At 39.4% G+C, this 72,089-nt stretch overlaps 3 protein-coding genes and 1 non-coding gene across 4 annotated transcripts; 2 read left to right on the forward strand and 2 right to left on the reverse strand.

The window, feature by feature from the left end:
* Nucleotides 1-9,183: 9,183 nt before the first annotated feature.
* LOC143549677 (uncharacterized) lies at nucleotides 9,184-12,547 on the reverse strand. The gene is made up of 8 exons (XM_077040531.1): nucleotides 11,830-12,547; nucleotides 11,672-11,748; nucleotides 10,330-10,498; nucleotides 10,155-10,243; nucleotides 9,898-10,062; nucleotides 9,733-9,810; nucleotides 9,568-9,671; nucleotides 9,184-9,474 (listed from the first exon to the last, which is right to left on the reverse strand). Exons 1-8 carry the CDS (start codon nucleotides 12,353-12,355, stop codon nucleotides 9,369-9,371), a joined length of 1,314 nt encoding a protein of 437 aa, XP_076896646.1. The 5' UTR covers nucleotides 12,356-12,547; the 3' UTR covers nucleotides 9,184-9,368.
* A 2,783-nt stretch (nucleotides 12,548-15,330) lies between these two features.
* LOC143549667 (hydroxyacylglutathione hydrolase cytoplasmic-like) lies at nucleotides 15,331-19,673 on the reverse strand. Its single transcript, XM_077040524.1, has 7 exons — nucleotides 19,668-19,673; nucleotides 19,409-19,572; nucleotides 16,278-16,439; nucleotides 16,101-16,179; nucleotides 15,908-16,021; nucleotides 15,638-15,814; nucleotides 15,331-15,544 (listed from the first exon to the last, which is right to left on the reverse strand). Exons 1-7 carry the CDS (start codon nucleotides 19,671-19,673, stop codon nucleotides 15,470-15,472), a joined length of 777 nt encoding a protein of 258 aa, XP_076896639.1. The 3' UTR covers nucleotides 15,331-15,469.
* Nucleotides 19,674-33,920: 14,247 nt separating this feature from the next.
* Nucleotides 33,921-33,994, forward strand: TRNAI-AAU (transfer RNA isoleucine (anticodon AAU)). The gene has a single exon. It is a non-coding gene; the product is annotated as a tRNA-Ile (tRNA).
* Nucleotides 33,995-56,043: 22,049 nt separating this feature from the next.
* Nucleotides 56,044-61,740, forward strand: LOC143549678 (isochorismate synthase, chloroplastic-like). The gene is made up of 17 exons (XM_077040533.1): nucleotides 56,044-56,191; nucleotides 57,548-57,842; nucleotides 57,917-58,111; nucleotides 58,193-58,446; nucleotides 58,532-58,649; nucleotides 58,733-58,849; nucleotides 58,923-59,069; nucleotides 59,161-59,235; nucleotides 59,314-59,382; nucleotides 59,496-59,614; nucleotides 59,705-59,762; nucleotides 59,847-59,957; nucleotides 60,233-60,317; nucleotides 60,621-60,718; nucleotides 60,941-61,033; nucleotides 61,104-61,179; nucleotides 61,258-61,740. Exons 2-16 carry the CDS (start codon nucleotides 57,735-57,737, stop codon nucleotides 61,137-61,139), a joined length of 1,683 nt encoding a protein of 560 aa, XP_076896648.1. The 5' UTR covers nucleotides 56,044-56,191; nucleotides 57,548-57,734; the 3' UTR covers nucleotides 61,140-61,179; nucleotides 61,258-61,740.
* The last annotated feature ends 10,349 nt before the right edge of the window (nucleotides 61,741-72,089 follow it).

Here is a 72,089-nt window from a genome sequence, read left to right on the forward strand (position 1 = left end):
AGACGGCAGAGAGAGCAAGGAGCAAGAGAATAGGAGAGATTAAGTGTTTGTGTGTGATGTGTTATGAAAATATTATTATTATTTATAGGAAAACCCTAGGAGACACAAACCCTAGAAAAAGGGGAAAAGATCTCAAAAAGTAAAAGAAAAGATATCAACGGTAAAAAGTTCTGAAAAGTAAAGATATCAAAAGATATGGCAGCTGCAGGGGGCAAGATAAAGCTGACAGGGAACAGTAAAAAGCATGGGCGGATCAGATAAAGGTACTGGTCAAGCATGGCAAAAGCAGATCTCAAAAGATAATGTCAGTCACTTTTTCTACCAACCAATGGGGGTTGGTACGCATGCTGCGCCGAAAGTAACTATTCAGACATTAGATAGGTTAGGTCAACAGCACAGAAGATAAGACAACACAAAAGCAAACGGCTAGATTTAAACAGAAGATACAAGGGTTAAGCGCGGGAAGGCTGAGTGCGCGAGCGCGAAGGCTGGCACAACAATCCTTAGCGCACTGCGGGAAGAATCACATCCTTAGCGTGCTGCGTGAACTAGAATTCTAAGCGCATCGCGGGAAGAACATACATTCTTAGCGCATTGCGGGAAGAACATGCATTCTTAGCGCGCTGCGAGAAGAGTTCTCTTCACGCATCGCAGGAACAAGATGTCTTCACGCAGGCTTCCATGTAAGGAGTCTGGCGCGTGGAGCTGCAGACATCCTTAGGCGGGAAGAACCAAAGGACAAGCAAAGAGTTGAGGGAAACAAGGCTTAAGGGCGGGACGGCGACAAGAGGGAAAAGAAGGCGGAAAGAGAGAAGGAAGGGGGAGGGGACGGCGGAAAGAAAGAGAGAGAAAAAGGCGGGAAGGAAAATATATTATTATTATTAAAAGTAAAATATAAGTATAAATAAATATTAAATCATAAAAGAAAGAGATCGGGTCAGAGAAACGGGTACCTGGGTCGGGTCGGATCAGGGCAGATGTCACACGCAGCCTACAGTTGGTGAAATAGTGTTACTGTGGGCCGTAACCTATTCACCAACCAGCATGGCCTGCGTATAATCCACAGTAGGTAGGACGTGCATAATCTACAGTTGGAGGAATAGTGCAGCCGACATAGTTACTGTTGGCCGTAACCTATCCACCAACCAGTATGGCCTGTGCATAGTCCACTGTTGGTAGAACAGGAATACTATTCAGCCGGCTATACCTTCTAACCTACCTTCGGCTATAAATACTCCAACATCTTGGAATGGTAAGATCATCTGCTACCCAGTTATCTAGCAATCTCTTAATATACACTTATATTCAGAGCAACCTAGTCTGATTCTCACGCCGGAGGGTGGTCACAAGGAGGAACCCCCCCCTTCTCAGTGACGAGCTTACGGTGTTTGTTTTGCAGGTCTCCTGAAGAACAGCCTTCTCAGTTAGACCTCATCCGTGGGAAACATTACTTAACCCCCAGATTATCTATAATCTGTCCAGATTATCTATAATCTGTCCAGGGTTCACTTAGTGTTTCTTCAAAAGGTAAACAGCCTACAACTCAATAAAAACCTTCCCTTTTTGGTTTTCTTGTTCTTGATATGCTACAAGTTTTTAAATGTCAACAGTTTCCTTCCCAAACAGTAACATAACCAAGAACAAGAACCCATAATAAATAAAAAAGAACTGATCAAGACAACCAATAATACTTTTTTTTGAACGGTCTAACAAAAGCAAATTTTATAACTAGAGAAAAGAGATGTTACAAGCAAGGAACTCGCAACAGAGCACCTAAAACAAGTGCAAAAAACACCTCGAAGACATACCTTTTACACATTAAATGAAAACCCGCACCACCTTTCCCATATAATACTAATTTTCAAAAATCAAATTCTTAAAACAACAAAAAAGAAAAAAAATATAATAATAATAATAATAATCAAAGAGTTACCAAGAAACCCTAATCTTGAAAACTTAGAAAACTATGAAGTCATGTGTTCTAGAGAGTAGAGAGAGAGAGAGCTTAGCTGAGTGTATGGATCTATATATCCATAAACCAAGATGCATGATTGAAATATTTAGTAATTCACTGGATATCTGAAACGAATGTTTACAGAAGGATATGATTCACGTGAATTTATAATTACATAAAAGGAAACAAATACCTGATGGGTCGCTTTTATCATGAGAGTCAGAGTCAAATCTTTTCTAAAGTTATAAATAATATATGTATATATATTATGTAATAATTAAAAACAAACAAAAGCTTTCAAAGATCTTCACCAAATCTTTTCACTCCACAAGAAATACACAAACACTTTATATATGTACACTCTCTCTCTCTCTCTCTCTCTATATATATATATAATATGTGTGTGAGTGTTAACTGTAGATAGAAAGAGATAGGTGACATAGTCTGGGAAATATATCATTGATGGTTCATATAAAATCCCACTTTCACTGTGTGTGTGAGGTAGATGAATCTAGAGAGAGATGTAATTTTTTTTTGAACGGCCAACTAAGTAACGTCGGGTACTCCGTACGTGGCTTCCATTGGCTAAAGGTAGCCCGAGCCGGCCACTAGTCCGGACGGACGGAGCCCCTAGCGGTTCACCTGTTGAGGGATTCACCGGATAAAACCCGACCCCAAACGGCACGACAGCGAGGAGCCGATAAAACTGGGTGAGATTAGGACTCGAACCCTAGCAAGCCAGGGTCATCCCTCATATCTCCCATATAAATTGGTGGTAGTGAGGTGTAATGAATAATAATAATAATAATAATAAATAATAATTAAGATGATTGCAGTGTGTGAACTTTGTTTTACCCTTTTGACCACAATTTTACTCCCACATAGTTATTATGTGACTTTTGTCCCTTTGTTTACATATAGGTAAAAACAAGAAAAATCTACCAATAAAAAATTGAAATCTACAACAAAGTTACATTATCGATATATATATATATATATATATATATATATTTGAATTTATTTTCTTGTAACAATAATAAAAACAAGACTTGTTTGGAGTTTTATATGCTGGCCATTTAAAGGCATGACTTTGTATGCCTAGAGGTATATTAATTTAAAAATATATGACATGTTTATCTTTCAACTATATGATAGTATGATACCAACTACTCAACTAGTATGACTTTGTATGTTACTTGAGTACATAAGATTATAAGGGTTGAAAGAGACATTTCTAATTACTTTTATACAAACAATTTAAAATATCATCTACCAATCATGTATGATTTATTTTTATCAAAAAAGTCTAAAAGAGTTGTGACGGTGTCAGGGGAGGCTTGGAGAGTGTGCGAGTCGTACTATTGGCCGGGGCATATAAGTTTTGGGCACAAACATTTTAATACGTATTACCTATATATGTTTTTTGGTATTAAAAATAAGGTTATCTGCAATGGTTTATGAGATAGTTACATGCTCAAAATGGTTTATGCTTATAATAAATCGGTCGATAAAAGTTTTATCCATGTATATTAGCGAATAAAAAATTTTCATTAAGGCCTACGGGCCTTTTTTTTTGCCTGGCCGATATATTTAAATTCTCGAAGACGGCCCTGGACGGTGTTTCCAAACAATTCAAAGTAATACAAGCATGCTTTTCAACACAAAACCAATCAATATCATCAGGTAAAACTTCCCAATTACTTAATTATTCGAAAGCGGACTGTACAATTTAAAAGTCGTGCACCAGCAATAAGTTTAAAGCACTGTGATAAGTGCGGCATAATCAAGACCACAAGAGATTATAGTGTTAAAGGTGCGTGGGGTCTTTCAAATAGGACCAATGTGTTTTCTTGATTGAGTGGTCATACATTGATGAATGTGAATGTGATTCTTTGAGATTTTTATTAGGAAAATATACCCTTTTAGGCGGAGGCGACGGTATTATGTGTGTCGTCTATACAGCCATGTCCCAAAGCATCAGCTTTTGTATTCCGATTCGACGATCCAACGGTTGAAAATGGGAGATATCAAACGACGACGATCCAACAATAAGACGAAAACTCGCGACCAAACAAGGTTACCGGAATCTTGCCGGAAACCGTGTTCCACCGCCAAACGCCAATATGAAGTGTTAGCTTGCTGAATATCACTTTAACAATCGTTAGTGGGGCCCGAAACCACCACCATTGTTGGGACAACTTCGTTTCATTGTCGGATAACCGGTTGTCGCCTTCTTGGATCTTCTATTGTTTTTTAAATGGTGAGAGAAAAAAATTGAAAGGGTAATGAGAAAACTATAATTGAGATGGGTTTGTTGTAAGATTAAGAAACAAGTTCTGAAAATATTGCCATGTGTTATGTTTTTAGTGGGTTGTTTGACAATGAAAATAAACAAGGATCCTGGTATATTAAGGCTAGGTGTAGTGGGCAATAAAATTGGGCGAAAAGGGGCAAGAACATCGCCCCCGGGCGACAAAAGGGCAAATTGGGCCGGGGCGCTAGGTTTTCGTCACCTGGGTTGTGTGTGTATATATATATGGTCTACAACACCATTACACCCCTAAAACAAAACCCACCACTTGCTGACTGGACGCCACATGACGTAAATCGCCCATTCTCCACTACACATAGCCTAACCATGGACATTTAGAGAACTAAATTTTTTTTAGACGAATCTTTAACCATGAAGATGAAAATAGACATTCACGTAAGTTTCCCCGTTTTACCATGTTCTATTGTGTGGCATTCATTTAAAAAGGAACAATGGTATTTTGACAACGGGAGAGGCGTACGAAATACTTGTTAATATTAGTTTGTATGTGATATATGAAATGACTAATTTTTAAACCCGTGTATTAAACATGATTTGTTAAATGATAAGGTTTGATATTTGAAATTAATGAACAAAATTAAAGATAAAAAAGAAATAAATATATTCAACAAACAATAAGAAGCCTGGAATCTCAAATTTATAAATTTGATAAAATCTTTTTATATACAACAATTGTTGTTTTATCACAAGTTTTTAAAGCGGCTTCCAATATAAACAGATTTAGACCATGTTTGTTGTTACCCTAAATAATGCAACATATTAAAAAAGATTCTTCTTTACTATTTTTTACTTGTTTTTCATATTTCTACTTGTTTGATATTTATTCAATATTTTACTTCTAATTCCGTGACTATTTAATAACTCAATTGCCAAAATGGTTTTGATCCATGCCCCATTGATAGCTAGTATGGATGAGATGAAATATTTGGATGGAAAATTGACTATTTTATAACCCAATTGTCAAAATAATTTCAAAGTCATGGCCCATGAAGGTTCTTGTCCAAGATTCTTGACCAAAATTTTGAGCCCCCTCCCCTCTTTTTCCGAGGTTCTTGTCCAAGCTTCGCCACGATATGACCGTAAGGAAATCTCTTGGTAATATACTTTTATTTATAATAATATATTATATTTTGGTTCTTGTGATTTAGTCATCTAAACCACTTTAGTTCAATCATCAGAGCATTCTCAGGCCATTCCGTATATTTTTTCTTATAATTTAGCTAAAAAACACTATTTCATAAATTTATATATATTATTATTCAAAAATCTTTCACATTCTGTTCCCTATTCATGTTCATAAATTCTTTTTTTTTCTCTTTCGTCTTATTATATAGTATATGGTGATTGAGAGATTGTTGATATATTATATGGTATGGATCAAAAGTGAGACCATATATTTAGGTTTATAACTCATCCATATAATAAGAAATAGATTGAAGAGGAGATTTTGATAGTTTTCTCAAAATTAACCATACATTATATGGCTTTGACAACTTTAAAGAATAAGTTAAGAATGGTCTCAAACCCAAATGCATTAAATCACCCTAATCAATATCAACCATTTTCAATTAATTCACTAACTTTTTTTGAATTATTCTCTTAACTAGAATTTCAGTCATTTACACATAAGGTAAACATAATATAATAATCATATATTCATATGAATGTGAAAAATAATTATATAAAGTTTAGTTCATAACTTAAATCAACAACACACATTTGATAGATTATGGGTGTGTTTAGGGTTCCTTATTTTTCTCTCCTTATGATTTATGATGGTTGAATAAATTCTTTTTGTATTAATAAAGTGTTTGGGAACACATAAGGAATTTTTCATCTCTTTTTATCAATAAAGCCAAAATAAGAGTTTTCATTAAGTTAGAGTTTGCTAACTTATCTCCTTACAAGATTAGAATACCCAATACACCCTTCCAAGTTCCATTCCACTCAGCTCTTAACACTCCATCTACCCCCTACCATTGATCATTATTCTCAACCGTAACCCTACTTCGATTATTGAATTCACACACCCAACTCATCAATTCGAGTAACTGCCACTCAACATTGAATTCGCTCCTATAATCTCCTTATAATATGAACATTTCTCATCTCCTTCTATAAAAAAACATGGTGGTGTCCAATTCGAAAAACGCAGGTCACCAGGTTTGTACAATTCGATTTTAAGGTTGTTTGATTCTCATCTAATTGGTGTTTAAATCCGTTTGTGAGTTGTTTGATTGACATGTTTGGTTTGGTGATTTTAGTAGTTAGGTTTATGCTTATGCAGCTTGATGAAGTTTGATGTTTTAGTTACTAGTGCTATTATGTATTTTGTTGTTTTTTTTTACATTCTGAATATAATATTAATATGGTATAATCAAGAAATTATAATTTACGTAAACAAATTTTATGATATATATGTTGTAATTTCTTTTCAATATGCTAGAGATGAAAACGTATAAAATGGTATAAATAAGCAATCCCAAACACTTTTTAAAACACTTATACAAAAATGTCCTTTTTGGTCATTTTACATCAATAAGTTAAACCAAACACCTTTTATAAAACAACTTATTGTCTTATGTTAATCCAAATATTTTTTTTTTGGAAACTCCTTATTATAAAACAATACGACATTTTCAACTCATCATAAAAAGACCTTTATAATTTAAATAAGGAATCCCATATACACCCTATATAAGACGATATTGGTTTTTCCCCTTTACTTGTAAAAGTGTAAAAACTACATTTACGCATCAATAAAGTGTTAATATGAAAACTAAAAATATAATAAATAGCTAATGATGGGTGGGTGGTATATATGGGGGAGTGAATCAAAACAAGACCCATCGGCCATCGATGGGTTCTGCCAACTACAAGTCTTTGATGCGTATGCTCTCTCAGTCTTGGCCAACTCCCCTACCCCTCTTGTTTCTACCTTTTTATTTAACGGTAAACGAATCTTTCAAATGAGTCACTTGCTAAATTTACCGCATTATGATATACCCGTCTTTCGATTTGAGAAAAACTCTCATCTAAGACCAACGACCGTAAACATTCGCCGGTATGACATACGAGGGGTGCAAACGAGCCGAGCCCGAGCTCGACTCATTTAACTTACACAGAGCTCGAGCTCGAGCTCGGCTTGTTTCGAGCTCTATTTTTAAAGCTCGAGCTCGGCTCGTGAATGAATTTTGAAGCTCGAGCTCGGCTCGGGCTCGGCTCGTTTACTATTTATCAATTATTTTTTTATATAATTATAATTATTTTATATATTTTTTCTATTATAATTTTATGTATAAAAGAATATATATTATTTAGTTACTTTTATATATTTTTTCATCATTATATTTATTAATTAATAATTATTAAATATATGATTTAAAAAAATTATATAAATGACATGCTCGTTTAGGCTCGCGAGCCGGCTCGAGCTTGATAACTAAAGCTCGGGCTCGGGCTCGTTTATTAAACGAGCTTATTTTTAGGCTTGAGCTCGGGCTCGGGCTTGATAAAGCTCGGCTCGAACTTAACGAGCCGATCCCGAGTAGCTCGCGAGCAGCTCGGCTCATTTGCACCCCTAATGACAGTGCGGTGAGATAGCACCCGTTCAGTTCAAGTATCCAACTAGTGAAAGTCACCTACTCGTCTTATTTCCCATCATCACCATGGCACCGCTAAAACTAGGTGCTAGGGGCAAGAATCGAACATGAGTCACATTGAACACCAAGTTTCTGCCATATCACTCTACCACCAGCTCATTGGCACAACCATTTTCTACTACCCCTTGACGTTCTTTCTTGGTGTTTTGTTTTTTTTTTCTTTTTCAAAATAAAAAGTTTTAAAGTATCATTTTCGTGAGGTTTCTAAATCTTGTTAGTTTCGTCCATTTTACTAAAAGTCAAGACAACATAGGTCTTTTTAGTTTTTACCTATTTAAAAGAAATATAAAAGTGACAATTTAAACAAACCTAATAAACGATTTTATAATATAAATATTACATATTTACTCATTTCAATATACTTAGTAAAAAGCACTTTCTTGGGTCCATGTAGCGAATGAAATCGGCTTAATCTTTACTTTTCCCTTAATCTTATAATTTGAATCCCTTAATCTTTACTTTTCCCTTCAACGCTTTCAACATCGTCTTCTTTTCCCTTAAAAATACAAGGGTCGTGTATACATTAGTTTTTTACTATTTTCACACATACATTAGGCTTTTTACTATTATCATTATTTTGGGCCCCAACCTTATAAAGCATGTAAACAAGCTGCAACAAATAACATGAAAAAGAAGCAAAATATAAATACTTAGTGAGTCGCTGGTGGCGAACGTCCATCATGGAGTCCCAATTGATTCAATTTCGTGGCCCGTGGACAACCCGCGGGTTTCAACGACCCAATAATGTTAATAACGCACTGCTATCAATTGTGAATAAGTTTCTTAAGCTTCAAATATTAAGTTCTGTTCATCCAATAGGATTTTACACGACATATCAACCTAACGCAAAATTCATGAGTTATAATCAGTCTGAACAAGGTCCGATCAGTTTCGGGCTGAACCCACTAACACATTTAGGAAAATCAGCCGCGTTCGTTTCAACCTCACGTGTTCACAACTTTACCCTTTGAACCCAGCTTTTAAAACGTGTTCTACATAATAACCAAAACTATCTGGCCAGTTTTAAACCAAAATTATTATTTTCAACAAGTAAACGATTTTCGATTTCATATCGGGTTCAGCCTCGAACACAACCTGTCTAGCAGCCCCACATGAGTGCGTAAATAGAAGTTTTAGATTTTACATAAGGTAGTTCATCTTGCGAAGAAGACCATCATACAAATCTACAGTCTGAGCTCAACCAAGATAACAATCATGTTTTTTAACATATTAGATTGTTGTATGTATGTATATTGTGTATATCAATATATTACTGCTAATATTTAGCCACAAGTAAAGCTTAACTGTACAATTTGAGGGGAAAAAAGACGCCAAAAAGGCAACGCAGCAATAGCTTCGGGCAATTGAAGATCAGCATCAATGAAGAAAGCACACAGTCTGCATACCCTGATGAAAACTTCTAGAAAAACTGGAAGAACAAACTCGTCGACCCGTCCCCAAATGATTTTATATCTGCTGGTCTCACCGTAGCTCTGCATAATGGGCAGGTTCTCTCTCTTTCAAACCTGAAATAAACGAATCTGTTTATAACCCTAACTTATAAAAACATGAAAGTTGGCATTTTTAGCAAATATTAATATAAAATAGCAATTGCTCACCATTCTGAAACACAGTCTTCGCAAAAGATATGTTTACACCGCAACAAAATTGGAGCCTGCATCTTTTCCTGGCAAATAGCACACACGTCTCCCGCCTCGCTCACCTGATAGTGTCAAAAATAAGTAAAATATTTGAGTAAAAAAATAATAAAATACAAATAGTACCTGTTCTGCTGTTGGATGTGATCCATAATTGACCTCTTTCCGTGATAGAGCCTTCAATGCAGTATAGAAGGATCCAATCTGATAAACAAAACAAGAGGATATATAAATACTGTTAGATCATTCAACTCCCAGATGCATAATGTTGAATATTAAAGCAACTCATACCTTCTCGACAACTGATGTGAGCTTTAAGGTTAAGTACAACCCGGTCGTCAAAGATGAAAATAGGCTCCCATATTCTTTGTTCAAAAAGAACCGGTACCAAACAGGGGCGGGTAAAAATGCACGGTATAACAGAAGTGTGTACTCAACCAGAGTCAAGATTTGACCCTGAAATAAAAAAAAAACACATATGTTGAATCACATTATTATAACATATAGTATGCATTAAGTATATACATTATCATGCTGCATCACATTACCTGCCTACGATAGCTATGGCCCCTGCCATTTTTATAGTACATAAGCAATACCAACTTAAAAGCCATTGCTGCTTGTCGAACCATTGTATCTACACAATTAAATTTATATTTCATAAGAACAATGACATGTCATCAGTATAGAAGAGGTAGCTAAAACTTAAAAGAATATAGGTACCATTTACAATGATGATGAATATAGCATTCCAGAACGGTGGTATTGCTTTTGGTGGAATCATGAATAATGGATTGCAAAGATCATCATTTTGGTACCACCAGTAAACGCCAGTCACATGAAGCATGAAAAGTATGCAATATCCAACGAGAACAGATAACTTTCTCTCACCCTAAAAAAATTATTCAATCATTAAGCTCAATAGGTGACAGGTGTTTAAACTTGTGTAGGCCTGTAAACAAACTGAACGTTCAGTGAACCGTTGGGCGGGAAGTTCGCTTATGTTCATTTCTTTAATAAACGAATGAACATGAACAAATTTTGTGTTCATTTAGTTTGTCGACGAACATGACCACGTCTCTTTCGTTCATTTATGTTCGTTAGTTCACATCATAGTTATTAAAAGCGACGCCTTTTTGCGCCTAGGCGTTTATTTTGGTAGAAGCGACCTTTCAGCGATTTATAAAAAGCAGGCGCTAATTTAGGGAATTAGTCGGTACTTGCTTTTTTTTATTTGATTTTTTTTTCAACTTGATTTTATTTGATTTGTGTTTTATTTATCACTTAACCTAGTTAAACAACTTACCTAATATTAATGGGTTTAACAAAATTAACTCCAATATCAACTTTCTAGAATACCATGTAATTGAAGTTGATAACGGTTTTGAAGATTGATGAAGATTTTTGGCTTTTGTTTTAATATTTATATTTATTACTTTCATGAAAATTTTGTCTTCATGTATGAGCAATTTGTTTATTATGGGTTTTCAGATGATTTGGTACTTTATGTTGAGGATTATGGTTTTGAAATATTTTGGTATTTGAAAAAATTGATGTTTTACATTGCAATTTTTCTTTTATTGAAAGTGCTCTTTTTTTGTTGAGGCCCACGCTTTTTTTGCGCCTAGCGCCTAGGCCCTTGAAGAGACCTAGCGCCTTAAGTGCGCCTAACGCATTTGATAACTATGGTTCACATTTGTTTCAGCTTGTTCGAAAATATATTGATTAAAAAGTTTTTTGCCCATTATTAATAACTTTTTAGGCTCAACACATTGTTTTTCACATTACCTTTAACTAGTTTTAGCTTAGTTATGTTCGTTGTTCGTTCATTTATGTTCAGTTATGGCCGTTCGTTACGTTCATGAACACTTCGATTTTACTTTTCAACATAAACAAACTCGATTACACGAACATGTTCATTTTCTTAACGAACAAGAAAACTCTTCATTTAATTCTTCGTGTTCGATCAAACTTAAACGAACAAACACGAACATGCTCTGTTCGTGTTCATTCCATTCATTTACAAGCAGCGATCAACATTTAAAATCCAACACCAAATACATACCTTCAATGCGGTCTGCTTCCGTAGAATATCATTCGACTTGTACATAAACGCCGTCACATAAATCGTAACAAACAAACCTACAAATCACACGAACTTCATTTCACATAAACAGAATTCACTTACTCTAACAAACTTATAACCTAACTTATTAACAATACCTTGCAAATGCTGCCGAACGAAAACGAGCAACAACAACAACGAAACTGGCAATATCTGTTCAATCCACCTCGACACCTGCTGCAAATCATACCGCTGCTGATACGCCGAATCCACGTTACTATTACTACTACTACTACTATTATTATTACCACCGCTGACGTCACCGCTGACGTCACCACCGGAATCAGCAGCTTCACGTTCTCCGGCCACCGGAGCTGACTCGGCACTCGATATCCGAATCGAAACCTCATCGTTAACATTATTATTATTATTATTATTATTATTATTATTATTATTATTATTATTATTATTATAATTATTATCACTATTATTATTATTTGGAATTAAACTATCGGATTCATGATGATTACCGGAGTTTGACCGCCTGAGAATACCGGAGTATTCGATTAAAGTAGTTACCGGTGCTTGTAGGAACCGAATAACCGGAAACGAAGCGTACGGCGTTGAAGATGAGTGATTTGACGGATCGTTTGATGAGTTTGGATTCACGGCTGGTGGTTCCATCGATTGAATTGTACAGAACGGTGTTGAATTGAAGTGATTGGACGGTGGATTAACGAAAGCCCCAAATTATGGAGGTGATAAGGGTTAGGGTTTGGAATTGATTTGAAGGTTTTGATGGGAATGAGAAGGGTAGTATTGGAAATGTGGAGTAACGTGTGATTGTTGCAAGTTTATTGATTATGATTTGTTTATTTTTTTTTATCATTCAACAAACAAATAATTACGTAGGTATTTTCTATAAGGCAATTTAAAGACAAAAGACTATCGTTAACTGGCTCGATCCAGATTCGCTCTACGCGTCTTTAAAAAATCCCTAGTTTCGGGGAAAACCTATCCGTCCGAAGACCATGGCCGGCTCTAAGGGGTTGGGTGGTCGACGGCCCCTGGCCTGACAACCCGTTAGGCCCGGATTTCTTTTTAAAAAAAAATTGTATAAACTTTTATGAAAAACGATATGTATATTTAATGTTTAAACTCAGTTACGTAACTAGCTTGATCTAGTGATAAAGGGGGTATGACTCGTAACCAAAAGGTTTTGAGTTATAGTTTCAATTCATATTGAGAAACTAAATTTAAAAATTAAATTGTTCAAATCTCAGAGTCGGCCCTACCAAAGACTCACTGACGGTAAATTTCAAACGCCCTCAAAATTAAACCAGGGTTCATAATAAGTCTTCCTTCATCGAATCACCGTAACCTCTAAAATGTTGTATGTATGTGAACTGGGTCTTGATTGACAATTTTATTAATTATGATTATTATTTTTGTTCGAATAAAATGAAAAGGTATAATAATATTATTTTTGTGTTTTTAAATGAAGTAAAATAATATTCAATTGTTTTCGAGGAATAGTGAAGTCGTCAGCTTGAAATCCAACGAGTGATAGTGTGAAATGCAACAACGCGTTTGCATCCCAAATTACCAATATGCTCTTAGCTTCTTTTTCTCTTTTGAATTGATATATTTTTGAATATTTCTCTCTACTTTTGTAACGTACTCGATGGTTAACTTAGCTCATGTATTTGCGTAAAGTCTGTGTGGGAAGGGACGGATCACTTTGCGATTTGATGTACACATACGTCCCAACTTTGTGTAGGAAGCTGTTTTTCACATTATAAACTCATAATCTTAAGGTCACGAAAGCAACAATCTTACCAGTTGCTTCTATGCTATCTACGCTTTTAATAAAAGAATAATGACTATCCATACTTTGAAATATTACAACCACCAAAAGATTCCATCAAATCACCTAACTAAAACATTTTCATACCGTAAAACTTCTCCGCTTCTCCCAAGTACCCGTTTTTCTTAACCGGTCGTTAATCTATAGAAGCCAGAGTGGTTTCACCCACCACACTAGACCCTTTTCTATTACTACTTAATATAAAGTTAATTGTTAACTTTTAAGCTTGATTGAAAAAATAGTATAAATTATGGCAATGTGTAGTCATAAAGTTCCATATTCAGGGGTTATGCGTCACGTGGCGTACAGTCAGAGTTATGGTTTTGTACAAAAACAGGCTGTAGTCATAACTCTCCACTACCAGGGGTTATGCGCCACGTGGCGCCCAGTCATTATTAATTTTATTTGTTTTTTTAAATACTAAATCATTTAAATAAATTAACATAAAATTAAAAATTACATTAAACTTCCAAATAAAAAATACATTAAACTAAATTAAAAAAAATTTACATCAAATTAAAATAAAAAAACATAAATAATACTAATAAAACTAAAACTCATTTATATTTTTCTAAAATTTTCGCTTGTCGATTGGCTTTTAGAGATTGGACTATCGGGTCGTCTTCGGATAACTCGTTTGATAAAATCTCGATGTCTTTGTCCATCTCATTCCTTCGAAGTAGGTCGACGGCGTCCAAATTTACTTGAAGTCGTTGGGTTCCAAGTTGGTGTAAATTTTGGAGTCGAGAGTTCATTAATTGGAATTGGCTTTCCAATTCGGGATTCGAACCCGTTGCCGACGACGAACCGGTTGTGGATTTTGGTTGCCTTGACGGCATATTGGCCGAAACCGAGAATATTTTAGTTGTTGTTTGGAAACATGATGGTAGAAATATTAGTGTAAAAGATATAAATTGGTATAGAAGTAGAAGGAGTGTGTTAAAAAAATGAGTTTGGTTTGTTTATATAGTATAAATATAATTAATATAATTTTTTTTTAAATTCCCAACGGCTCCAACGGATATTTTTTTTTGGATTTCTGTGCCAACCCCGCGTTTTGTATACAACGCAGCCAAAAACAAGCTTCACATAACGCAGGGGGGCGGTGTACCCCCCGTGTTTTCGTCACATAACGTAGTGGCAACGTTGCCACTACGGATGGTCTAAGAAACCATCACATTAAAAACACATAGAAGTTTGAGAAATTAATTATCTTTATACTCTACCAACTATCAATTTTTTCCAACTATCTTTTATTCATTTAGCCGATGACGCATAATAGCATTGGAGGAGAATTGAAGATTTAAGATGAAGACCGTAACGGGGTCGCTTACTCACGTTTTGCCGTTAGGTTACTCTGATCTCTGGGTAGTCGAGCTTTCTTTGTTGGCGGTTCAAAAAATACATATTTTATTCGTTTAAAATACAAATAGTTAAGGGAATATAAGAGGATATGGTAGCTTCTAATGCAATTTTTGTATTTATAAAATTGTGTTGATGAAGCACCAATTTTATTTTTTTAAGTGTAGACACTAAAAAGGTCTAGACAACATATAAAGCAATATACCCAAACCCTTCAATATTACATTAAACAAAGTACAAATCAAGAGAATCCTTTAGGACCCCCTGATTCCATATTTGACTCCTTTAAGGTTCATTAAAAAAGTACCACAACATTACTCGCCACCGACAATAACAAAACCACTTTCTTCAAACCCGTCTCACATCTCGAAATATTCGTCATTCAGGCACGCTTACAAATTTGAAATCCTATTAAACCAGAATTGGATGATATGAAAGATTTTTAGACATAATAAACATAACAAGAGCCTGCCTTTTAATGGCATACATTATTATTACATACTTTGGTACTAATGAAACGTGCATTAAGTAGACGCGACAAGAAACTATAAACAAGTTTAACTGGTTAATTACCCTCTCCAGTTATCCTTTAGCTGCCTAATCTTCCTCAATGCTTCAACAGCGGACTTGCATCCAACCTTCTCCTGCATTTTATTTAATAATATTAATAATTTGGCATAATGAAAAAGATAATAATTTGTGCTGATGGGAGAACGATCTAGGAAAAACAGTAAGACCTGAACTTCAGGTAGATCAGCTGGCATGAACGGATTGATTTCCAATTCTTCTGCAATGGTGGATGGAATGGTCGGAAGGCCCGATTCCCTCTGCTGTTGGGCCCATGATAACTTTTCTGTTATCTTGCCATTCTCAGGTTCAACTGTTTGAGCAAACTGCAAATTCTTCACCGTGTACTGCAAAGTAAAAAAAGTGGTCACGAGAAAGTACAAAAAGAATCAATTGTTGCATAAGCAAACTAAATATATGAAAGCATAATACAAATTTACCTCGTGGCCACAGTAAACTTGAGTCGGTTTTGGCAAAGAAGCCAAAGTGACACAAAGTGACTCATACATCTGCTCTGCTGTGCCCTCAAAAAACTTGCCACAACCAGCAACAAACTACGAAAATATAAAGATTGGAATGCATTTTAATTAGTGTTTGTAAGAACTTCGATGGAATGAAATAACTAAATTAACCCAGCGTGTCGCCTGTGAACACAGCAGGTTCATCTTCTTCTTTTCCAGTCAAATAGTAGCTTATGTGTCCTTTCGTGTGGCTAAAAAACAATAAACCACATTATATTGCAATCTTTACATTTTGAGAAAACACTAACTAAAAGACTACTGTGACTAAACAATAACAAACATAACATACCATGGTGTGTGAAGAGAGAGTATATTAATATCAGCCCCGAGTGTTAGCTTATCGCCATTGTCCACCTTATTAGTACACCCTTTCACGTTATCAATAGAACCGCCATAAACTTTAATTCCGGGCACCAACTCTTTTATCTTCTCATTGCCACCAGCATGATCCCTATCGCCAATTTAATATTGAAGATACGATATATAGATCAATGACAAAATAGAATATTGGATTCCACGTTTAACAGTTACCAATGATGAGTTAATTACACAGGTTCACAAACATAATGATATTTAGTGGCTGTCCATGTGTGTTTTCAAAATGATTATTGCCACTTAAAGGGTCATAATAAGAAATCATAATCAAACCTAACATAAGTTTATATTAGTCTCAACAACCAGTTTTCTCCAACTATCCAAATCTGATAAGGGGCCCTAAATAATATCACTACTTAAGAATCATAATAAGTTTACACAAACACTAAAATTTGAAGATTATGTGTTTTTAAAGAAATACCAAACACCTTTATCCTCACTATAATTGTGGAGCAAACAGGAGTACATCTTTAATAAGGGTGCAAACAAGTCGATCCGATCGCGAGCTACTCGAGACCGGATCGATAAAAAAGCTCTGTTCAAGCCGAGCCTTATCGAGCTCGAACCGAGCCGGAGCTATACCAATAAAGCTCATTTAGTTATCGAGCTCAAGCCTTGTATCGGAATATTTTGTGTATTTTCAAAATTTTAACTCTTATGGACTTCTAGGTATTAATTTCACAGCACGAGCCAAGCTTTGGCTCGTTTAAGGTACTGCACACGAGCTTGAGTCAGGCTTAGGCCCGTTTAAGGTTTTCTCAATATATATAAAAATAACTAAAAATGTATATAAATTAATTGATAAATAAAAAACGGGCTCAGCTCGGCCTTGGAAACTCATTTAAGGTTTTCTCAAAATATATAGATAAAATAAAAATGTATATAAACTATTTAATAAATAAAAAACGCGTTGAGCCGGAGCCGAGCTCGAGCCTGGAGAATGACTCACGAGCCAAGCTCGACCTCTCGTAAGTCAAAATGAGTGGAGCTTGAGCTTGGAAAATGACTCACGACCCCAGCTTGAATTCCCATAAGTAAAAACGAGCCAAGTTCGAGCTTGGGAATTGACTCACGAGCCAAACTCGAGCTCTCGTACGTCAAAACGAGCTGACCTTGAGCCCAAGCTCTCATAAGTCAAAAACACTCCGATCCGAGCTTATGCTTGTTTAAGGTTTTCTCAAAATATATAAAAAAATTGAAAATGTATATAAACTAATTGATAAATAATAAACAAATTGGGTCTGAGCCGAGCTCGAGCTTGGAAAATGACTTATGACCGAGCTCAAGCTTGGAAAATGACTCACGAGCCGAACTTAAGCTCTTGAAAGTCAAAACCAACCGAGATCGAGCTTGGAAAATGACTCACGGGCTGGCTTGAGCTTTGAAAATGACTCACGATCCAAGCTCGAGCTCTCGTAAGTCAAAACGAGCCGACCTCAGGCTCGGTCTCGGCTCGTCCGCACACCTAATCTTCATAATCATATCTAATTCCATAACCAAATACAAATTTACACAACATTAATAACCAAATTTAGCTCAATCAATCTCAACAACTCAAATTTACATTCAAACAGTAACACTCCAAACAAAAGATAAACAAACAATGAAGAGTAGTGACCACAAGCTTAACTTCAACTCATATTCGAGCTCCCATAAGTCAAAACGAGCAGAGTTTGAACTTGGAACAATTACACACAAACCAAGCTAGACCTCTCGTAAGTCAAAACGAGCAGAGTTTGAGCTTGAGAAAATGACTCACAAACCCAGCTCGACCTCTCGTAAGTCAAAACGAGCAGAGTTTGAGCTTGGAAAAATGACTCACGAGCAGCGCTCGAGCTCTCATAAGTCAAAACGAGCTATTAGCTCAACTTGGAAACAACTCACGAGCCAAGCTCGACCTCTCGTAAGTCATAAAAGGATACAACCTCGAGCTTGGAAGATGACTAACGAGCAGAGCTCAAGCTCTCGTAAGTCAAACCAGGCGAGCTCTCATAACTCAAAACGAGCCGAACTGAGGCTCAGTCTCGGCTCTCGTCTGCACACCCAATTTTCATAATCACAGTTCATTCTATAACCAACACACACTTCCAACTAACTGCTAACTACCAAAACAGAACTTCAAATAACTTTCATCTCAACACATATACAACATCAACCAACCGATAACCTAATTAACCTCAAATCAATCTATATCAGCAACTACCAATCACACTTCAAACAAAAGGCAAACAAACAAACCAACCAGTGGTGACAGGAAAAAAGCTTGTTTAGTCGCCGAGCTTTGTGTATTCTCGAATTAAACTCTTTAGGAATTCCACGTATTAATTTCACACAGCGCAAGCTGAGCTTTGGCTCGTTTAAGGTACTGAACAGTGCACACAAGCTCGAGCCAAGCTTAGACTCATTCAAAGTTTTCTCAACATATATATATATATAATAAAAAACGTATAAAAATACACTGATAAATAATAAACGAGCCGAGATCAATCTTGGAAACTCATTTGAGGTTTTCTCAAAATCTATAATAAAAAATAAAAAAATGCATATCAACTAATTTATATGAATAATAAACGAGTTGACCCCAAGCCGAGCTCAAGCTTGGAAAAATGACTCACGAGCTGAGCTTGAGCTCCCATAAGTCTAAATGAGCATAGCTCGAGTTTGGAACAATGATTCATGAGCCGAGCTCGAGCTCTCATAAGTTAAAACAAGCTCGAGCTTGGAAAATGACTCATGAGCCGAGCTCGAGCTCTCATAAGTCAAAACAAGCTCGAGCTTGGAAAATGACTCATGAGCCGAGCTCGAGCTTTGAAAATGACTCACGATCCAAGCTCTGGTAAGTCAAAACAAGCCGACTTCAAACTCTCATAACTCAAAACGAGCCTACCTCGTCCGCACACCTACTCTTCATAATCATATCTAATTCCATAACCAAATGCAAGTTTACACAGTATCAATAACCTAATTCAGCTCAATCAATCTCAACAACTCAAATTCACATCCAAACAATAACACTTCAAACGAAAGGTAAACAAACAAACAAACCAGTGGTGATGAGTAGTGAGCACAAGCTTAACTTCAACGCCATGCTCTTTCGCCACTCCGATAACCTTCTCCGGCTCAACCGGATCCACCACTGCTCCTTGCTTCGTTTTCTCATCAATCACTCCGCGTGAGTAACCGTATATTGCACACTCGGTTAGTAAACCCTAAACTGAAACTAATTAATTAAGTAAAGGATTAGATTAGAAGATGATACGTACAGGTACGAGTAGTTGTCTTCCAAGCACGGGATGTGAATCACCTTCATCTTCAGTTCTTCAACGATTTGATTGATTGATTGTAGTTGGTGGAAGTGTGTAGAATAATAATAATAATAATAATAATACTCAAATGCGATCGGTGTGATAAGTGATGAGAGTCAGTCAGTTACACGTTTGGATTTTGGCCCGAATCGGACATGACGGGAAAATGAGGGCTCCGTGGATCTTTATTCTTGTCAAGCAACGGAAACTAGAGGTGCACAAATCGGGTTTTCAATACTAGGTTATGGTATGGAACAGGTTTCGCAATTCTGTGTATAATCAAGTATGGAGAAATTCGGTGTTGGTTATAACTGGGTCAGGTATAAAACTGGTTATTGGCTTAAAAATCTTACCCGGTGTCACTTACCCGAATATTTTAATAACCTATTTTCGTGTATAAAGAAAAGAAAACCTTATTTTCATATATAGATTGATAACCTTTAAAAAGCCATATGATGTGTTTGAGCATTTATGACCAATTACATTATAGAAAAATGTCTTATAGATCAAAAAATTCAGCATAATTCAAGATAATTAGAACATGCATCTGGGTGACAAATTAAAAATCCTAAACAGAAATAATAAAGAAAAAACAAAAGCTTGAAAGAAAAATTCATGAGCTTAACAAAGGGAAAAAATGAATTCTATCTCTCAAAAACTAGGTACTTTTTTTTGTGTATTTTTCGAGTAATTTTCGAGTATAGATCGAGTATTTAAAACACTACGGTCTGTGTATTGGAAAAATCTTGTTTCGGGTATAGAACCGAATCCGGTTTTCGGGTATTATTGAATACAATCGGGTCCGATTACAAGTTTAGGTGTTAAATTGTATACCCTATATATACCCTATGGACAGGGTCGGGTTCGGGTACTAAGAAAACTCGATTCCGGGTATTATGACTGGGTACGATTTCAAGTTTGGGTTTTTATGTCACTCTAACAAAAACTAGGTTTGTGTTTGCTCATTACGGTATCGGTTCATATTATAATATAAACTTACTAGCTTTTGAACCCGTGTATTACACGAGATTTGTCAAATAATAAAAATAAAAAGATCCATTATCTAAAAGAAATGAACATAATTATATGCAAAAAGAAGAAAAAATATATAGTATAAACAATAAGAAGTCTAAAATCTCAATTTTACAGACTTAATTTTCTTATATACAACATTTGCAGAAATTGTTTTGACCAATTACCAGTGGATAATTATGGTAAATGAGATGAGAGATTAGAGAATTAAAAGAAAAACTATAACCCATTTCTCAAAACTGCTTTGTCTCATGACCCATGGATATGTAGGATAAATAAGTTGAGAAATTAGAGAATTTGAAATGAAATTAATAACCCATTTGCCAAAATTATTTTGGCCCATGACAATGAATAGTTGAGATGAATGAGATGATAAATTAGAGAATTAGAAAGGAAATTATAACCCATTTGTCAAAATGGTTTTGCTCCATAACCCATGGATATATAGGATGGATGAGAAGAGAAATTAAGTCTAGAATGAATGTGGGATTGCCATATCATTCTCATTATTTTCTTTTATTAGTATAGTTTGATTAGATTAGATGGTACCTAGTTAGCTTGGGATGAGAGAATTAGACATGACTTGACAGAGTTGCTCCTCTCTGAGGACATGGTCCAGGATAGAGATTCGTGGAGACGTAGGATTAAGGTTATCGACTTCTAGGGGAAGTCTAGTTGACTAGCCTTGCTCCTTGTTGTTTATGAATATATTTTGTTTGATGCTGCTTTTGGATTCTTATGTCATATTCTTAGTAGGTTACAGATTCCTTGTTTTTTAGTTAGTTTGCTATCTATGTGTTGTTAAGTGTCTTTGCTTGTAGGATGTATGTTTACTCTGATTACATGTATGTAGCTTTATGAGTTGGGGGTCTCTCTGGAAGCAGCCTCTCTATTCCCACGGATAGAGAAAAGACTTGCCTACATCCCACCCTCCCCTGACCCTACCGATAGCGTGCTATGCGATGGGATATACAGGGCTTGATTGATTGATTGATTGAGATTAGATTAGATGCGGTTGTCTGTGCAAATAATGGAGCATGATGCCATATTAAAAATGTATAAGGTTCGTTGTGTAATCAATAGAACTTGCGGATTACCGTGCAAACAAATTGTGGGGTTAATGGTGTGAAACTTGCAAGGTACTCTATGTAAATGGTGTTTAGGCTAACTGTGTAATTAATAAACCTTGAGGCTTGAGGGGTGCTTATGTAAATGTACGTGCATGGATTTCAAAACTACATATTGACCTAGTACTTTACTTGACTTGTGTTAATATTATTATATAAACTACGACTACAAATATATAAATTAATTATTATTATAGAACACAATTGATAAGTTTGGTGTCGCTAAGCCCTGATTGGGTCACTTGACGACATCTTATTTGTCAATTGCAATCTGTTTTTTTTTAATGTCTTGTTTATTTTTGTTTTTTTTCTTTTGTTTAAGTTCTAGTATCGTAATGAAATAAAGGAAGCCAACCAAACGTCTTTTTTTGTTTGATTGACTTCTGGTACCGTAACAAGCGTAATGGAAACAAACTGATTCCGCCTAGACTCATCACGTCAACGTCTGAGACCGACAATGTTCGAGTTTTACCAACGATCGAGTATACCGACGAACACAACCCCATTCGTGCACCTCAATTTTTATATTATTCGTTTTTACGCTCTGGTACCGTAACGAAAACTAACTGAATGTCAATTTTGTGTTTTTTAGTTTTGATACCCAAACAAACGTGACGAAAACCAACCGAATTCACGTAGACTCACCGCATTTTGTTTTAAATACGGTACCGTAACGAAAACCAACCGAATGCCAATGTTTTTTTAGCTCCGGTACCTTAACCAACGTGACGGAAACCAATCGAATTTGCGTACAATCACCATCTCAACGCCTATGATCAACAATGCTCCAGTCTTCCCAACGTCCGGGTTTTACCAACTGACGCCACCAATTAGTCACCTTAATTTTTTTTATATATTTTTTGTTTATTTTTTGGTTTTTAGTTATGATACCCTAACGCACGAAACCAAATTTGAATGAATTCGCGTCGACTTATTGCCTCAGTGCCTGGTACGACAACACTTGGGTTTTTATCAACCTACCCAGCGTAAAACCATAGTTAATAAGTAATAAACAAGTCGAGGTCGAGCTTAAACCGATATTAAGCTTTTAGATCTAGAAATGAGTAGAGCTTAAGCTCATGATCTCACAGGCCTAGTTTTGTTAAGGGTGGTTAAGGTCTTGCTTCGGCCCTTACTAGGTGCATCTACTTCATCTATTCAAATAGTGTTTTGTAAAGCGTAAACCCAACTTGATGTGTTGAATTAAAAGATTAGCAATGCAATCCAGTGTATGGTAACAAGAACCGTGAATCAAGTGATATTGAACAATAATTTGTAAGAAACTGGTTCACCTTTTTATTATAATAAATAATAACGAACTCTGGTTATTCGTGGGAAATATACAAGTACAAAGCAAACATAAATAATATAAGACTCACAAGTTACAAGTTTATATGATCGAGATGATTCGAACCATTGTCAATATATTCGACTACAAAACAAGCAAAATAATCATTGAAAGTCGTGGTTGAGGATTTCGTGTTAAACAAGTGTCCTAAAAATAAATTTCAAGTCTAACTCGTTTGTCCCTAAATCGTACAACAACGTAAACAATGTGTTATGTTAGAGATGGCTATACGTACCCAATTGTATCTTAAAGAAAAGAGAAGGAGATTATTTAATAATTGTTGGAAATTCTTTATAAAGAAAGATTGAGAAAACTCTAGAAAAGTTGTGTTGTTTAGTACATTTTCCTACTAAGTCTCACTTTGATATATATGGTTTAAACACCCATTCTTCATGACATGAAACCAGGGCCGTCTTCGGATTTATATATCTCGGCTGAGCCGAAATAAAAAGGCTCATACATTAACAACGAATTATATAAGCTAATTTTTTTAAATGATGCTTAATGTTATAACAATAAACATAGAATAATGTATTATTAAAACCAAATACCGTAATAACTAATGATTTGTGAAATTCTACTAACATTGGATAAAGAAAACAGATTTATCCACAGTGGCGTAGTTTAGTTGGGGCCAAGGGTGGCCCTGGCCCTCTCTGTTTTTCGCTCGGTGGTGTAAATCTATCCTTTTTCGGCCGAAAATCTTTATACATAGTGTAAATTTACCCGTTTTCGACCGAAATTTTGAGCCCGACCCCCTCCATTTTTTGCTCGGTAGTGTAAATTTATCCTTTTTCGGTCTAAACTTTTTATACATAGTGTGAATTTACCCATTTTCGGCCGAAATTTTGAGCCCGTACCCTCCGTTTTTTCGCTCGGTGGCATAAATGTATCATTTTTCGGCCAAAAATTTGTATACCTAGTGTAAATTTACCCGTTTCCAAACGAAATTTTGAGCTCCCCCCCCCCTTTAGTTATTTTTTTATACATATTGAGTCCGACCCCCTCGACGTGTATATCCAAGCTTCGCCATTGGTGGATGGCTTGGTCAACCGCAGAAGAGCTTGGTGGTCAACAATGAACCAATAGTGGTGGACGGCTGGGTTAGTCATTGTTCAGGTTTTGTTCAACATTCGTAAAGAATGAAGGAAGCAAAACAGGAATTTCAATCAACAAATATTTCTTTTATTTTGCATTGGGAGTTTATTTAATTTATTTAGATTTTAGTTTTTAGTTTGGGCCCAATAATTTAAACTTGATTAAATGGATTATGAATAAAACAAATTTTTGGGCCCAATAATTATAAGATGGTAAAGATCAAATTATATTTTATAAGTTTTATATTTTTAAATGTATATATAAAAAATATAGATACAAAAAATTTGGGCTCCCAAATATTACGTGCCCCGGCTGACGGTCGGACCGACACTACCCTCCAGCCGGCCCTGCTTGAAACCCCTATATGCATAATTAAAGCATGAGTTGAAACACCCTCTTCTCCATAAACCAAAACCTTGAATGTATTCTCCATGACTTAAAACCCCTATCTATCTTTGTTTACTTCTTATACATCAAGCATGGAAGCTTTAAGGATAACTGTAGGTCGGTGGCTACCTAAGGAAACTCCAATTTTATCCGCCCCGGCCACGACACATATGCATCATCCTGATCACAAGGAGAGGTTCACTATGATGGATTGGGGGGGGGGGGGGGGTTTCCTTCCGGAAATAATGAAATCCATAGGGGACCATCCTTTTGTTGCGGCATGCACTACGGATTTACAAATTCACAGGGGGGGGGGGGGGAGCTCAGGCCCTACTTAGTTAACCGAAAAGGACAGAGCCTTGCGAAACTAAGTAGGTTTAAACTTTAATGTTTTGTTAAATGGATTTTGAAGTGCTTAACTTTGGTCTTTCAACTGGCATTTTTACTAAAACATCTTCCAATATGAATTCAAAGTTGAAACAACTAAATTTGAATTCTAAAATCTGAAGTATATTATTTTCATCTTTTCACATTAGTTTCCAATAATCCACACACGCGAAAACAATACTAAGGTGGTGTTTTTTTTCCGGAAAATCTCTTCTTAACTTCTTTTATATGCGTCGCGCGGACGTTTAGGTTTGTAGTGTGTTTTTTTGGAAGACCTTTCAAAAAAAAAGTCTGCACTCCCACTCATCCTAGAAGACCCGGATTATGGTCTTCTAACCTCTTCAAAGTTTGAAACCCTAATCGTTGTAAAAAACATCGCCCCTCTCCTCCTTCCTCATTCCCGTTGCCATCCTCTTCTTCTCCACCCCCATCGCCGACGATTCCCCCTCTCCTGCACCCCCACTGACATCACCCTCCTCGCCTCCACCCCCGCAGTCCTATGCCGTCGCACTTCCTCCACCCACCCAGTCGTCGCCCCCCTCACCTCCACCTAAATTGCCGCCGCCGCCGTCGCACCACCACCTCCATGCCATAACCGCTGACAAACTCCACTCGCAGGTAATGTAACTGATTATGTTATGTTTTGTGATTAGTATTTAAGTTTGTATGTGGCACTTGGTTTTAATATGTTTAGGTTTTAGTTGAGTACTTTATTTATGCCTTGGAAATTGTTTATGTTTAGGTTTGAATTGAGCACTTGGAAAAATTTTTAACTTTCAGTTTATTTTAGCAGTCTACATACGTTAAAAAATAAACAATCTTCTTCTTGCAGAGTGCAGAGGTTTGGTCCACATCACAGATGTGATCAGCAGACCGCAAACATTTTACCTTTAAAAAAACAAACAACACCTAATTTATTTTCTTATGTGAAAAACTCTTTTCACATATTTTCCAACATGACTTTTGTCTTTTTACAAATATGTTCATCTGTGTCGGTTTCTGAATTTTTTATGTGAATCGTTACTCTTTGTTGACATACGATCACCTAAGTTTAACTTTGTGTATTAAGTTTCTTGTGAAATTTTATCGAATTAAACATAAAATACACATGAATATCTTAATTATGTTGACTAGCTATTTTACCTCTTTTAGCTATATTAAACCAGTCTCACACATAACACACATTGCTAATCTTATGATATGGTATTGAAGTATAGTAGGGCATTAAATTTCCATAAAAAGGAGTGTGTTGAATCAAAATTACCAACACTAATGGCACAATAGTGAGTAGTCCTAAAATTTCTATAATTTTTGCAAACATGATCGAAGTGACGGAAAAATGGAGGTTATGAAGAAATAACATTTGGTAACTATTTTAACAAAAATGTACTAACTGTTTTATGAAGAAATGGTAATCGATTAAGATTAGATGTTACACTAAATGCTATTAGATCACTAACGATCCTTTCTATGTTTTTATACAGTTTGCATCATAATCTTGTGCGTTTATGAGATACGCGTACAATCATTATAATACCACACAAGATTAGGAAACCCTATTCATTTTGGAATCTGGAGCATCTGTCCCACATGGAGGACCTCGTACTAGTTTCTTGTGATGACTTTGACATCAAATCTTACCCGGGCTATAAAAACAAGCATGGCGATGGCATGGATGCAAACATCTCGCTTGAGTTTGGCGATTGCACCAAATATATGCGGTTTCATCAATTTCTAGCAATGGTTTTTACCTTTTACGTTTTTATCTACACTCGAGCTCCTCATGCGGTGTAGATTATGATTATAAACATCCCATCTTTTTGTTCCGAATCAAAACAACACTTTTGATGTTATAATAAACTGCAATTATTCTTGTAGTGGGTCAAATAGTCCCGAGAGACTATTCAGCATAAGCAAACCATATTTATACCATTATCTAAGCATGTTACTGCTTGTTCCATTCATATACTTACTGACACCATTGTTGCCGGAACCATTGTGTGTATACATATACATACACTCCCTTATGTTGTTTTCATTTTTATTGGGTAGAATGCGTCTTTGTTAATGATTTTTCAAAAGCACCTTTTCAAGAAAGGAGATGGTGATGATGGTGAGAATCATGAAGGATTTTGTAATATAAGAATGCAACTATATCGATGTAGATAATATGATATGATATGTACGGCGTAGAATAGAGATAGTCTCAATTGTATTCAAAGGAGTAATATGATATGATATGTACGGCGTAGAATAGAGATAGTCTCAATTGTATTCAAAGGAGCAACTGAAAACTTCAAGTTGTTTTAGTTTATGTTGTTTTGTATCTTATATTATTGTTTGTGATGTATTTTTATTTAAATCAAGGAAAACTATTAAAGCAATTAGAGTTATGTGCGAGAGTAGTTCGCTAGTAACTACAAACATGTAAAATTAGCCCCACAAGTCACCAACTAGCCAACATTAAGATATCGTCATGTGTATCACTTAAGTGTAATAAATTGTAAAAAAAAAAAGAGGCAAGAACATAGTAACAGCAGGTAAAAACATTTGGAACTTATGCCTGTCTTGGTGTTGAAACCAAACATTTACATTTGTGATACAAGTTTCTTTAATGTCAGTTTAGTCATGGTTTTTGCTACAATGCAAATTATAGACAGAAATTCTCTATTAATGAGTTAACAGATGTGTGTATTCATAGTATATTATTTTCATACAAATAGTTAAATAAGCCATTCGAATTATGAATTATGGGTGTTCTAACAATTCGAATTTCGAATATTCGAATTTTTCAAATCGAATGATTCATATTTTGAATATTTAACGCTAGATTCGAATTCGAAATATATTTGACAAATTCAATTAGATTCGATTCAAATTCAAAATAGGCAATTCGAAATTCGATTCGATTTTAGTTCAATAGATTTGACTCAAATTTTGTTCTTAATTCTAAAACAACTACAAACTTGAGTTTGTAAATAACAAAAACTAAAAAACAAATTTATAAAACAAATAAACTGCTAAAAGTTATAATATTCTATTTATTTAAAGTGATAACATTCAATTACATGTTGATAACAACTACAAAAGTATTATGAATTAATTACCATAATGATGAACTTTCATTTTTGTCTCTAATACTTAAAAATACTTTTGTAATATATTTATTTTTATAAATATGTTTGTATGTAATAAAAATAAAATGCATTATATATATATATGTATATACATGTGTATATGTGTGTGTTTGAAGGAGGGGGGGATAATATATATTAATTTGAATTTTTAATCAAATCGAATTTAAAATCATAAATTCGTATTGAATTTAAAATTCGATTTACTAATCGAATTCGAATGAACACCCCTTGTTCAAATTCAAATAAAGCTCTTCCAAACACCATAAGAAAAGCATTTTAGTTTATCAAGCATTCCTAATGCGGTGAATGAAGATTACCATAATTTAAATGAAAGAAAATAATAACACACTCAAACTAGTCAACCAGAATACCAGATCAGTTCATATAAATTGGTACCATTTATAAATTAGCACAAAGAGAAGAGCTGATAAAAAAAAATATCATGGATGGGATTAATTTAACTATATGTTGATTTTGTGAAAGCTTGAGCTCTGTTTGGCACACTTTACTTGAAGACATGTTTGGGTTTTAATGATTAAAGATATGGGAGGTCTTTGGCCGACCATATGTATATCTTTATTAGGGTCCATTTATATTTTCTTGTTCACTAAGAGGTTGTCGAAGCACGAAATGAATCTAACCTGATCCATGACGATGTTTCCACAGATTTTCGAGATGAACGAACCACGTCTTGATCTTCTTTTCCAAGGCTGCGGCTGTGACCAGCAACGGTGAGACCTGCAATGGTTTCGGGGGTGTGGAGGTGACTGCTAAGATATCCTGAGGATTTCTTGTTCACAGACACAAAAAGGTGGTGGTGGCTCTTATTGAGCATGACCCCCTAACAAGGAGATGGAGACCTCCTTATATAGAGAGCCTCATGGCCACCATCATGATATCCTAATGGGCCTAGCCCAGTTAGGGTTACCTCCACAAAACCCCCTCAGCCCAATAGCATTGTATTAGTCCGTGTAATAAAATAAGCCAAACATCATAGATTTAGGGTCGTAGAACCGGGTTTTGGTACCATACCCCTACAAGCCCCCCAAGTCCAGCGTTGCTCCTGGGCGCGCAAGCGTCTAGGTGGAGCGCTGGACTTTATAAGGTGTGAGGCGGTTTTTTCCCTTTTCTTTGGCCTTGTCTTTATTGTCTTTTGAGTTTTGAGAGGTTTTCTTCATGATGGTGACATGTTGTAATAAAAGCCTGCGCGCGAGGCGACTTACGAGCTATAATAATAATGAAGCTTGCGCGTGAGGCGACTTACGAGCTATAATAATAACGAAGCTTGCGCGCATGGCGACTTATGAGCAGTAATAATAATGAAGCTGGCGCGAGAAGCGACTTACGAGCTAAAAATAATAAAGCCTGCGCGCAAGAGGCGTCTTACGAGCTGAGAATGATATAGCCTGCGCGTGAGGCGCCTTACGAGCTATGAGAATAGTAAAGCCTGCGCGCGAGAGGCGTCTTATGAGCTTTGAGAATAATAATTGAGCTGGCGCGTGAGGCGACTCACGAGCTGTGAAAGTAATAAAGCTTGCGCGCGAGAGGCGTCTTATGAGCTTTGAGAATATTAATTGAGCTGGCGCGTGAGGCGACTTACGAGCTGTGAAAGTAATAAAGCTTGTGCGCGAGAGGCGTCTTATGAGCTTTGAGAATAATAATTTAGCTGGCGCGTGAGGCGACTTACGAGCTGTGAAAGTAATAAAGCTTGCGCGCGAGAGGCGTCTTATGAGCTTTGAGAATAATAATTGAGCTGGCGCGTGAGGCGACTCACGAGCTGTGAAAGTAATAAAGCTTGCGCGCGAGAGGCGTCTTATGAGCTTTGAGAATAATAATTGAGCTGGCGCGTGAGGCGACTTACGAGCTGTGAAAGTAATAAAGCTTGCGCGCGAGAGGCGTCTTATGAGCTTTGAGAATAATAATTGAGCTGGCGCGTGAGGCGACTTACGAGCTGTGAAAGTAATAAAGCTTGCGCGCGAGAGGCGTCTTATGAGCTGTGCGAATAATAAAAGCCTGCGCGTGAGGCGACTTACGGGCTGTAAGAAGAACAACAGCTTGCGCGCGAGGCGTCTTATGAGCTGTGTGAATAATAAAAGCCTGCGCGTGAGGCGACTTACGGGCTGTAAGAACAACAACAGCTTGCGCGCGAGGCGTCTTATGAGCTGTGTGAATAATAAAAGCCTGCGCCTGAGGCGACTTACGGGCTGTAAGAACAACAGCTTGCGCGCGAGGCGTCATATGAGCTGTGTGAATAATAAAAGCCTGCGCCTGAGGCGACTTACGGGCTGTAAGAACAACAGCTTGCGCGCGAGGCGTCTTATGAGCTGTGTGAATAATAAAAGCCTGCGCGTGAGGCGACTTACGGGCTGTAAGAACAACAGCTTGCGCGCGAGGCGTCTTATGAGCTGTGTGAATAATAAAAGCCTGCGCGTGAGGCGACTTACGGGCTGTAAGAATAACAACAGCTTGCGCGCGAGGCGGCTTATGAGCTGTGTGAATAATAAAAGCCTGCGCGTGAGGCGACTTACGAGCTGTGAAAGTAACAACAGCTTGCGCGCGAGGCGTCTTATGAGCTGTGTGAATAATAAAAGCCTGCGCGTGAGGCGACTTACGGGCTGTAAGAATAATTAACAGCTGGCGCGCGAGGCGTCTTATGAGCTGTAATAATAGTGGAGCTTGCGCGTGAGGCGGCTTACGAGCTACTTTATGTCACGCGCCACGTGCAGATGTTGCATGCGCGTGCGCGTAGACTTTGGTTTTGTGTTATGCGCCACGCGCAGATGTTGCGTGCGCGTGCGTGTAGACTGTGACATGTGTGAGCATGTGATGCGTAAGCATGTGTAATATGCGTGAGCATATGTGATGCGTGAGCATATAGTATGAGGATTCCCAACCCTTAAGTTTGGCGCGTAGCCATATGAGATATTATGAGGATTCCCAACCTTGAAGTTCGGCGCGTAGCCATATGGGATATTATGAGGATTCCCATCCTTGGCGCGTAGCCATATGGGATATTATGAGGATTCCCAACCTTGAAGTTTGGTGCGTAGCCATATGGGATATTAGGAGGATTCCCAACCTTGGCGCGTAGCCATATGGGATATTAGGAGGATTCCCAACCTTGCAGTTTGGCGCGTAGCCATATGGGATATTAGGAGGATTCCCAACCTTGGCGCGTAGCCATATGGGATATTAGGAGGATTCCCAACCTTGGCGCGTAGCCATATGGGATATTAGGAGGATTCCCAACCTTGGCGCGTAGCCATATGGGATATTAGGAGGATTCCCAACCTTGAAGTTTGGCGCGTAGCCATATGAGATATTAGGAGGATTCCCAACCTTGAAGTTTGGCGCGCAGCCTGATGCGCGCATGCACGGCGATAGAGTGGTGACTCGTGAGTGCGCGTGCATGGCGGAGGTCTCTTGCGCAAAACCCAGATGGTGGTTTCCGCGGCGGCACATGCACGGCTGCGGAGTGAGAATCCACAGGCGTGCGTACATGGCGGCGGAAGTCTGGTAATTTCTGGATCTGCAATTTTAGAGTCAGATCTGCAACTTTAGACCTAAAATCCAGGTCTGTAATCTAGACCTAGATCTGTAAATCAGATCTGGACAGATCTGAAGCCCGGAGCAGATTTAAAACCATCACAGATCCAGAGACCTGATCATTCGAATCAGGCCGTTTCTTCTTGCCCAGATCTGGAAGCCTTTTTTTAGATCTATGGATCTTTCTGAGCTTTAATAGAACAAGCTTTGAAGCCTTTTTCTGTAAACTTCCAGATCTGTGTTTTTCTTGGGAGAGATTTGACAGCCGAGATGAAGATCGAAGGGCAGTTCGTTGCCGTCCCACGGATGGCGCCAATGTCGAAGCACGAAATGAATCTAACCTGATCCATGACGATGTTTCCACGGATTTTCGAGATGAACGAACCACGTCTTGATCTTCTTTTCCAAGGCTGCGGCTGTGACCAGCAACGGTGAGACCTGCAATGGTTTCGGGGGTGTGGAGGTGACTGCTAAGATATCCTGAGGATTTCTTGTTCACAGACACAAAAAGGTGGTGGTGGCTCTTATTGCGCATAACCCCCTAACAAGGAGATGGAGACCTCCTTATATAGAGAGCCTCATGGCCACCATCATGATACCCTAATGGGCCTAGCCCAGTTAGGGTTACCTCCACAAAACCCCCTCAGCCCAATAGCATTGTATTAGTCCGTGTAATAAAATAAGCCAAACATCATAGATTTAGGGTCATAGAACCGGGTTTTGGTACCATACCCATACAGAGGTTAAACTATAGACCTTAGAATAATCTCTATATATCGTAATCATTGTACTTATAATCTCTCATCATGAGTGTTAAGAGGCAATTATAAATTCATGGTTTGAACCCGTGGACCTAGGTCAACTTTAACTAAACCACGTAAATCCTTGTTCTCGTGTTCGTTTATTTTATGCAGTTTGATTGTGTGCGTGTTTGCATAACCAAACCACATATTTTTGTAAGACAGAATCATAAACTAGAGTATACTAACATCAATTAACCGGACCACTTTAGGAGGGTACGAAACATAACACAATGACATGTTAGTTTTTAAGGATTATTACTTGTTATATACAATAATAATAAAAACTAAAAACATGTTACACTAAGTAATATACTTATGTACATAATTCAACATACAAGCAGCCAAGCAGGTCCCCAAAATTTGGAGGTATTTACTATTTAGTGATTTTTCTAATAAAACGACTTAGTATTTCATAGGAATATTTATATTTAATATATATATGAAAGTAGTTGAAACAAATTATCTTTTGGGATTATGAAAACTTTTTTTTTTCAAAATGTAAATTTTTATAAACACAAACCCAAACAACAACAACCCACCCATGAACCGCCTCTACAAGCCGGAAGCAGCCACAAACAAAAGAGAATTACATGAAATCAAAATTGCATCAATTCGACTAAGCTAGAGATCTAAGTTTAGACACCTTTTCGATCAAATTTATCTCATTTCCTTCGAACACCTTTTCGTTTCTCGCCTTCCAAAGTCTCCAAAAAGCAATTATGATTATCCCATGAAACACCTCCTTTTTAATAGCTCCAATATTGGTGGACTTTTGGAGCTCTAAAAGATCTTTTATCGAGAAGCCGATTTAGGGGAACTTTGCACCAAAGGCTTATATGGTCCCAAACCATCGCCGAGACTCCACACCCCGTCATGATATGATCCACCATCTCCACCTCCAAATCAAATAAAGGACAAACACTATCTGTAACCCGAATGTTCCTTCGTTCAAGTGCTCTTCGAGTCGGGAGTCTATCCATTTCCGCCCTCCACGCGTGGATGTTGCATTTGTTCGGGAATCATTTGCTCCACTTCATAATATAGTTATTTACAATGTTTTTAGCATTCACGATTTAACTTTTTAACCGACTTGTCTGAGAAGCCACCTTCCTGGTCTCCTAACCAATCCCACCGGTTCTGCCCGTCAACCCAGACCGCCGCGCACATTAGCCGAAAACACTTCTCCCGTTCTTCTAATCCATAGCTATTTTAAAATGCCAAGTAATAAAAACTTATTAATTGTTTAGTTATTATTAGTTGGCATTTTAAAACTTTCTATTAAAACGTATTACATTACGATGACATGGTTATCCTTTTTTTATTTGTGCTGTTTAAAAAAATCATATAATTGGGATAGATATCGTATAAATTAAAGAATAACATGATCGGCCTATTAGCTCAGTTGGTTAGAGCGTCGTGCTAATAACGCGAAGGTCGCAGGTTCGAGACCTGCATGGGCCATTAATTATGACTTTTTACTTTCTTTCAAAACTAATCTTGCTCATTCTTTGTTTATAACTTTATATTGGGTATGTTTGGCAAAACTAGCTGCTGGCTAGAAGCTGTAGATGGTAGCTGTAACTTTTTAGAAATATTTAGGTGTTTGGTAGAGTAGCTGGATCTTTTAATAAAACTAGTTGGGTGCTCGCGCGGTGCCCTGTTTTAACTCGAAACCTATTCTGACTTGACCCTTTCGACTCAAAACCATACCAACATGAACCGAACTAAATTAGCCATTTTTGCATCGATTCGTTCCGACCCTAATTTGGTCTTACACATGACCCGGGATTGCCCGACTCGACTTGTTGTCGATCCTAACCAATATTCACATAATATGTTAATTTTTTAAAGTTAAAGAAGTATAATAATATGATACTCAAATTAAAGAGAATAAAATGCTCGTTTTTATGATGCAATTTTTAAAAAAAAATATTAACATGCGAAAAAGTTATGGTGCTTTAAAAAGTCATGGGGTGGGGGGGGGGTAGTTGGTTTTGAATATGGGTTAAATATGTAATTATTATATGAATTAACATAAGATTATGAAATTTCAAGTACCAAAACTGTAAAATTTGAAATACTAAAAAGCTTGTAGCTTTTCCTAAACGCTAGTAGTTGGAGCTTTTAGCTTCAAACTTTTTCTCCTAACCTAAAAGCTTCAAGCTACTCTAACCAAACAAGACTTTTCAATAAATATGATCTTTTTCTTAAAAGCTTGTAGCTTAAAACTCTTAAAAGCTCCTAAAAGCTTCTTGTCAAACATACCCATTGTGTGCTTTGTTTGCACCAAGATACAGAGTTGGCGACGTAATAACTACACACAAGTCATCAACTTTACAATCTCGCCGGAACACACTCTGTACCTTACGAGCACATCTCACGTAGTATTACATCAATGGCACTAAAACCTTAGCAAATTAACATTTAAAGAGAGAAAATATTAAGGTCTGATATAGATCAAGAGTTTAAAAATATAGTTTTTTGTAGCTTGTTGATACGAGAGAGCAAAAAAATGATTTTAGAACATTCATATTGTATACTCTTAATTTGTTGGAGTCATATAACAGTTTTCTAAAACTGCTTTTAACTTTTAAGGAGGAGAACACTTGCTATTGCTAAAATAGGTATATCTTTGTTCTGAAAACTTTTGATTGTTGAATCTTAAATAAGTTGTTTGTTAATTTAATACAATTTGTTGAAATCCTTAGAATTTGCTATTAATCTTGAGACAGCAGTAGCCTTTTTATTTTTTGGAGGGTCAAAACAATGTGTTCATAATTAGGCGTGATTTCTAATTCGAGTAAAACTAATTTATGTAAACTAACACAAATTTTTTTTATGAGTTAGTTCTTGATATTTTAGAATCATAATGACAGATTTACAACACCGATTGTATGACTATGTTATAGTTATGAGATATTGGGAGGCCTTGTCTTTCAGTAATGTTTATAGTGCCATAATTAAACTATCAATTCGTTCATGAGTATATTTTTATTTGATATATATCTTGTATTACAAGCAGTGGCGGATCTAGAAGAGAATTTCAGGGGTAATATAATTTTTTTTATTGTATATTGACTTAATGCACGAACATAAATAAAGTTAAACAAATACCTAATAGATTTTTCCTTTTCGACTTTGTAAATGTTGAAGTCAAGTCATTACATCGTCATTTATTACTTTATCAAATGTTTTTCTTTCAACGACACTAACTAGACCATTGTTCGTATAATCATCACTAATTTAATTGTGTAAATTTGTTCAATTTAGAAAAACATCTTCCAACATTGTATCAAACCTTTTTTTTGTCTTAATTTATTCAATGCTCGTTTTGTTATGTTTAATAACTTAGTCGTTTCTAATAATTCTTGACTTTTTTTAAGATGCTTTGAGAGAACATTTGTGTGATCTAAAATATCTTCTGTCAAGTATATATAAAAAACAAATTCAAGTTATTACAAACTAGAAAGAACATAAACCCTAATTTCTTAACATTAAAAAATTAATTAGAGCTTTGTATTATATTATTAAATATCTAAAAGTTAAATTACTTAATTACATATGCTAGCAACATGAATAAACATTCAGGAATTCATACGTAGTTAAATTCACATGTTTCAATAATAAAAAGTACTTAACAATAAAAAACAAAAACCAAAACAAATAAAGAAACTGGTAATCTTGAAAGAATATCAAAAGGACTTTGGGAATTATATAGTGAATTTGAGATATGATGTTTTTATGATATATAATATCATAAAATAAAATAATAAAAAAAAGGTTTTTTATGTAGGTAGGTTATAGGTGGGTCAACCCTTTATGTTTTAAAAACCCACTTTAACCCATTTTCATATTACAGCGTACGTCTTCTTCAATGTTTCATTTTATAACAGTTCACCGGGCACAACTTTATGGCCGGAAAATTTTTAAACATTTTTTTCCTCTTTTAACTTCAAGGCTAAGGCTTTTGTGGGGTAGCCTAATGTTTGTTCAGGGGTAACCTATCCCTAAATTACAGGGAATAACAAAAATTTAACACATCAGTAAGAACGTTAAGGGGTAACCCGGGTTACCCCTGGCTTCCATATAGATCCGCCCCTGATTACAAGGTACTTTAGTGTTTATTATTGTGTAGGCGATTAAATTTACATCCTTATGTATTTTGTGGGGTTGTAGGTGTGTTATATATTGATACGAGGCTTTATTGTAACTAATTGAGATGTATGGGGGGTAAGTTGAAACTTTTATGATGTCTTTTAGGGTTGTAGTTGCATTATATATACGGTGTTATATGGATAGCCGCAAAGCAAGAAAACCTAAGTCATACATTTGAAGAAGGGAAACCTTAGAGGTTGATGAAGGCTGTGTCCGTAATGAGAAAACCATGGTACAAATTCATTTTATTCATTTAATATGTATTGATCTACTCCTTTCATATTCATATTTGTAACATCCCATTTTACACATATAAATAAAGTATTGATATGTGTCTAGAGCTCATTAAACGGGTATATATTCAAATTAAAGAACCATTTGTGTTGTGGGACGAATAAACGTTTGAATATAATCTATATGTATTATTCGTATAGACATTAGAAATATATAGTTAATATGTGTTTTAGAAAATGTACGTACATATTTATATATAAGTAATTATTTATTTATTATTTACAAACATATTAAAAGTTTAGATATGTATAGAATGTAAATTTTTGGATATAGATGGAATACGCACTCAACTTGTCCCCACACAAATTAATGAAAATTGCCACTAACTTAACAATCTGACATCTGTTAGTTGCTGATCTCACATTTTGGGATATATATATATACACATCTATTAGGCAAACAAAGAAAAAAGTGGTTTGTGTATGTGTTTTGTTAGAAAAAGAGAGAGAAAAAAAAAGGAAATGAGTGGCAGATAAACAACAAAAGGTGATAATTTGCAGTGCTATTGAGGGAAGTTTACATGGCCATAAGTAATAATGCCATGGTAGTTTTTATGGGAAAAATAAAAATACAATAGTGATCACTGGTGGTAACAGTAACGAATAGTTGGGGACGAAACTGTTTATAAGAATAAACAAGTGGTGAAAACAAGTTTTGTATAACAAGTTCATCCATATTTGAAGGAGACAAAAAGAAGTTGACAAGGGGTTCACCTGAGAGTTTCTCTAGATGTCCAGGTGAGTTCATACAACTCTTCGTATATTTTATATAATTTGGTCATAAGTTTATTTGGATGATAAAACTTGCGTAAACGTGATTTTATTTGTATGAGTAATGATAAATGATCTTATGATAATATATTGGAGAGTATAATTATTGCCACGAGTGTAACGTGGTGAGGATTAAATCACGATCGTGTGATAAATATTGCCACTGGTGAAATGTGGTGGGAGTTAAATCACCATAGTGTGATAATTATTGCCACATGTGTAATGTGGTGGGGAAATAAATCACCATTATGTGATAAGAGTAAAAATCACATCTTAAATAATAAATTGCCATGAAAAGAATATGGTGGTGGATTGTTGGTTAAAATTGTGATGTGAAAAACATTATTATATTTCTATAAATGAACTCACTTAGCTTTGCTAATGTTATCGTAAATAACGTTTTTCAGGTAAATCACCGGTGCATGAATAGAAAAGTATGGCCGAGCCTCGGTATGTTGAAAGATCGAACACTATGTTTATAACCCATGTTTGGATGTATAAATTATGGGTTAGTTAAATAAGTTTGATGGTGTAACTTACTCAACGTATTGGTTTTATATATATGTGAATTTTGAATATAGTTGTTTTGTCAAATTATTCATTATAACGCTTCCGTTTTTTGAAAAATCTGGGACCGGTTGGAATATATTATTAAAATAATAATATAAAAAGACGTTTCAAAATAGGGTGTTACAATATTCATTTCATTTCATTTGTTTCTCACTTGATTCGGTATGTTGATTTAGTTCATACGTAACAATTCTCTTTGATTAGATCTATCAATCAGTATGACGATATGAGGATCCCCTGTTATGTCTCTGAAATACTTGAGATGTTTATCACAATTCTCTTTGAGATGATTGAAGCATAAATTTCTTTCTAAAGTGGTCAAATATAGTGTTTTTACAATCGGTTGAATTAACAATGTTCATTATTTGAATCAGACTCGAAAAATCCAAAATACGATATGAATTTTAATCCTGATTTCGAATAGTCAAATCGAGGAATTTCAAGTCGAATGTGTGTGCATGTGTGTATATTGGTACTTTTGTTTCATTTGCTTTTGTACAAATTAGTATTTTTGTACACGAGTGGTTATTTTTGTCACTATTATTGTTGATATGTTTGTATCTTTAAAGAAGTTGATAAAAGAATAGTTGTAGTTATAAAATGTACAAGACAATTAAATGATTGGAAAAAAGTTAATATAAAATCGATTTTAATTCCGATCTGGTACACTTATCATATTTTTTTTCTGGAACGAAGGTGCCATGAATAATGTTTGTTGTTTCTAGGATGCAAAAAACATTAATATTTATTAATAACTAAAATCGTGTTAACCGTCACATGTGTTTCATTATTGATTGATTTGATAATTGTATGTGTTTGAATAGAGTATTTGCTTTTGACACGAGTGGAGCAATGAGTATGAAGAAGAACATCAGCAAGTTACTTGAAGATCAAGTAAATCTTTTACATTCTTATAGTAGACATTACTATTAACTTTTTTTATGCACTAAAATTTATGAAAAATTAACATTTTCTAATTACTACTATAGTTTCGGTTTGATTTAATATTTAAGTTTCATGAGATTACATATACATTCCTGAGCAATGATGACATTGTGTACTATTCCCAAGCAATTAAGGTATGTATTTTGCCTTTCAATTCTCATATATTATGTGATTATTTTAGCCATAAATGTCTTATTAGTTACATATATTTAACATAGAACTTGCTTAGTATCAGTGACAAGATCACGATGCTTAACAGTGCATAAATATGACAATATTTGTAATGAATATGGGAAGTTTATAACCATCTTTGCAAACCCTTCTTTTTCTTTTGCACTTCAATGATTTGTAAGAAATGTCTGTTTAGCATTCATCATATGCATGCATATATAGTTAAAAGTTTCTCATGTTAATTTCAAGATAAGTTTGTTAGTTTAGTTGTTTATTTTATTGTATTTATTTTGTCCATTTACTGAAAAGATGAGAAGAAATCGTTGTTGCACTTGTCTTCATTTGATGGCATCAGCATTATTCGCTGGAATCCTTCTAATCGGGATGAGGTGTTTTATTACTTCTTTTTTCCCCTTAACTTTCTCTTATCGAAGAAACACTAAGCGACCCCGGCAGATTACGGATAATCTTAGGGTCAGGTAGATGTTTCCCACGAGGGTTAGGTCCGGCAAAGAAGGATGTTCTTCAGATGACCTGCAAAACAAACACCGTGAGCTCGTCACTGAGAAGGGGGGGGGGGGGTTCCTCCTTGTGACCACCCTCCGGCGTGAGAATCAGACTAGATTGCTCTGAATATAAGTGTATATTGAGAGAAATAGCTAGTGAAGGTAAAATACCAGATGATCCTACCGTTCCAAGGTGTTGGAGTATTTATATCCGAAGGTAGGTTTCCAAGCAGGTACAGCCAGCTGTATAATATTCCTGTTCTACCAACTATGGGCTACGCACGTGCCATGCTGGTTGGTGGGTAGGCAGCGGCTGATAGTGACAAGGCCGGCTGTGTACTGTTCCCTTTCCACCAACTGCAGGCTATGTGCGTGCCACGACAAGGGTTGGTGAGTAGGCAGCGGCTAATAGTGACAAACAGTACTAGAGCATGCTCCTCCTCGTACTGTTGTCGGTGAGCAGTCACCCTGTGATTGGTTCATGGGCTGCTTTGGTCAGATCTTGTCTATTTTGTCCATACATTGGCAGGTATAGTACAAAAGATCTTCCAGAAGCATACGGACTGGCCCATTTGGGCGGGAATATTCCCGCCTTGCTCATTCCTTCAAGTGACACTGAATTATTGAGTGCCTTGTGCGTGTAGCCTTGCTATTAGTGCGGGTAGCCTTCCCTGATGGCTTGTATCCGCAGCTGCGGGGACAGGCGGGATACTTCACCATTGGGAGGCTTTCCCTGCGGGAACAGCTGGCGTACTGCGCGTAAAGTCTTCATCTCTGAGCATGGTGGGTCCTGCGGAACCAGTTGGTCCTTGCGCAAACGTCCCTCTTCAAGGTGAGTCTTGCGGGTCCAACTGGGCTCTACTGGGACCTACCTCTTCAAGTCCCCCCAGTCCAATGTTCTTCTCATGAATTTTTAATAAGTGAGGTGAACTTTGGACTTAATCAAGGGGTTTTGAAAAGTATTTGGTTTTAAGGTTGTCCGTGGGGATTCTTCCCGCGGTTTCCCTAATGTCACGCAGAAATTCCCGACTTTTCTGCTTGATCTTTGGGTATGATGCGGGTAGGTGTGTAACCTCCTCGCAAGTCAGGAGCGTTGAGTTCCACTTGTGTAGATTCTCCATGAGGTTTTGGTAGTTTTGAACATAGTGATCAATTATGTTAAAGCAACCAATTCCATCTTGGAGCTTCGAACAATCTAGTTCTCGACGTTCCCACTATGCGGGGATGTTAGTCCCGTTTCCGCAAGCATGGCCCAGAAGATCCTTCTTGGTTTCAATTCCCTGCGGAGTGCTAGGTATGTGAAGGGTTTCGCCTTGACACTGTACCCGCACTCGTCTTATAGTTACTTTACTTCCAAGGTATTCCTGGCTTCAATTCCCTGCGGGTGCTAAGTATGTGAAGGGTTTTGCCTTGACACTGTACTCGCACCTGTCTTATAGTTACTTGGTTGCCAAGGTAAGGGGTATTTTCCCGCTTACTTTTGAATCTTTTTGAAATTCAAAGAGTTGGTGAAAGGATAAGAACAGTCCAAACTGTTGAAACGTCGTCCGACGGTTTCTTCTGACAGTGTCAGGACGTGCAGGAAGTTATGGCGACGTGACAGTATATGGTCATTCCAGGAGTTTTTTCAGGCGCGTGGGCGCGATTTTTCGGGCGCGTGGCCGCGAAATTAATGGTACGCGTCTTTTCAACAGCTGTTGCCAGCTTGCTCTTTGCCACGTGTCATAGTTTCATTGCACCTGCGATTTCTCTCTCTTCCGCATTAAATTCATCGCATTAATTGCGATGAGTATATAAAGGGCGAGAGGGTGCACCTTAGTCCACACTTTCACTTCTCTCTTCATCTTCTAAACGATTTCCGACGAATACTCACTATTCCGTCGAGCATTCCTCTGAAATCGTTGTTCTGTACATCCAAAACATGTCTTCTACCAGTGATTTTGAGGCCACTGCCGAGGAGTCTGAGTTGTTCGTCGAGAACCCGACGTCGACGTCGATAAAGGACGACAAGAGCACTGCTGGCGAGTGCTAGTGCGCTCTTCCTCTTGACCTCTACCAGTACATCGTCCGGAAGTTCATGCTCGAGCCTTTCGAGCCTGAGTTTCCGGAGCCTCATCAAACGGTGTACGATGCCCCCAAGGGCAAGATAGGGGTGTACGCTGCATTCTTCGTCTATGGGAATCTGAGGTTCCCATTGACGAAGTTTGTGTACCGTGTTCTGGAGAGACACGGTGTACACTTGACGGAGGTACACCCAATGGCGATCGCGAAGATCCACCATTTCGAGTGGGTGTGCCTCATTATGGGTGTAGAGCCCCATGTCGACCGCCTGATGACCTTCTACTCCTGGAGGTGCATCCAAGGGTGGTACACCCTGGTCAACCGGATCAAGGGTTTGAAGATCTGCGCTACCGAGCGCATTCTTCGGTCGTGGAAGCGGGAGTTTTTCTTTATCTCCGCTCGCGTCGTCCCCCTTGCGATGACGTTTAAGAATGGGAGAGCACTCCCCGCCCTTCACGCCCTCAACCACCAGGAGGCGGAGTGGTTCGCCAAGATCTCCCGGATCCAGACTCCGGTGTACCGCTTTGCGGAGTCCGGGATGGTGATGCCCGGGATGAGCCGGGTGTGGAAGGAGGCGTCCCAGATTCCCATCGTCCTCGAATACGGTTTGAACTCTGTCCCTTATGGTATGCTCTGTCTTCTTTGTTGATATAGGTTTTTCTTCTAACTGTTTCTTTTTTTATATCAGAGGGAAACGACTTGCAGTCTCTCCTGCAGCCGCGGGAGAGTGATGGTCCCGCTCGGATGGGTACTCGTGCTCTAGATGAGAACGAGTTGCCCATCCTTGAGCAGACGGTGGATCGGTTCGTGGAGGTCTACCCGCCAGGCCACGAGATCCTAAGCGCCAGGCGGCCAGGTAAAGAACTTTTTGACCCTCGCCCTATCAATGCTCAAACCTCTGCGGGAATTCCTCTAATTTTATCGTCTTCTGATGAGGAATCCGCAGATGGTCCTTTCTTGGCGAGGAAGAAGAAGGCCGCCGGCGGGAAGGGCAAGGCGAAGGTTGCCTCCACTGCCGATCCGGTGAATCGGTCTGACTCAGAGACTGAAAGTGAAGAGGTGGCGGGGAACCCTGGTGGTGAGACCACTGTTCCGGAGGTTCAGACGGCTGTCACCTCCGAGCAGCCTCGGACGACGACGGTGACCGGCGTGAAGAGGCTGGCTCCATCGGGTTCGTCCCCGCCCGTTCGCACCTTCAGGCTCAAAAAGACCCGTAAGTGTTCATAACTTAAACTTCTTATCTTTCCGCTATTATACTTATTTATCTTGTCTTCGTGCTGGCGTGGATGCTACGGCATTCCAAAGTGGAGCAGGAGGGAGCAGCTCTGGACCCATGAAGGTAGGTTTGGTCAACCTACCCGAGGCGATGACCCAGGCGACTACGCCTGCTTGCAGTACTGGTTCAGTTGCTCATCCCCTTGAGCCAACTGTTCCAGCTGTAACCTTATCCCCGCCGGCTGTCAGTGCCATTTTCACCGAATCCATCACTGAGCCGGCGGTGATTTCTCCTGCAGGTTCTTCCGCAGCCGCGGCCACGGTTGTGAGTTCACCTCCGGTGAGTTCACCTCCGTTGGTTTCCGCCACAGCAGCCTCCACCATGTCTCCTCCGGCGCCTGCGACTACGGCCGGTCCTTCAGGTACGTTTGGGGTTGGGGCGTCTAGCCAATCCTTGCCTCCTTCCCGTCTCCTTGACCTTTTGGATGGATATCCCTTCGGTTTAGGTGATGGGTTTGGTGGCTATCGGCCTGTTTGTCGACCCTACAGGTGCGTAGGGTTCTTTTGGCCTCTTTTTTTTTTTTTTTTTTTTTTATATATATCATCTTTTCCTAACTGCTTTTTGTTTTTGCAGTGTCGGATTCCAATGAAGTGTATGTTCCACGATGGAACATCCGCCGAGGAACAACCCGTCGCACGCCTGTGGAGTGCGTGGAGTGGGCTCGTCACGCAGCTCCCAGTGGTGCGTTGGGGGAAGCGATGGCTAGCTACCAGGAGGGTAGGCTAACCAATGAGCTTCGGATTCTCCTGGCCCGGATGCAGCCGCGCGTCGAGCTGCTTTGTCGTGAAAACGACAAGTTAAAGGCTGCGCGTATCCAAGAGGTGGCTCAGGCGCGGGCTATCCGGGAGGAGAACAGGAGACTCTCCGCCGTAGCTGCGGAGAAGGAAAAGGCCTTCAAGGCCCTCGAGGTTGAAGTGCAGGCCCGGCTCGAGGCCCGTTCCAAGGCTGCTCAAGCTGTTAATGAACAGCTTAGGTTGGCTAAGGAAACAGCGCGGAACGCAACCGAGAGGGCCACCAAGGCTGAAGCTGTTGCTAAGCCTCTACGCATCGAGAATGAGGAGCTTAAGGCCAAACTAGAGGGGCTCCAACAGGCTCATGATGCCTTGGCCATGGAAGACGCCAAGAAGCTCCAAGAGATCTTGGACCAGAGGGGCATGCTTGACCACACTGAGCGTAAGCTGAAGGGTGTCGAAGAGGCTGCCGCTAAAGATGTGTTGCTTGCCAACCTTACCAAGAACGAAGCCGAACGCGCCCGTGATGAAGCTCAAGCTGCCCTGCAGGAGGCTCTGGTTACCAAGGAATGGCTTCTTCGAGAAGCGTTGTCTCAGGTATGCGCAGCTTCCTAACTTTTAACTTCTTTACTCTTTTCCTTGAGTTTGACAAACTTCTGTTTTGTAGGTTGTGCATCGGGTGTTCACGAACACATCATATGACGATGCGATGAGCGCGGTCCTCAACGCTTCTCATGAGGATGGGGAAAAGGCTGGCTTCCTGCTTGGTCTAGGGTTTGTTGAACAAGGCATCCCGCCTTCCAACTTCCTTCTTTACAATGTGGATACTGAAGCTGCGTATGACCAAGCAGTGAATCAGTATGCTGCCTTCCCGCATCCGGTGGTGGAGAAGGTGAACGAGATTGCTGCTGCTGATGATGGGCTAGCTATCCTTAAAGCTTTCCTTGAACCGCCACACTCTACTGATGGTGCGGGTCCAAGTGGAAGTGGTCCTGAAGCTTGATCCTTTAGATCCCTTTCCACCATTAGAGTAGATTTTTATTTTTGTATAGCTTCTTTTGTATGCGGGTATGTACCCAGCAATCTTTGTAATATTTGAATTTTGAAGGAATAAAGATTATTTGCTAATGCCTTGCCTTGTTTATTTCACGCATATTTTGATTTAACTTAGCAATTTCTTTAGTACTTAGATAAGTTAACTTTTCAACGTGGTAGATAATAAGTTAAAGTTTTGCGTCCTCTTTCGTGATTGTGCGGATAAGACCGTCACTTGCACTTAGTAGGATGGCTAAACTTTACCTATATCTGACCTGCGTGGAAGTTTTCCTCATCTTTTCCTTTGAAATTTTCTAAGTGTTTTGAATAAGTTAACCTTTCGACGCGCGGTTGCCAATAGGTCAATGTTCAGTTTCCTTTATCATGATTGTGCGGGTAGGACCGTCACTTTCATTTATTGGGATGACCAAACTTCACCTATGGCTGACCTGCGTGAAGGTTTTCCTTAGAAATTTTTACCGTTTTATGTGTTTATGCGGGTTTTGCCGCCTTCCACACGCAACGACTTACTTCTTCCCATATTTATGCGGTGAATACCGGCATATCAGCGTGGGAAGTTCATAAGTATAAAGGTAAGGCTATCAACACAATGTGAAAGGAGAATCATTTCCATTAGAAGTGGCTCTAGGCCTTTTCTTTACAAATTTGGAATTGATCTACATGTAACATTTGCGTAATTGAGCTCCGTTCCATGTTCTTGGGATAGGAGTGCCATCGAGCCTTTCGAGCCGGTATGCGCCTTTTCCCAAAACTTCTTTGATAATGTATGGTCCTTCCCAGACCGGTGCCAGTTTTCCTGGGCGCTCTTGGTTTACGCAATATGTAGTCTCCTACGTTGAAGTTGCAGAGCTTTACCCGCGTGTTGTAGTACTTTTGCATTTGTCGCTTGTAGTTCTCTTCACGCGCTGCGGCTAAGTCTCTGCGTTCCTCGGTTAGCATAAGGTCTAACCGTCTTTCCGCATCATTGTCATCTGGCTGAATCAAGACCCTTGGTGAGGGCAAACCAATTTCGACTGGGACCATGGCTTCAGTGCCATAAGTGAGGCTGAACGGGGTTTCTCCCGTACTGGCCTTTTTCAGCGTTCTGTTTGCCCAAAGGACGTGTGGAACTTCGTCTACCCAACCGGATCTGTGTTCCAGGAGTCTTTTCTTTATGCCTTCGACCATGCTTTTATTCGCTCTTTCCACCTCACCGTTACCTTGCGAGTGTGCCACTGAGGTAAAGGTGTGGGTGATTTGAAGCTCTTCTAGCCACTTTTGTAGCTTCTTGTCAGCAAAGTTGGTGCCGTTATCACTCACCAAAGTCTGTGGAAGTCCAAAACGACAAATAATAAATTCCCAAATAAATTTTTTAATATGTTTTGCGGTTGTTTGGGCTAAGGGTTTTGCTTCTATCCACTTGGTGAAGTAGTCGATGGCTACCACTGGGAACTGAACGTTTCCTGCTGCTGTAGGAAATGGGCCTGTCACATAGATGGCCCACTTCTGAAATGGCCATGAAGAGGTGACTGGAACAAGTTCATTCTTCGGGCGATGCGTGTTGGGTGCGTAGAGCTGGCAAGACCTACACTTTCTGATGTATGCCAGCGCATTCATATGCATCCCCGGCCAAAAGTATCCCGCGTTATTTAGCTTAGCTACAACAGCGCGTGGACCTGCGTGTACTCCACAGATGCCTTCGTGTACTTCCCTTAGGAGGTAGTCAGCATCTTGGTTGTCCACGCATCTTAAGAGTGGGCCAAGAAAGTTACGTCTGTAAAGGATGTCATCAATGAGTTGATAGTTTAATGCTTTACAACGTATTTTTCTTGCATGTGTTTTTGACTCTGGTAGTATACCCGTTGCAAGGTAATTTATTATTGGTGTCATCCACGTTTCTGTACCGGTTTGGATGACACAAATTTCCTTGTGCGGGACTGATGGTGCTTCAAGGAGTTCAATGCGGATGTCCTTTCCCAAATGGGTGAAGGCTAATGATGCAAGCTTGCTTAATGCATCCGCAGATTTGTTTTCACTACGCTTGACGTGTATGACTTTACAATCATTAAAATCGCGCATAAGGGTTTTTGCTTGTGCAATGTACAGGGCCATTGTGTCGTTCACGGCCGTGTACGTTCCGTTTATCTGGTTGGCTACTAACATGGAATCTACGTGGGCTTCCAAGTTTTTCACTCCCATTTTACACGCAATCCTCAGCCCTGCCAAGAATGCTTCGTACTCGGCTTCGTTATTCGTACTTGGAAAGTCCAGTCGAATAGCGTAAGTGTATTCTTGGCCTGCTGGGTTGGTTAATTTCAACCCTGCGCCTGAACCCTCGTTGCTGGCTGCTCCATCAGTGTAGAGTCGCCAGACATCATTGATGTCCTGTGCTGGGGAGGGTTGAGCCTCCTCCTGGCACTCTTTCTCCCGTGAAGCGGGGACTTCTGCAATAAAGTCGGCCAGGACCTGGCCTTTCATATATGGTCTTGGCTTGTACTTTATCGCATATTCCCCCAACTCAATTGCCCATTTGGCTAGACGTCCCGATAATTCGGGTTTGCTTAGAACGTTTGCGAGTTTGAAGTTGGTGAGAATGGTGATTGGGTGACCCTGGAAATATCGTCTCAGTCTGCGTGAAGCTTGTACAAGTGCTAAGACTAATTTTTCCAGGGTGGAGTACCGGGTTTCTACGTCTGTTAGGACACGGCTAACATAGTAGATTGGCATCTGGATGCCTTTCCGCTCTGCTAGCAGGACTGCTCCGGTTGCTCTATCTGTGGCGGAAAGGTATAGGATTAATTCCTCCCCCGCTTCTGGTGCTGTGAGCGTTTGGAGTTCAATCAAGCGTGACCGAATCTCCTGAAAAGCTGCTTCCGCTTCTGGTGTCCAGCGGAAGTGCGTTTTCTTTAAACAGTTCCTCAATGTTGACACGAAAGGAAACGACTTATCCGCATGGTTTGCCAAAAAGCGGTTAAGTGCAACTAGTCGTCCATTCAGTGTCTGAGCTTGCTTGATGGTAGTAGGTGATTCCATTTTGATAATGGCTTCAACCTTTTCAGGGTTCGCTCTGAAGCCATCTTTAGTGACGATGACCCCTAAGAACTTCCCTTCTTCCATCCCAAAGGAACACTTGCTCGGGTTGAGCTTCATGTTTATCTTCCTGAGCGTGTTAAAAGTTTCTTCGATGTCTTTCAACATCGCTTCTGCGTCAGGGCTTTTGATGACCAAGTCATCCATGTAGACTTCCAAGTTCCTCTCAATTTGGGCAATGAACTCTTTGTCCATCAGTCGTTGATATGTGGACCCGGCATTCTTAAGTCCGAATGGCATCATTTGATAACAAAATGTGCCATCGGGCGTCCGAAAAGCGGTTTTGTCCTGATCATCAACGGCCATGTGGATTTGATGATACCCCTTATACGCATCCAGGAAGCACTTAAGGCGAAACGGTGCTAACGAATCTACCTTAAGATCAATTTCGGGTAACGGATAACAATCTTTGGGGCATGCTTTGTTTAAGTCTTTGAAATCTATGCACATGCGCCATTGTTTGTTATTCTTCGGTACCATAACGGGATTTGCAACCCATGTTTGATATCTGCTAACGCGTACGATGCCCGCATCAAGGAGTTCCTTGACTTGGGTTCTACACGCGTTAGCTTGTTCCGCCCCCATTACTCTGCGCTTTTGTATGACTGGCGTAAAAGCCGGGTCACACTTCAGCTTATGCTCCGCTTTACTTCGAGGTACACCAGTCATGTCAGGTGGTGTCTATGCGAAGATGTTAGCGTTTTTCAGTAGTAAGCGTTTGAGTAAGGTGCGCGTGGGATCAATGACTGTTGAGCCAATGGTAACGGCCTGGTCAGGGTATTTGCCATTGAAGGCCCATTCTTCCGGTTCGGTGATGGTTGGTTTAGCCATCTTTGGTTTGGGTTTAGATGAGACAGATGCGATGCATACCTGAGGAATGCCGGTGATCATCGCTACACCCTCAGCTGTTGGCCATCCCATCATGCCGTGGACTGAAGATACCACGGCGTTGAATCTTGCCATCCCGTCTCTCCCAAAGAGAATGTCGTATGTGTGGTGTGGCTTTCTCATTACGACAAAGTCCACATCTTCTGTGCGGGAGTGTTTCCCGTCCGAGATAGTGACAGGGAAAGATAGGATACCCAGGGGGGTGTTTGTGCTGCCGTCGAACCCTTCCATCGAGGCGCAGACCGTTTCCAGGCGTTCCTTGTCTTCGTCATCTAGCTTGTCGAAGAACTGCCTGTACATCACCGTTGACGAGGCGCCGTTGTCAGCAAGAGTGCGTGAAGTGATGTAGTGCCCCAGCTGGCTTTTGATGACGATAGGGCCTTCTTTGCTGGGTCCTCCTGGCACTCGCGGGAAGCGCACCTCAGCTTCCTTCCACGCGCATGGTTCTGTCGTTCGTCTTTTTCTTCCTGTGATGTTAGTATGAACCATGTGGATGCTGATGTCAACGGGCTTTCGTCCATTGCCTTTGTACCGTTTCTCATTCCTCCCTCCATTCTTGATTGATGCCACAAGGTGTGCAAGTCTTCCAACCTTGACGAATGTTTCAACTATATCTTTCAAGGATGTACACTCCTCTGTACTGTGACCCTTTGTCCCGTGGAAGTCACAGAATTTGCTCTGATCCGCATTAGGTCGTTGCCGGATCATTGGAGCTTTTGGCCATGGGAGTTTTTCGGTAGCAAATATCTCCGTGACGCTTTTGGTGAGTGGCGTCCACCGGTGTTTTCGGCTTGAAAGGTGCGTGTTATCCCTTCCGCCAACAAGAGGGCGAGAGCTGGATGAGGTGTCAAAGTTTACCCTTGACTGCCAAATTCCTAGCTTCCTCTTTTTGTTCTGCCGGGCGATCCGAACATTGTTTTCTCTGGTCCTCTGCGTGTAGAGATGTGTACTCTGGGGAAGGTCCCTACCCAGTTGCTTCTCCGTCTCGCCAAGCGCTTGGCCGCCGTCATGATGGCATCCCATGTTGATGGCATACCGTCCTTACCCGTCAACGTGCGGATAAGCTCTGGGTATTCGGCACCCTGGATGAAAGCGGCGCGAACAAGATCTTCACTTATGTCGCCCAGACTTAGCTTTTTGGAGTTGAAGCGAGTGATGAAGTCTAGTAAAGATTCATCCTCCTCTCTGACGCAGTTGAGGATCGTCCACTGTTCTTCAGTATATTTCCTCTGTTGACTGAAGTGTTGGCTGAACTTGTGCTGAAAGTCCGCCCAATCATAGATGTGGTGGACCGGTAGACGATCGAACCACGCCCTGGCCGCTCCAACCAGCGTCATCTGGAACATATAACACCACGTGGGTTCCGTCCAGCTGCTGACGGTTGCCCCCGCTATGAATCTATTCAAGTGATCATCTGGGTCGGACATACCATCATAAGTGCCGATGTTGGACATCTGTTTGGCACTTCTCGGGGCGATTGCTTCCGCAATGTCCCTTGCAAACTTGGACTTTCCCGCATTTGCGGCAGTTGGTCTAAAGGTTTTGGAGAAGTCACGTGGGTTTCCTCCCGCGTTCCTTGGTTTGAAGGTTTCTCCAAAATTCCTTCTTGGTTGGAAGTCCGTTTCCTTACGCTTCCCTTTCGCCCTGTGGCGAGGGTTTGCGTCGGTGTCGGATTCCTCCCGATCATCGTCCGAGTACTCGCACTCACTGTTCATGTTGAGCTGTTGTCGAGTACTTCCGAATTCGTCAGCCTGTTGGAGTGAACGCAAACGTTCATCCAACTCAGCTTGGAACTCTTTCTGACGTGCTTCGGCCCACGCCTTAACTTGATCGAGTGTTTGGCGAGGGAGCCTCGCCTGTTTATCGAACTGGGCATCAGTGAACCCCAGTGAAATATTGTTTACTGCACTTGTCCCGGCTTGGGTAACCGGGGTAGTGTTCGTAAAATTTGTATAACCGCCGGTGTTCCTCCCAGTGGCTGGGGTTGCGGTTACCGGGGTTTCCTGGTCACTTACTGGCCTTGGGACCGGAGTAACGTTAACCATTTCTTCAGAAATTTTGAAAAAACTGAGAATTAGTTCTAGCTTTTATGCACGGATGGCGCCAATGAAGAAACACTAAGCGACCCCGGCAGATTACGGATAATCTTAGGGTCAGGTAGATGTTTCCCATGAGGGTTAGGTCCGGCAAAGAAGGATGTTCTTCAGATGACCTGCAAAACAAACACCGTGAGCTCGTCACTGAGAAGGGGGGGGGGGTTCCTCCTTGTGACCACCTCCGGCGTGAGAATCAGACTAGATTGCTCTGAATATAAGTGTATATTGAGAGAAATAGCCAGTGAAGGTAAAATACCAGATGATCCTACCGTTCCAAGGTGTTGGAGTATTTATAGCCGAAGGTAGGTTTCCAAGCAGGTACAACCAGCTGTATAATATTCCTGTTCTACCAACTATGGGCTACGCACGTGCCATGCTGGTTGGTGGGTAGGCAGCGGCTGATAGTGACAAGGCCGGCTGTGTACTGTTCCCTTTCCACCAACTGCAGGCTATATGCGTGCCACGACAAGGGTTGGTGAGTAGGCAGCGGCTAATAGTGACAAACAGTACTAGAGCATGCTCCTCCTCGTACTGTTGTCGGTGAGCTGTCACCCTGTGATTGGTTCATGGGCTGCTTTGGTCAGATCTTGTCTATTTTGTCCATACCTTGGCAGGTATAGTACAAAAGATCTTCCAGAAGCATACGGACTGGCCCATTTGGGCGGGAGTATTCCCGCCTTGCTCATTCCTTCAGGTGACACTGAATTATTGAGTGCCTTGTGCGTGTAGCCTTGCTATTAGTGCGGGTAGCCTTCCTTGATGGCTTGTATCCGCAGCTGCGGGGACAGGCGGGATACTTCACCATTGGGAGGCTTTCCCTGCGGGAACAGCTGGCGTACTGCGCGTAAGGTCTTCATCTCTGAGCATGGTGGGTCCTGCGGAACCAGTTGGTCCTTGCGCAAACGTCCCTCTTCAAGGTGAGTCTTGCGGGTCCAACTGGGCTCTACTGGGACCTACCTCTTCACTTATATAACTTATATAAAGGCACAATTATAGCTTATTATTATTAGTTCAATGTCACATGTTTGATTAAGTAGTTGAATTGTATCAGATTGCATATACATCCCTAAGCAATGATGACAATGCATATTATTCCCAATTAAGTCAATTATGTATTTTTCCTTTCACTTCTCATATATTATATGATTATTTTAGCCATAAATGTCTTATTAATAACATATCTTTAGCAGGAAACTTGTTTGGTATTAGTGACAAGATCACGGTGCTTAACAGTGCATAAATATGACAATATTTGTAATGAATCTGATAATTTTATAACAATTTTTCCCAACCATTCCTTTCCTTTTGCGCTGCAATAATTTTTACGAAATATGTGTTTAGCATTCATCATATGCATGCATATTTATTGAACTGCCATAGTTAAAAATTCCTATTAATTTAAAGATAAGTTTGACAATTTGGTCTGTTTATTTTATTATTTTTGTCCTTTTAAGGGAAATACGAGAAGAAACTGTTGTTGCACTTATCTTCATTTGATGGTATCGCCGCTCTTTGTTGGAATCCTTCTAATAAAGGTATGTTATTATTATTATTATTAGTGTTGTTGTTGTTATTATTTTTCTCTGAACAAAGACACAATTATAGTTTGTTATTGTTGGTTCAACGTTCATGGTTTGATTTAATATTATAGTTACATCAGATTGCATCCCAGAGCAATGGTGACATTGTGTATTATTCTCAAGAAATTCAAGTATCTATTTATTCGTTCAGTTCTCATATCATTTTTAGAAAGTCAGTTTCCTTATATGATGTGTTCTCTTTCAATTATCCAGTCTGCATGCATATACACAATCGTGAACAACCCCATTCCACCTCCATCACCACCTTCTGGATCGCCAACACCTAAGGCCAAAACAAAATCGGGGTTTTGCATGGTTTGCGATAGGAACTATTACCACGAAAAGGCCCTCAACGGCCATATGCGATGGCATATTCGGGTTTTTGCCCCATGCATTTCCGAAACTCATTTTAGAGATAACAATGGTAATTCGACTTTCTACTTATGAGTATATTTTACCATCATGCTTCAACCTCAAAGTTGAAAGTTGTTTGTTTGTTAGGGTGGTCGCAGATGCATATATTCTCTGGGCTTGTGAATCGTTTTCAACGAACCATAGACAAGACCTACCCTCGGTCCACAATTGCTCATGTAACAAATTAATTAAACCCTTCTTGTTACCATATGATTTAATTAATTTATCATTGAATTAAAAACTAGTTGTGATTTGGCTGCAGGTGTTGGAACTTATTAATGGTTAAGTTACGGGACATTCGTTTTCTTGATGCAAACACAATGAATAAGTTTCAAGTCATACTAACCAACTATGAACGAGTATATCAGCAGTCGATAAGAGTTTTGTGTGTTGATGTGAAGAAGTAATCGTCGACCAAATTAATTTAGGTAGATTGGAAATAAATAAAGTACACATTTTGTGTATTGGTCGACAATAATCCTATCTTTAAAAACCCTTGCCAACAGTTCATCCTTTCAACTATTTTTCTCTCAGTGAATCTTCATTAAAGTACACTTAACACCGTTAAGTGTTATTCTAAATTTCAGACTGATGTTTTAGGGCTTTTAATTGAAAGAAAGATACGAGTGGACTAATGTAAAACTTATCTCGTAATGATGTTAGATAAGACTTTGTCTTTTCAAATGGTGCGGGTTCAAGTCCTTGGTGGACAAAAATATGTAAATTAGGAGTAGAATTCAAGTGAGAGAGAGAGAGAGAGAGAGAGAGAGAGAGTTGCTTTAGGCTTGTTCTTACAATAAGATTTTAATGATTTTGATTTGTACTTTGATTTGGAAATACATAACTAACGTGTATAAAAACCTTTAGGGGGTGTTTGGTACAGAGAATGGAAAAGGAGAGAAAATAGAAATGGAAATGGAATTGTAGAGAAAGAGAATTGGTATGGAGAATGAGAATCATTTCTCTTGTTTGGTACACGAGAAAATAAACAGAGAACTCTACCATACCCAACCCCACCTCCACCCAACTTGACACCACCCACCACCGCAGCCCCACCACCACAGCCCCACACCACCAGCACCACCACCACAGCCCTTTCTTCAACCACAGCCCACCACCACCGGCTGCCGCCACCAAATCCCCTTCTTCAACCACAGTACACAAGAAATTAAAAAGATTCAAATTTTTGGAACATAAGATATAGAAAAAGAAGGCTCAGATCTGTCATCACTGCCTCTTTGGAGATTTTGTGGTGGTGGTTGTGGTGGCGATGATGATGATGATAATCAGAAGCCACCTGCGACCACCGCCGATTTCCACCACCACTGTCACCCACCTGCGACCACAATCACCCGACCATCTGAAAACCCTAACCTACCACGAACCACCACTTGAAACCCTAATCTCCGTTCACCCGTACCACCTGCAACCTACAATCGGTTACCATCTCTGTGTTCACCACTGCGAACGGCGGAGACGGGGTGGTGGTTGCAGACTTGGAGACGAGGTGGCGGTTGCAGACTTGGAGACGAGGTGGCGGCCGGAGACGAGGTGGTGGCCGGAGACGGGGTGGTGGTCGGAGACGAGGTAGTGGCCGGAGACGAGGTGGTGACATGCTATGAGGAGGCTGCTGAGAAATGGATTTCTCTTTGTTTTAAAGAGAAATGGAATTCTCTAGTTTTAGAGAAATAGAAAGAGAAATAGAAATGAAAAGTGGAAAACAAACAAAAGAAATATTTTTAATTCCATTTCTCCCCAATCAAATCCCTCTACCAAACACCCCCTTAATGAAAAACCTTAAATAAGGTTTAACTATCAAATAAAAATTGAGAAGACATAAAGATGGATGCAGTCTAAGGAGGTGGCAACTATGTTTGTTAGCAAGCCAAATGCACTTCCTCCCGCAATGGTTAGATCAAAGTCTATGGCATTATTCATTATAACGTCTCCTTATTTCTATTTGATATGTATCACCATCCTGATAAAAACTAGTTATCTTAAATTTTGGTCTTATGTGATGGGCCTTTTAGACATGATATCACACTCAACATTATATTTGAACATACGAAAACAATTTTCCTTTTTTATTAAGAGGAAAGATAGCTAAAATAGTTTTAAGGTGTCATATAAAAAAAGTTTGGTAGACTATCAAAGGTAGAGATTGAAAAGAAAACAAAAAATCTTGAACCACCTCAATACCAAACCCGAACGGGTTTCCATCCGACCAAGACTGGCGGTTCGTATACCAGTTAGCACTTCAGAGACTCAAACCGGTTTAAGACCTAACTCGATTTGAAAAAAAAACCACTTGTTTAACCTAAACTGGCTTATACCCCGAACCGAATCGATTTGATATGTTCGAACATTTTTCCTCCTAAACCGATTTATAACCCGAACTAGTTTAGGCCAAATCAGTTTTGGCCAGTGCATTGACTAACCCGAACTGTTTTGGGCCCATTAACTGATTTGTACACCTTTAATCAAAGGTGACCCAATAAGGTTCCAACGAGCTTAGCTCGAGATTAACTAGGCTTGAGCTCAGCTTCTTTAACTTACATAAAGCTCGAGTTTGGGTCATTTCGAGCTCTATTTCTAAAGCTCGAGCACGGCTAGTTAGTAGTTTTCAAGCTCGAGCTCAGCTCATATTGCTTACTATTTAATTAATTTATATATATTTTTTTCAATTATAATTTCATATATAGTATAACATACATATTAATTAATAATTATCTTATTTACAATAGGATTTATAAACAACATGCTCGTTTAAATTTGCGAGTCGGCTCAAGCTCATTTAAACTCGACTCAGTCAGTTTTTTTATAAGCCGATATTGAGTAAGTCACGAGGAATCCAACCCTCATTTTTTAATATTTTATTTTTAAATAATAATAATAATAATAATAATAATAATAATATATGGCCACCGCCCAGTCCCACTAACTAACTTTCTATCCTCCAAATTTCCAGTTTTCAAAACGACGACGTATCACCAATCACACGCACACTCTTATCTCCATTTTCGTTTCTTCTGCTGTTTCAACCAATTCTCACCGGACGACTGACGGAAACTTGACGGTAATCTAAATACCTAATTTCACTTACTATAATAATTATAATAATATCCTGAATTTGAACGAGATAATGAATAACATGCATTGGACTGTGAACCGTGCTTTTTTAATTTGATATTGAGATACGAGTCATTGTATGTTAGGTTATGGAATTAGTGAAACGTGTATTTCGTTGAAAATGTAGCTTTAAACCTGTTCGAATAGGCTCGTTTTGACTTACGAGAGCTCGAGTGTGGCTCGTGAGTTGTATATTATTTAGTAATTAAGTTGTATGTACACGCTTTTGATTGTTTTTATGTATTTTGAGAAGGACCTTAACTAGTCTAAGCTTGGCTCGTTTATTATTTAGTATTTAAGTTATATAAACTTCTGATTATTTTTATATATTTTGGGTGAGCTTAAGCTTGGCTCGAGCTCAGTTGTGTAGTCAGTAGTGTGAAGTTAGAGCATGCTTGGGATTGAGTTTGAAAACAACTTATTGGCTTATTGGTGTTTTCAAAAAGCCAATAAGTTAAAAAGTGTTTGGCAATCACAAAAATCCTTTTTATTTTAGCTTTTTGAAAGGGTTAAAAAACAGTTTTCTAAATGCTCCAAATCCTGGCTTTTCAATATGACTTTTTGAAAAAGTCAACAAGCCGTTTTCAAACTCAATCCCAAACATGCTCTTAATACGTAGAAGTACCAGAGAGTTAAAATTTAAAAAATAAATCTGGCAATGAGTGTAGGTGTGTTGTTTAGTAATTTAAGTTATGTACACTTTTAATTGTTTTTACGTATTTTGAGGAAGACCTTAACTAGCCTAAGCTTGGCTCAAGCTTGTGTGCAGTACCTTAAATGAGCCAAAGCTTGGCTCGAGCTCAGCTATGTAGTTAATAGTGTGAAATGAACATGTAGAAGTACAAAAGAGTTGAAACTTAAAAATACACTAGGCTCGTTAAGGCTCGACGAGCGTAAACGACCTTCACATACAAGGCTCGGGCTTGATAACTAAATGAGCTTTATTTAAGTCTCGAGCTTAAAGCTCGGCTCGTTTTGAGGTTTTTATCGAGCCGATCTCAAGTATCTCATGAGCGGCTCCGCTTGGCTCGTTTGCGGCCTTAGCTTTAATCATGTAGTTTCAGTTGGTTGATTGATAAATGTTATTATAGTATATCAGGTGCAAAATGAATTAATATGTTCAGTAGAGATCTAAAAGATCCCATTTGATGTTACAATTGAGCAAGCCATTTCATCGGGCTACTTTAAACATTATAAAACTATTGAAAACGGCATAATAAGTTGTTTTTGCTGCAAAAATGTTTTAAAGATTTTTATTGTTGTTTTGATGCAAATAAGTTATTTTGCTATTTATTTCTTGCAGATCAACTGTTTTCGTGGTGTACTGTCGTTTTCTGGCTACTCTTATGATCTGTATTTTTATGGTAATTATTCTAGGCCCCACGCCACTGCATAGTGCATTCACCCATACATACAATTATAAAATCTGAAGTTACACTTTATGGTTATAAAGTCCCACATTGTAAAACCATATCCTTTTAGAAAGTTAAATGGCAGCCACCAGCATACGCCATTGTATCGCTCATTTTATGGAACCAGACTCAACCAAATCCAACATCTTAGATGCAACCAGAAACACTGTCTACACCCCCACCCAAGTAAACAATTCTAGTTTTGTATTATATTATTATATATTTATATGCTTAATTTGGAGTGTATCTTTATGCATCAGAGATATAACCATTTTAGTTCACTATCCATGAACGGTTGCCAATCTCGAGACCCTAGAACTCCTGTGGGGATGACAGAAACCCGAACTTTTCCATTCGTTTCAACCCCTGCAATGGCAATGGAACGATTAGATTCTGCAGTTACCGAGTTGGGCTTTGACCCGCCTGTGTTAGGGTCTGGAATCATAAGGCTTGAGGTAATTAACTGGCTAGCAACGTGTCAATGGTTTTTTCTTGTAATCATATAAGATGTTAGTTGATATATTTGTGTATTGAAGGTCCCAATTGAACAACAAATAGAAGCAATCGACTGGCTGCATGGTCAGCAACATTTTCAGCATCTTCCTCGATGTTTTTTCTCGGGAAGAAGCCAAAAAAGAATCAACGGATTTCATTCTCATTCCATTTCTTCTATGATTAGCGGAAATGGTTTATCCGATTCCAATCCGGTCAGCATTGCTGGTTTGGGTTCTGCTGTCTTCTTTCGCCATGTCAGCCCGTTTTCACTCCATGATTGGCGATCTATCAAGAGGTACATATGTTATGTTTATTATATCTCACTGTTGAACTCATAAGTTATTATTATAAATAAGTTATTATAAGTTATTATATTGAAGGTTCATGTCTAAGAAGTGCCCACTGATTCGTGCTTATGGGGCTATTCGTTTTGATGCATTGGCTAATATATCATCTGAATGGGAAGCTTTTGGGTCATTCTATTTCATGATTCCTCAGGTAAATAAAGCAGTTTGTTTATTATTATATGTAGCATGTATAGAGGACTCATGCTTTGTGTCTGTGTGTGTATTAAAGTACAGGTTGAGTTTAATGAGTTTGAAGGAAGTTCAATGCTCGTTACTACCATTGCTTGGGATGAATCCCTTTCATGGACATTTGATAAGGCGGTACATTCACTTCAGACAACCATGAGTCAGGTAACTGCCAAGTTTTGCTTTTAAGGAGGGTAATACGATAATAAGTAAATAAATAAATTTTTTTTTTCATCAGGTTTCGTCCGGTATCGTGAAGTTAAGAAAAGAGGTTCCTAATACATCTATTATCAGCAGTAATAATGTTCCCAGTAAGAAACTGTGGGATTTTGGCGTTAATAGAGCATTGCAGATGATAAGCAAAGACAACTCACCCCTTACAAAGGTGTTGCTTTTGAACTACAAAAACCAATAATTATTCAAAACATAGCATATTGCGGGAAACATAATATCGATCACTCTTTGGGTTTTATAAGGTTGTGCTTGCACGTAGCAGCATCATTAGGACCTCCCCCGATATTGATCCTTTGACATGGTTGGCAACTTTACAGGTGCTTTTTCATTTGTTATATTTTCTTCATTTTTCAACCCATTTTTTATTAATGTATGGGTTGACTTGGTCAATGTAGGTTGAGAGTGAAAATGCTTACCAGTTCTGTCTTCAGCCTCCCGATGCACCCTCGTTTATAGGGAACACTGTAAGTCAGCTACATACCATAAATAGTTGTATAAAATATAAATAAATACAAATAGTTAATGATTGTGATGTTTCTGTGTTCTGTTAATCACTTACTTGAATCTTCATAAATAGCCAGAGCAATTATTTCATAGGAACAGATTGGATATTTATAGCGAGGCAATGGCTGGAACCCGAGCTAGAGGTGACTCAAAAGCCCTTGATCTACAGATAGCCCTAGATTTACTTTACAGGTTATAGCTTCAATTGATATTCATTCAACCAGCTTTTAATGTTCTTTTTGGTCATTTCAATAATTGATAATCTCCTACAACCTTTTGCAGCTCTAAGGATGACAAGGAGTTCTCTATCGTGCGGGAGTGCGTAAGAAGGAAACTAGAGGTATACATGAAACATTGCTCGGTTGGGAGTTTTTGTGTGCTTGGATTAAGAATGGTGATATAATTTGTGCAAATGCATTTGTAGGCTGTATGCACAACAATATTGGTTGAACCGGAGAAAATGATACGGAAGCTGCGAAGAGTACAACATCTTTATGCTCGATTAAGAGGAAGACTAAGAAGTGAAGATGATGAGGTATGCTATATATTGCCATTCATAGCCCAAGAATTTGCTGAATATTTGATTTGATCCTTTTGGATATAAAACGTATCCGACATTGACCTATTTGTAATATAATGGGACGAATTTGCTACCTCTAATTTTAATGAAGATAACAAATTGCTGTTTAGAATAAGCATAAAAATTAAAAATTGCTAATAAGATCTTATCACAGCCTCACAGAATCTAAAAAATAAAGCCAAAGTGTTTGTTCTGTTTTCAAATACATAAAATAAGTTCATTCCCTGCAGTTTGATATTTTGTCTTCACTTCATCCCACTCCAGCTGTGTGTGGATTCCCTACCGAAGAAGCACGAGTTCTGATAGCAGAAACTGGTACATGTATATTCCCTCATCTTCTTCTATATTAAAACAAACCGTGGTTCTCATTTTTAACTTTTATATTCCCTGATTCTTATTTTGTTACACTTAATAACTGATGGGAAAAGTGTACCACGAGGAGAGAGATAGCCTAATACATATTAACTCCCTCGGTCTCAAAGTTAATGTAACAGTTTCTTTTTCGGGCTGTCCCAAATAAATGCAATGTTCCCGTTTATAAGTTGGTCATATGTTTTAGCGAGTCACTTACTGTATTTTGGTTTTGCTAATTTTAATGAGAATTTTTGTGGTGCACAGAAAATTTCGACCGAGGAATGTATGCAGGCCCGGTTGGGTGGTTTGGAGGAGGAGAGAGTGAGTTTGCTGTTGGTATAAGGTCAGCCTTGGTTCAAAAGGTGAGTAAATATTTCCACTTCGTTATATATAACATTACGCTCTTAATATATAAGTATTAAAATGATCAATAACCGAAGTATAACAATGTAACAGTAGCATAACCAACTTTTAACTGCGTGAACTATATGGCATATGCAGATATGCTAACTATAACTGTCTAATAATTTACTTGTTAATTACAACCAATGTTATGCGGTTTAATGTTAAAGTGATATAAATAGGGACTCGGGGCACTAATCTACGCTGGGACTGGGATAGTCGAAGGAAGTAATTCGTCACAGGAGTGGGATGAACTGGAACTCAAGACATCTCAGGTTTGAACCTTAAATCTTTCATGTCATGTTTCATTGGTCTTAACTTAAATCTTTCAATGATGTTCTTCAGTTCACGAAGCTGATGAACTGGAGTGCTCTCTCTTGATACAGCGTTATCTCAAAAGTAAAAACCGGACATTGTAAAGGTTCGTGATTGATGTCTACTATAAACCTTTCGGTATCTTGTAAGCGAACATCTAACTAACCATGATTGTTGTTGTCAGGAAATACATCAATGTGGACCAACCACTTCATTTATTCGGTTAATGAGGGGACATTAACATATGCATTTATCAGCTGTCAAATATCAAATGTCATCCGGCTTCCACATAGGAATATTATCTCAATGCACCTTGTTGAAGGCTCGTAGAATCGTTTTGAGGTAGCTAACCGTGTTTTTTTTTCCGCTTTTCATATTGGACAACCTAAATTTATTCGGCTGGTTTTAACTCTCTTTTGGGTTCCAACACGGGTTTCAAATATTATTACATCGATACTTGTATATGTATCTATGTTTTGTAATTAATTCATGTCACAAGGAGAACACCATTAGTGCAATGTTTTGATTGTTTTATACAACTATTGAAAAGAGAGTGCGGACAAATCTCCATATCCAGGTCGTGCAATATAACCAATTTAGTTAGACGTGCGAACGTCGATTTAAGATATCACACATAATGTGTCATACCAATTTAAACTCGAGATGGGTGATAGCGCGCCATACGGCTAGTTATATTAATTGAATTCCGATAGTATCATTTATATGTTTTCTATATCCGAAAGTAACCTAGTAAAAATAATAATCTAATTATTGGAATATAACTTGTTCAACAAGCAACTAATTTTAAATACTTTATAAGCAAAATATTAACTTTTATACAGTTAACCCCAATTTAGTTTTTATTACTTTATAAGCAAAATATTAACTTTTATAAATATAATAAGTTATATTTTATTATAAGATTTATTACTTCAAAATCTCATTTTTTTACTTCTTCAATGTTGATCGGCTAAAATTTATATAGTTTATTTACACTCTTACAAGAATTTACAACTTTATAAGTCTATTGATTGTAACTCATAAAAATTTAAAAATAAAAACAAAATAAATAATTACTCCACTAATTTGCCCGCGAACGCCCGAGCCAAAAACGCTCGCAAACGTGCATACTTTGCGATATGTCCGATTGTGTAACGTTTTTGCCTGTCTTTGAGCACCGAATTGTTCATTATCCTTTCGTATTTGAGAAAATAATTTTTATTTGTTATAGAAAAAATAAAAATTTTGATTAACAATTAAGATATTACTTTCAAATTATTGAATTACAAAAGGCTGTTTGATATATAAGGCAAGTAAATTTTATTCTTTTTGGATGTATTACGTCCATAGTTATAAAAGCAAAAAAAAGTTAATTAACAAATAAAATAATTAAAACAGGCAACTGGAAGAATTAAAAAAAGATTTATTGAATAACAAGCTAGCATTTATAAATCATTTACATAATTATAAATATTCGGTATTTTTAGTAGATTTTATTTTAAAAATTACCAAAAAATTAATTCAATAGTATATTATTTGATATATGCATGCATATTTCTCTTAATATAAGACAACAATAATTTGCCAACATGATTCGAGGTAAGAGGATGGAAGAGTTGGTGAAAGCATGCCAACGCACCCTGGTGCGCGAGTTACATGAAACTGAAGCGGGTAGTTACCGGAGGAAGGTAAGAAAACAAGCTCAATCGGTTGTGAATTAGGGGACGAAGAAGAAAGGTATTCCATGAAGTGTTGAGGAACACAGGTATATATTACGTATGTTAACTCTTTTTATTATAAATTATATTGTTTGTAAGTCTTTAATTGTTTCTTCTTCATGAACTAAATAACAATTTGCATGAACGAAACGTTGTTGGGTTAATCAGTTTTGTTTATGGGCAGGCGTGTTCTTCGGGTTTGAGCTCAGATTGACCCAAAAACCGACCCAAATAAGATCGGGTTGTTCGGGTTTCTGGTTGAATGGGTCGGGTAAATTTGAGTAACATGTTAAAAATATATATGTATAGGTTGTGTACAGTGCAGTCAAAACTCTTATATTTAAACTAGCAATCAGCCCGCGCGCATTTAAACACGAAAAACCCTAATGTATGTACAAATTAGTTCTTTGCATGAATCAAAATACAAGTTTTTAATGTTTCGGGTCAACCAACTATGGCCCGTATAAATAGTTGCCACTTTTTACTCGCTACCCGAATGTTGACTCTGGTTGGCCTTCCCTCCAACTATTACATTTGTTTCATCTTGTAAAGCTCATATCGGTCAAAGTGTTTATGATAATTGATGAAAATGATTGGATGAACCATCATATGAATTGGTTGTAGTTTTTTTTAAAAATACTTTTTTATATGAAATAATGTAAATGAATTGAAACTTTTAACGGCTAATTATATAAACTATAAGTGTTGTATTTAATAAAGTAGCTAATTACTTGAAAGTTATACGAGTCAAACTATTTTTCACTTCTTTCTTCTTCATCTTCCACCACTTCTTTCTTCTTCATCTTCTACCTTCACATAATAGTTGCAGAGCTCTAAGGTTTCGTTGAAAACTCTAAAATTTATAACTTTTTATTCTCTTTTCACTGTGATCCTTTAGTAGTTCCGTTAATGGGGGCGGTGTCAAAATTTCATGGGGGGGGGGGGGGGGGGCGGTGTCAAAATTTTATGATAATAATATGTTGTTACTTCAGCTAGCACTTCTTTACCTTTGCCATGATCATAGAAACTAGTGGCTGCAGGCGGTGTCGGTTGTGTATGCACCACCAAGGTGGTGTCGGTTGATGATTGTGCTCCTCTTTCTTGGCTGCCACAAAACTGCCCGCCACTTAATTCAGAGGGTGAGGATGTTTTTGATGTCGGTGGTGCATGCATCACCACCTCATCATCCGTTGTGGTTATGTCATGAATGCTCCACCTCTTCTTCCTTACCTTCATATTATTATCCTCTTTCTCTAGTGCTGCAGCTTGCTGCATGAAAAACTTATGAGCATGGCTGGCCACCTGTGGGGTCGGCCTTGTCTTTACCACCATTCTTGAAATGCTCCGCCAGTCACCGCCCGCCCCTTGTTTCTACGTTGGACAATATTATGGCGGCCAAGGAGAAGGAGCACAGTTGGCAGTATCATTGCCACTTGATTATTTATATGGCGTCCAAGTAGGGGAAGCACCGCAGCCATTGTCTAGCTTGTGTGACTGCCAAGGAGAAGGAGAATTGAGTGTCTAGTTTATTTGACGGTGATGGAGGAGCACTTCCGTGGTATGTGTATAATTAGGATAATTACTACTACGCTAGTGACTATTATTAACCATCAGAACTAGCTTAAATGTCGATAAATAGCAACGGTCAATAGTTTTGGATTTGGATTTAGATTAGTTTATTTTGGTAACTTGTGTTTGATGAACAACCATTATTGCATGATTTTCCGCCTTTACGTTTACCATATCACTCCATATATATACTAGATTTGAAGGTTGATTGTTTGCCACCTTATTTTAATGAATATAAAAAATATGTCTAGTTTAAGAGAAAAAACTAACGCATAAAGTGGTTAGTTGAAGGGTTAGAAAGATTAAAAGAAAACACATAGCATAACTTGGTTACAATAAACAGACAAGTCTTTATGTATTCGCTTTCATATTATATGAACAAACATCATGCATAAGTAACTTAGTTGGTGCCTATTGTAGTAGTTGCTAGTCGGCTGGTGAGGTAGGGGCTAGCGAATTGCGAATCAGGATTAATCGGTAATTAATCGGCGCCTAGTCATGATTTTTTACAACCATGACTATTTAACATTATAAAAACTTAATTATATTGTTTTTAATATTTATGAACCAACTATAACACAAATCACGGTAACAAGTAAATGTGCTCACAATCTGATTTCGAAAACCGCTTACTACAGTTGAATAAAACAACAAAACCACAAATAGATGTCACTGAGCCATGCTCACATAAGTCTGGCCTTAAAGTGACAAAACAGTGAAACACGCCGAATGCACCATCAATATTTATATATTTGAAAAGAAAAATAATTAAAATTAAAGTTCTAATAAAAAGCATCAACAGTGACATACAAATAATAACTTTAAAAAGTTGAAATACTTCTAAAAAGATTGTATTTTGCAATCAAATTTGACAAACTAAGCATTGATACAACTAAAATAAATTAGTATCAAATATATGAAATTGGCTCGGTTTGATGTAACATTCCTCGATTCAAAACTGTTGTATGCTATTGAAGTTTTCTTAGTTATCGTTTTTACCAATTGTAATCTCTTATGTATCTAAAAAGAATTCATTTTTTTTAAATTGATCATCTATGTAACCTACGCACGTGCCCTGCCTGTGAGTGGTGGATAGGTAGCGGCTGACACAGAGCAGGCGTGTCGTGCACTCTTCCTCTTCTGCCAACAACAGGCTAGGCACGTGGTATGGCAGGAGTTGGTGGGTAGGCGGCGGCTATTGGTCACAGTGCTGTGGCGTGCTGTCTGCCATGCTGCTGTCAGTGAGCTGTCGCATTCTTGGTCAGATCTTTTGTCTGTACCTCGTCAGGTATCACACAAAAGATCCTCCATCATACGGACTGGCTCATTTAGGCGGGAGTTTTCCCCCTCCCGCCTTTGCTCATTCCTTCAGGTGACACTGGGGAGAGTTAAGTGCCTAGTGCGTGTAGCCATGCTGCGCGGGTGGCCTTCACTCATGGCTTGTATCCGAGGCTGCGGGAACAGGCGGAGTCCTTCACCATGGGAGGCATTTCCTGCGGGACCAGCTTGCATACTGCGCGTAAGGACGTCACTTCTCTGAGCATGGTTGGTCCTGCGGATCCAGTTGGTCTCTGCGCAGACGTCCCTGTTTAAGGTGAGTCTTGCGGGTCCAACTGGGCTCTGCTGGGACCTACCTCTTCAAGTCCCCCCAGTCCAATGTTCTTCTCATGCGTGTTTAATAAAGTGAGGTGAACTTTTGGACTTAAAAGGGGTTTTGAAAAGGGTTTTGTAAGGTTTTCCATGGGAAGTCCTTGTCACTTGCAGAAATGCCCGAGTTTCCTGCTTGGTCTTTGGGTATGATGCGGGTAGGTCTGTAACCTCCTCGCAAGTCAGGAGCATTGAGTCCCAGTTGTGTGGATTCTCCATGAGGTTTTGGTAGTTTTGAACATAGTGATCAATTATGTTAAAACCACCAATTCCATCCTGGAGCTTTAAACAACGTAGTTCTCGACGTTCCCGCTATGCGGGGATGTTATTTCCTTTTCCGCAAGCATTGCCCAGAAGATCCTTCTTGGTTTCAATTCCCAGCGGAGCGCTAGGTATGTGAAGGGTTTTGCCTTAACACTGTACCTGCGCTCGTCTTACGGTTACTTTACTTCCAAGGTATTCCTGGCGTCAATTCCCTGCGGGTGCTAGGTATGTGAAGGGTTTTGCCTTTACACTGTACCCGCACCTGTCTTATAGTTACTTGGTTGCCGAGGTACTTGGCTTCAATTCCCTGCGGGTGCTAGGTATGTGAAGGGTTTTGCCTTAACACTGTACCCGCATCCGTCTTATGGTTACTTGTTCGCCAAGGTTTTCTTGGCTTCAATTCCCTGCGGGTGCTAGGTATGTGAAGGGTTTTGCCTTTACACTGTACCCGCATCCGTCTTATGGTTACTTGTTCGCCAAGGTTTTCTTGGCTTCAATTCCCTGCGGGTGCTAGGTATGTGAAGGGTTTTGCCTTAACACTGTACCCGCATCCGTCTTATGGTTACTTGTTTGCCAAGGTAAGGGGGTATTTTCCCGCTTCTTTTTAAATTTTGAATTTTGAAATTCGAAAGGTTGGTGGAAAGATAGGAACAGTCCAAACCTCTGAAACGTCGCGCGACGGTTTCTTCTGACTGTCAGGACGTGCAGGAAGTTATGGTGACGTGACATTATATGGTCATTCCAGACGCTTTTTCAGGCGCGTGGGCGCGATTTTTCGGGCGCGTGGCCGCGAAATTACTGGCACACGTCCTGTCAACAGCTGTTGCCAGTCTGCTTTTTGCCACGTGTCATAGTTTCATTGCACCTTCGATTTCTCTCTCCTTCGCATTAAATTCACCGCATTAATTGCGATTAGTATATAAAGGGGGAGAGGGTTATTTGCAATTCACACTTTTCACTTTCATCTCTTCTTCTCAAGTAATTTCCGGTGAATTTTTCTGTTCAGTAAAGCATTACCCTGAAATCTCTTTTCATCTTTCTTCCACTATGCCTTCTCATGATGCTGATGACCAGAAGACTGCTGGCGAATGCCAGTGCTCTCTTCCTGTCGATCTGTACCAGTATATCGTCAGGAAGTTCATGCTCGAGTCTCTCGAGCCTGAGTTTCCTGAACCCCACCATACTGTGTACGATGCCCCTAGTGGCAAGATCGGGGTTTATGCTGCATTCTTTGTCTACGGAAACCTTAGGTTTCCGTTGACAAAGTTTGTGTACCGTGTTCTGGAGAGGCACGGTGTGCACCTGACAGAGGTGCACCCCATGGCCATTGCCAAGGTCCGGCACTTTGAGTGGGTGTGCCGGATACTGGGCCTTGAGCCCCTCGTTGACCGTCTGATGACCTTCTACACTTGGAGGTGCATCCAGGGGTGGTACACTCTTACAACCCGTATCAAGGGTTTAAAGATTTGTACCACCGAGCGGAGTCTTCGCTCGTGGAGAAGAGAGTTCTTCTTCATATCCGCTCGCGCCATCCCCATCGCCATGAAGTTCAAGAATGGCCAGGCGCTTCCGAACCTTCCCGCCCTCAACTACGAGGAGGCGGAATGGTTCTCGAAGATATCCCGGGTCCAGTCCCCGGTTTTCCGTTTTCCGGAGTCGGCGATGGTGATGCTGGGGATGAGCCGGGTGTGGAAGGCGGCGAATGCGGATAAGGTTCCGATCGTCCTTGAATATGGTTCGAACTCTGTCCCTTATGGTACGTCTTGTTTCATTTTGCTGACTTCGATTTTTTCTAACTTTCTTGTTGATTTCAGAGGGGAACGATCTTCAGTCGCTCCTGAACCCGCGGGAGAAAGATGGTCCCGCGCGGATGGGTACTCGTGCTCTGGACGAGAACGAGTTGCCCATCTTAGAGCAGACAGCGGGTCGGTTCGTGGAGGTTTACCCGCCAGGCCAAGAGATCCTGAGCCACCGACGGCCAGGTAAGCCTATCTTCTACCCTGAACCTCTCAATGCTGTGCCTGCTGCTGGAGTTGACATTTCTTCTTCTGAGGAATCCGCAGAAGGTCCTCCACTGGTGCGGAAGAAAAAGGCTGCCGTCGGGAAAGGCAAGGAGAAGGTGGCCTCTACGGCCGACCCGGTAGTCCTATCTGACTCGGAGTCAGATAGTGCAGAGGTGGCGGGGGAGCCCGGTGGTGAGGAGACCACCGCTCCGGAGGCTGTAGCGACGACGACGGTTACCGGTGTCAAGAGGCCGGCTCCATCGGGTTCGCCCCCGCTCGTCCGTACGTTCAAGCTCAAGAAACCCCGTAAGTGCCCCCATAATTCTTGTCTAGATTTGTTGTTTCAAATAAATTTTTCTAACACTTTTGCTTGTGCAGGTGTGGATGTTGACGCATTCCAGGGTGGAGTTGGAGCAAGTATTCCTCCGCCAATGAGGGAAGGCTCGGTCAGCCTTCCCGAGGCGTCGACCCAGGCGTCTGCGCCTGCTTCCGTTGGTTCCAGCCTTCCTAAGGCTGTTCCAGCTGAGAAGGTGTCTCCGCCGGCCGTGAGTGCAATTTTTACAGCATCTTTCACGGAGCCGGCGGTTACTGTTGCTGAGGAGGCGACGCCAACAATGGCTACCACAGCGGCTGCCACTATACCTGCGCCACCGGCACCGACGGCCGGACCATCAGGTACGCGCCGGGCTTCCCGCCGATCTATGCCACCTTCCCGTCTGCCTGACCTGTTGGATGGATTTCCTTTAGGTTCAGGTGATGGGTTTAGCGGCTATCGGCCTGTTATTGACCCTACAGGTACGTAGGGTTCTTTTTCCTTTGTATATTTTTGTCATCTTTTCCTAACTGCCTTTGTTTCTTTTGCAGTGTCGGATTCCAATGAAGTGTATGTTCCAAGATGGAACATACGCCGAGGAACAACCCTTCGCACCCCTGTGGAGTGCGTGGATTGGGCTCGCCACGCTGCTCCTCATGGTGCGTTGGGGGAAGCCATGGCTAGCTACCAGGAGGGTAGGCTAACCAATGAGCTTCGGGTTCTCCAGGCCCGGACGCAGCCCCGCGTCGAGCTGCTTTGTCGTGAAAACGACAAGTTAAAAGCAGCTCGCGCCAAAGATGTATCTGAAGCGCGGGCTCTTCGGGAGGAGAACCGGCAGTTGGCCGCTGCCGCAGCCGAGAAGGAGAAGGCATTCAAGGCCCTCGAGGTTGAAGTCCAGGCGCGACTCGAGGCCCGCTCCAAGGCTGCCCAAGCTGTGAATGAACAGCTTCGGCTAGCCAAGGAGACTGCGCGAAACTCAACTGAGAGGGCTGCCAAGGCTGAAGCTGTTGCTGAGCCGCTTCGCGAAGAGAATGAGCAGCTTAAATGCAAATTAAAGGCTCTTCAGCATGCTCATGACGCCTTGGCAATGGAAGATGCCAAGAAGCTGCAGGAGATCCTTGACCAGAGGGGGGTGCTTGACCGCACTGAAAGGAAACTCAAAAGCGTCGAAGAGGCTGCCGCCAAGGAAGTTCAACTTGCCAACCTTGATAAGAGCGGAGCCGAACGCGCTTACAAAGAAAGTCAAGCTACCCTCCAATGGCTGCTTCGAGAAGCGTTGCCTCAGGTATCTTTAACTTTTTCTTTACGCTTTCTGCTCGTAATTAGAAAATGTTCTAACTTGTACTCTTGTAGGTTGTGCGTCGGGTCCTTTCGGAGACCTCTTATGACGATGCGATGAGCACAGCCCTCAACGCTTCTCATGAGGATGGGGAGAAGACTGGCTTCCTGCTTGGTCTAGGGTTTGCTGAGAGAGGCTTTCCGCCCTCCAACTTCCCTTTATTCAATGTTAATACTGAAGCTGCTTATGACCAAGCTGTGAACCAGTACGCTGCCTTCCCGCATCCAGTGGTGGAGAAGGTGAACGAAGCTGCTGCTGCTGATGATGGGCTAAACATCCTTAAGGCTTTCCTTGGGCAGCCGCGCTCTGACGGTGCTGGTCCAAGCGGAGGTGGCCCTGAAGCCTGATCCTGAAGATCCCTTCCCACTGCTAGGATAGACTTAGCTTTGTATAGATTTCTTTTAGGCGGGTAGTTACCCGGCCACTGTTGTAATATATCATTGAAATATACGATTGTTATTCCTTTCATTGGATTCTTTGCTTTATAAACTTATGACTTGCATACTTAGTTTAAAATAGCAATTTTTCAAGTGTTTAGAATAAGAACCTTCGAACGTGGTTGATAGTGGGTTAAAGTTTCGCTTCCTCCTTCGTGATTGTGCGGGTAGAACCGTCACTTGCACTTGGTAGGATGGCTAAACTTTAACTTTTATCTAACCTGCGTGTAGGTTTTTCTTACTTTTTGTGGATAAGTTAACCTTTGAACGTGGCTGATAATAGGTGTGAAGTTTTGCTTCCTCTTTCGTGATAGCGCGGGTAGAACCGTCACTTGCACTTGGTAGGATGGCAAAACTTTTACCCATACCTGACCTGCGTGTAGGTTTTTCTTACCTTTTTAAGAATTTTGTTTTGAACCGTTCGACGCGCGGCTGTCGATAGGTTAGTGTTCATCTTCCTTTCATGATTCGTGCGGATAGACCGGCACTTTCATTTAATGGAATAATTGAACTCCTTCAACTGACCTGCGTGAAGGTTTGCCACGTTATTGGGTTCGTGCGGGTAAGACCGCCTTCCCATGCAACGACTTCACGTAATGTGAATGCCGTCACCAGTGTTGGATAGTTTTAACCGTTCGACGCGCGGTTGTTGATAGGTTAGTGTTCATCTTCCTTTCATGATTCGTGCGGATAGACCGGCATTTTCATTTAATGGAATAATTGAACTCCTTCAACTGACCTGCGTGAAGGTTTGCCTGTTGAGGATAAGTTAACCTTTGAACGTGGCTGATAATAGGTGTGAAGTTTTGCTTCCTCTTTCGTGATTGTGCGGGTAGACCCGTCACTTGCACTTAGTAGGATGGCATAACTTTACCCATATCTGACCTGCGTATAGGTTTACCTTTTCCTCTTAAGAATTTTGAACTGTCCCACGCGCGGTTGTTGATAGGTTGGTGCAGTTCCCTCGAATGATTCATGCGGATAGGCCAGCACTTTCATATGGTAACTTTTTTCTCCTTCAACTGACCTGCGTGAAGGTTTATCATGCTTTTTGGGTTCGTGCGGGTAGGACCGCCTTCCCATGCAATGACGTTTTTTGTAATTATGCGGTGAAAACCGGCATATTAGTGTGTACAAAAGTATAAATGTAAATCATCAGCTTCGACGTTTGAAAGAGAATCATTTCCATTAGAAGTGGCTCTTGGCCTTTTCTGTACAAATTGGAATTGATTACATGCAAACTGTGTAATTGAACTCCCTTCCATGTTGGGACAGGAGTGCCATCGAGCCGACACGCACCTGTTTCGGGATCTCGTTCTTTATGCAGCATGTAGTCTCCATATTGAAGCTGATTTTTTATTCATGTTTACCCCAGCCATGGTTCCACACGCACCTGCCTGCTTAGCTTTTATTTCGCCACGAGGTGTGCGAGCGTCCCATCTCTGACGAATGTTTCGACCATGTCTTTTACGTCTATGCATTCTTCAGTGTTGTGGCCTTTTGTTCTGTGATAGTCACAGTACTTGCTCCGATCAGCATCGTGACGATGTCGGATTACTGGAGGCTTTGGCCATGGGAGCTCTTCAGTAGCAAATATGTCAGTGACGCTTTTGGTAAGTGGCGTCCATCTGGAGTTCCGGTGCAGCTTTACATTATCCCTTTCACCCAATCGATGCTGTAAGCCGGATGAGGTGTCAAAGTTTACCCTTGACTGCCAAATGCCTTG

This window comes from Bidens hawaiensis, unplaced genomic scaffold (genome assembly GCF_021521415.1).
Source record: "Bidens hawaiensis isolate Kalapana, Puna unplaced genomic scaffold, B.hawaiensis_p1.1 tig00015748_1, whole genome shotgun sequence".
Classification (NCBI taxonomy): domain Eukaryota; kingdom Viridiplantae; phylum Streptophyta; class Magnoliopsida; order Asterales; family Asteraceae; genus Bidens; species Bidens hawaiensis.

Coding starts and splice junctions, on each gene's coding strand:
- LOC143549677 (XM_077040531.1), bottom strand. CDS start 12,355: ATGGAACCACCAGCCGTGAATCCAAACTCATCAAACGATCCGTCAAAT. Junction 10,499..11,671: donor GGAAGCAGACCGCATTGAAG/GTATGTATTTGG, acceptor TAATTTTTTTAG/GGTGAGAGAAAGTTATCTGT. Junction 10,063..10,154: donor GCCATAGCTATCGTAGGCAG/GTAATGTGATGC, acceptor TTTTTATTTCAG/GGTCAAATCTTGACTCTGGT.
- LOC143549667 (XM_077040524.1), bottom strand. Junction 16,180..16,277: donor CTCTCTCTTCACACACCATG/GTATGTTATGTT, acceptor ATTGTTTTTTAG/CCACACGAAAGGACACATAA. Junction 15,815..15,907: donor AAGTTTACTGTGGCCACGAG/GTAAATTTGTAT, acceptor TTTACTTTGCAG/TACACGGTGAAGAATTTGCA.
- LOC143549678 (XM_077040533.1), top strand. CDS start 57,735: ATGGCAGCCACCAGCATACGCCATTGTATCGCTCATTTTATGGAACCA. Junction 59,383..59,495: donor CCTCGTTTATAGGGAACACT/GTAAGTCAGCTA, acceptor CTTCATAAATAG/CCAGAGCAATTATTTCATAG. Junction 59,958..60,232: donor TAAGAAGTGAAGATGATGAG/GTATGCTATATA, acceptor CATTCCCTGCAG/TTTGATATTTTGTCTTCACT.